Here is a 61,062-nt window from a genome sequence, read left to right on the forward strand (position 1 = left end):
ATCATTCTGGGCATGAAGGTAATTAAAGATTGGGGTGTATTTCATCATTAAATCCATAAATCATTTCTTTTTTTTTTCTTTTAACGAAAGTCATAAAGATTCCAGATTTTACTACAATAATATGTTGCCTTATTAAACTTGCTACATATAAGCAGATTTAGTAGTAGTTGGTGTCATGTTAATGATTCCGTTTACTTCTTCATTGCTATTGTCCCTCCTCTAGGTGGCAACTCTTACCAACAAGAGTACAACAAAAGCTAATGACTAAAGACAATATTGTATCAAAAGGAGCACAAAATATTATAGTGCTTTTTCATGACTTTTGTTTTAGGAGGAAAAAAAGAGAAAGTTGCTTAATTTCTTTGGAGTGAAGTTTGATGATTACACAATAAAGCACTTAGTTTGTGCAGATTTCTTTCTGCTTCAGCAGTAAAATCTTATCTACACTTGAAGTAAGGTGGTAAAATACAGTATCTGAAATTATTTTGAAATATTGACCATAACTGTAAAATTTAAAATATGCAACATGAATGTTCCAAAATCAATACCGGTATTAAGGCAATATTTTACAAACTTAATTGATGATTAAAAATACTTCAGAAAGCTATTCATGCAAAATGGGTTTAAACCCAGAAGAGTGTTTGAAACTCTTATTAAAAGTGTAGAAGTATTTTTAAATATTTAATTAGGACTAATAAATATACAGTATTGCCTCAACGAGGACTTAATTCCTGCCATCCTCACTTCTTAGCATAGTTACATTTTAAAAACCATGGATCTCTACTACAGGTTTTCTCTTGTTTTAGATTGATACCTAAATCCATTTTATCCTATATTCTGTTACTTTTTACTATGTACCGTATATATAATAGAAATACAGTCTACCATTGTATTTTAGGACCTAGTGACATAATTAGAAATGTTTGGATTTCTAGTACTATACTTGGGAAATTTGTGACATATATTTTATATCACAAAAATAAGTTTTTTTTCTGTTCAATAAAATAAAATAAAAATTTACATATTTAACAAATATGTAAATTTTCCCCTGTTTATAAAACAATAGGTAGTTGATCTCAGTGATTGCCTTTCACATCTATGTTATAGTTGTAAAAATGCTTGCATAGGGAAATCATAGCCCATCCTGGAATGTTTGATTCCTGATTCAGTCGATGAACTTATGATCGCATAAATTACTTTATGTGATTGGGCTACAAAACTGCCCTGAGAAAAGTTAGATTTACCATTTCCTTAAATTTGCTAAAAAATTCATATTAGCACAAAACCCACTCTCTGTCTTTTAATCAATAAGTAATCTTAGAAATATAGAGGCTTAATCTTAAAGCTCCAGGTTGAATCACTTGAAAAAATGGGTGTTAATACTACAGGATCAATGTGTTGATATCACATTCTATCTACGTATAAATCATAGTGTGGCTCAACCCAATGGCCCTCTCCACATGCTTGCTAAGATAGTTATGGAGTTTCTACCCCATTTTTACCAAATCTGGCATATGAAAGGCAGCTACTATGTTCTGAACACTTTACTGTTTTGCTGCCTGAGAAAAATTGAGTAGCAAATCAGTAGGAAGCAACTTCCCCAGACTCTGACAAATGGAACATCATAGAATACCTATTCAATATACACTGCAAGACACAGTATTCATATTTTCTAGTTTGACGTCTGCCACAGAGATAGTTATTTGATCTATTCTGTTACCTTCTGAAACAAAAGAAAGGGATAAGATGCTTATTTCTCAGAGGACAATGGGCTTTGGAAATGGTAAATAATTTTGAACCTGTCAACTTATTGGCAATGCAGCAATACAGTATCTATTTTGTTACAATTAGAATTATTAGTGTGTCACAGTAAGCTTACAAAATTTCACATCACTGATTAACACAATACTTCTTTGCCACATAATCTGAGTTTTCTCAGAATGGCTATGACTGGAAGAAGGGATGTGTATTTTTTTTTCTTCCTTTTGAAATTAGGGAGTTGGCTTTTCTTTCCCACAGTGCTAAGGCTGTCAGTCGTGCGCAATGAATCAGCATTCGTAGACTCGGTCAATAAATAATGAAACATGGGTTTGACAAGGGAGATACATTTTTCATCTCCAGAAATAATTTTCTGCCTTGGTTTCACCAGGTCTGTTCTGATTGTCTTTCTTGGGCTGGCTCTTCAGTTACCTCTGCAGAGATCCTGATTCCCCACCCCTGCAAAGTTTTTAATCCTTGACTGGTTACAAACATCACAAACTTCTATCTGAGTACACTCTTGATTTATCTAACAGACTTCCTTCCAAGAATAGCTGCATTGGGTAGAAGCGGAAGAGCATTCAGTGATCAAGAGCCATCAAGAATCATGAAAAGGATAGTATAGATTTCTGGTGTTGAATTAAAGCATTTTGACACAAAAGCCACAATTTCATCTTGAGAAAAATGTTATTTAGGTATGGGTTAAATGGTGCATTGTTTGATTCCCATGAAATAACTTATTCTTAACCTAGAATAACTTATTTCATGCAAATCTAGACAGCATACTAAAAAGCAGAGGCATCACCCTGCCAAGAAATGTGCATATAGTGAAGGCTATGGTTTTCCCAGTTGCAATGTATGGCTGTGAAAGTTGGACCATAAGAAAGGCTGAGCGTCAAAGAATTGAGGCCTTTGAACTCTGGTGCTGGGGGGAAGACTCCTGTGAGTCTCTTGGATTGCAAGGCAATCAAACTGGTCAGTCCTAGAGGAGATCAACCCTGGCTACTCTTTAGAAGGCCAGATCCTGAAAATGAAACTCAAATACTTTGGCCACCTAATGAGAAAGAAGGACCAACTAAAGAAGAACCTAATGTTGGGAAAGATTGAGGGCAAAAGAAGAATGGGACAACAGAGAATGAGGTGGCCAGATGGAGTCACTGAAGCAGTAGGCATGAGCTTAAATGGACTTCAGAGGATGGTAGAGGACAGGAAGGCCTGGAGGAACATTGTCCATGGGGTCACGATGGGTCAGACATGACTTCGCAACTAACAGCAAACTTATTCTTGGCTCTTTGAATTCTTTGAGGAAATACTAAGCAATTAAGGTATATAGAGTATAGTTGATTTATTGCAGTGGATTTTGTATGGGATGTTATTTTTTATTGTTTTCCATTGTAAACTGCCTGGAGCCATACAGTGAGGCATATCACCAGCAGTGGTTTTCAAAGTGACAAACAAAGGCACAGTCTGGTGACCCTCCTCCAATGAATTCTGTTCAGATTTTACAACCTCTTGTGAGAGTGAAGGCTGTCACACAATCCAGTAGAGCCTCTCTGTGAGTTTTAGCAAGGTTAGAGGTAAATAGCTCAAAGCCAATCTAGTCCATTACCATAACAAGGGACACTTCTCCCCAGGAAGAGGGAGGCTTAAAACCATAACAGCAGGTTACAAGAAACCCAAAGATTAAACCCAAATTTACTATAAAGTGGGCTTTTATTTTATACTGGGAAGTCCTTGGAATTCTTAATAGTTACTCTTGCAATAGCCTTAGTTATCAGAGACCTGCATCCTTGACTCTTTGTCTACACAATTTCCCATTCTGCTATCAGCAATCAGAAAATCCAACAAATTGGTCAGTTCACTGGTTTAATCCGTCACATTCTTTACTCAAAGATGCCATTTAAAATTTGAAAAGGATGACACAGGCGTTCTGCTCAATAGGTCAATAAATCTTGACCTTTTATCAGTCACATAAATGTAAATGTTGACCTGTGGAGCAATTTCTCTGTTCTTTAAGACTTACAACTTTTGCTCCTCTGGTTTTTTCGTGTTTGTAAACCGTATAGTCCAAAATAACATATTTGCCCCTCTCTGCCTTATTCTGAACCATATGCCGATAGGACAGTGTTGGTGGACCTTTTCGGCACAGAGTGCCAAAACGGGAGCGCGCAAGGAGGGAGCGCCAGAAACCAGAAGAGCAGTTCCCTGGATCGCATGCGCGGGAGCAACGGAAAGTGGAAGAGCAGTTCCCTGGAGCACATGTGTGCACCAGAAAGCTAAGCTTCTGATTTTCGGCACGCCCGCTGGTCACCTGGTCTTCCAGTTTCTGGGATGCATGCGCACATGAAGACCAGCTGGCCGATGTGTGTGTGCACGCCAGAATCTGGAAGAGCAATCAGCGACAGCTGGCATGCCTGGAGAGATGGCTCTGCATGCCACTTCCGGCATGTGTGCCATAGGTTTGCCATCACGGCTATGGGAGTCAACGTTCATCTACTTGAATTCCTATACTTTGTATATCATGAATTTTGAGTTTGACTGTTTTACAGAATGCAAAAATATGGGAAGTATTCTGTGGTAGAGGCAGATGAGAATGAAATCCCACTTTGCAGACCAGAGTTATACTTACAAAAAGGTACTCCTCATTTAACAACCACAGTTGCTACTGGCAACTCCATTAAACTCCATTAAAAAGTGATGCAGTAACATGTAAGCACACCCAACCTACATCAATTCTGCTGCTAGCATTTAAGCGATTACATGTGATTAAGGGCAACATCACATGACCACAACTTGTGACCTTCTGCCATCTTTACTATTGACTTTGCTTGTTGGAGGCCAGGTGTGAAACTTGCAAATGGTAATCACATGGCCATGGAAATGCTGCAACCATTGTAAGTGCTCAGACTGGTTGTAAAACTTTTTTTTTAGTACTACTGTAAGTTCAAACAGTTGCTAAACAGGGCAGTAGTTATCTGAGGACTACCACTGGGATTGGGTAGACAACTTCCACACAGAGCCAATGGCAGCATTTTATTCTTGGACTGTTTCCAGGGCCCACTAGTTACTCTTGTCTCGGATACATAGACATCACAAGAAGGGGATAAGGGATGTGCAGCCATGATGGAAACCCCACCCCTTATATATTTTGAGTCACATCGCAATTAAAGTAACAAAATAATTGAGCTTGCATCATGACATCACAATATGTTTTATATTTTTGACATTACCATGGTTTGGAATGGATTTGGTTCTTGGATGTACATTAATTTCAACCAACACAGATAAAATACTGCATAGCCAGAGGGTGTTGAAATATAATACACCTGGAGGTGTGGGAAAAAGTGAATTAGGCCCCTTGTCCATCTTCATACCATGCATAGCAATAAAATCACTGATTCTTCAAAAGCTCAGCTTTGCATCTGGTAGCAGAAGAAGCTTCATAGACTTGCACAGATAGTGTGCTTTATTCCAGACAAGAAGGAAGTCATATATATGCAGAAGATCTGCTTATTACGTGTGTGGAAAGAGACAGAGAACCACACCCCAGGAATTAAATTCTAGGCATTTGCCTCCCATCCTTTCAAATCAACAGACTTTTTAGTGTGTTTTTTTCCTGTCCTTGAGACCCAGAAATATCTATTCCATATTAACCTTACACTTCTGTCTCTGCCCTGAGAATTGTTGCTTCCTGCCTCATACTTCAGCCCTTCTCCCATGATCTTCTAAGTGAAGAATGGGCACTTCCCCAAATCTCTTACACGCATATAAATTAGTGATCATTTTAAATCATAAATAATTGGTATGAATACCTGTGAATACTTCATACTTGCTGGACACATGGATGATGTCTTTTCCCTGAAACTCTGATCTGCTACATCTGCAATATAACAGGAAGACCCAGCTTGGGCCAAGACTTGTTTCCACTGACTTGCATGGCCTTTATGCAAATAAATCTGCGATGGAAAGAAAGTACTAATCAGAGGCACTGTGCCAAGTTATATTTGCATGCAATAACCTTATCAAAATTTAAGTAAGTATTGTTCCTGTGCAAAAATTAGTGGGGTAAGATTAGTCTTTCCATATGGATGGTGCATAATATAGCTGTCAGCCTGCACAAACAGCCAAACAAACTTGCATGAAGTTTGAAAGTAAAGCTTCATTTCTGTGACAAAATACCTCTTTCAAATGCCTTGCACAAACCATATTTGTGACTAATAATAATTTGAGGATAAAGTAAATAGGGTGAGATGAAGCCTGTGGCTGCCAAATTAGGCCAGGGTTATAGAATTTGAGCTGTGAAAAATCTGTTGAAGAGTATCCTGTATCTCCAGCTGTATTGTGACTGAATGGAACTGTGAAAGATTCAGGATATATATTATAAAAACACACACCTGTAGGAAGTTATCACCCAGCCCTCTCCCAGAAAAATGAAATATCCTAGGAAATATTGAAGGCAGAAAATTTCTCTAGAAAAGGAAGAAACATGTTTTAAAAGAGAGAATAGCTCCCTGTAGCTTCCTGCCCATCCCCACTTTTTCAATGGGCCATTAAGAGGGCCAAGCTAGTCCCTTTACATAATAAAGAGTTCTCCCCTTCAGCTTCAGGGGGATAGGATTAGGCATGATAATATTGGCACTTTACCCAACTCACCACATGGCATCTGAGACTCAACCAAACCTGGATTCAAACGCAGCCTAGAGAGTTGCCCCTGCATGGACCCATGAGAGTCTGACAACCAATCAGAATACAAGCTCAAGATCAAAGGCCAGAGAGGGCATAAAACCAGGGACTCAGCATCTCAATGGGCCCTTCTCTTTTCTCCACCAATATTATCATGTACCTTTTCGGTTCAGGACTCCAGCCATGTGGTCCTGTCCACCAATATAAACCATCTTTCCAAGCAGCCTCCATGTTTCCAGTGTCTTTTCCCTACTTGGAGCTGAACCAGAAGGACATTTCTTTCATCACACCTAACCATGTGGGGATTAAAACCAGTTCTTTGTAAATTGTCATTACGAGAAGGACCATTGTCCCATCTGTGTCATGGAAATTCTGAAATAAAGTAGGGTAATGGAAGGAGCCCCATCTTGTGTCCTCAAGAGTCAGATTGGGGAATATCTGGAACTGGGAAAGACAATAAACAAGAGTGGGGTTTATGAATCAGGTCCTAAGTGACCCATTTCTGAAGCATTCATTATGGGATTTAAAAAAAGCATAGTTCTCCAAGGGCTCAAAAGAGAATTGCACACATGTTCCTTGCCGATGAAATGTTTTGCCTATGAAATGTCCATACATTTTCCCCAACCGGTTGGGTAATTCTGGGAATTGACATCCGCACATCTTAAAATTGCCAAGGATGAGAAGAAAGGCTGACTTAGATCACATAGTTTTGAGGGGTATTATCGTGTTGCAAAAGAGATAGTTGCACCAAACCACCTTGTTTGTTTGCTTGGGACTTCGAGCGAACAAGACTTGCCCCCTTTTATATTTGTGTGTTTTTTTTAACGCAGGGAGCCTTTCGGTTGCTCATCCCGCCGGCTTTTCCTTACTAGCTGGCGCCCAGTTCCGAGAAGGCGAAGTCCTGATGCCGCAGCCTCAAGTTACAGGGAAAGGGGGGTGGCCCTATGCAAATGAAGGAGGCCGTAGGAAAAACAAAAGCACCTGACACAGCTGGGAAGTTAAATGTAAAGCTTGAGAGGATGAATTCCCGCCCAGGATACAAACCTACCTGTCCTGGCTACTCTTTCACTGCTCCGGGACACCTGAGCGATGTAACCCAGAGAAAGAGAAGCTGCTGCTTTGCGTGGGAAACGGTGCCTGACCCACGCGAGGCTCTCAGGTCGCTTTGATCCGTCGGGTGCCACCGTCACCTGAAAGTTCCTGGGCTGGGCTCTTTCGCTCTAGGTTGGTTTGGTTGTTTTAAGAAAAGAAAACGATCTCCAACTGCAACCATTTTGTGCTTCAAATCGTACCCCCTTTTCCAAAGAGGAAGCCGAAGGGGGTCCCTTCCGGCTCCTCCAGCAATGCCGCCCCAGAGCTCTTGGATTACTCGCCCACCTTGCGAAGGAGCAGCTGCCCCAGCCGAGGCAGCGGCTCGGAGCTGGGCATTAAGTGCGTCCTCATCGGGGATGGAGCCGTGGGCAAAACCAGCCTGATTGTCAGCTACACAACCAATGGATACCCAGACCAATACCGACCGACTGCACTAGACACCTTCTCAGGTAGGCAGAGCAGAAATCCCCAGCCTGTCAAGGCAGGGTAGAGGGCGCTTGCTGAGGAGGGGGCTGGGTGGGTTGGTGGCTGTCTTTTGGGTTTAGCCCTGTGTGTTTTTGAAAAGATAACAGTTAATACATACAATGGGATGAAACACCTACTATTGGTTTCAGTGTTGTTAGGAAGTCTGCTTGTGTAGGATTGTCAAACTACTGCTTTGTTCCCAGGCATAGAGAAAACAAACAGCAATTTAGCAGGTGACTTTTCTCTCTCTCTCTCAAGAGACAGATAAAGTTGGATGAAAAATGATTTATATAGTTCCTTTTTACATGGGATCCTTGCACAAAGAAAAGAGAAGAAAAGGCAGATCTGTTTGTAACCTTGATGTGGAAGGAAAGTTTTTGATCCTTTGTTATTTATTTGAGTGTTAAACTGGAGCAGGAGGACTGAGGTGAACAAGTTTTCTTATTCTTTGTGAAAAACCAAATGCTCAATCAAGTGGGAAGCAACTGATCTCTATTCCTGTTTCATTGATGGTACAATTTTATGTCAATCTTGTTGAGATAAGTGTGACATTCCTAGGTAAATGTGTATAGATGGGCATCCTACCTTCTTGAAATTTAGAAGTGTTATGTATTTTACAGAGTTCCATCTAGCATTCCAATAATGCTGGTATTTCATAAGCTTGAGAAGTTCTCAAAAAGGAAACTATTGCAAACACTTCTTGAACTCAAAAAAAGGTTACAAGGCAAAACCTTTCACTGTAGTCTTTCACCTTGGAACAAGGGTGGTAACTCTCTCACTCAGCTAGCAGTGCAAGATATCTAGTCTGTTGGACTTGTTTGAGGTGATTTTAATTGCTAGAGGTAAAGCTGAGAGAGCATTACTTTCAAATTGTTTTTACAGTTAAAATATAGGAAAGAGCAGATAATTGTATGCCATCTGAAAGTGTGCCAGTAATTCATTATAAAGATGAAACTCCAACAGCACTTGGGGGTTGATTATCCCAAGTATCAACTACCTACACTACAGATCATGTAGCCCAAGACTAACTGGAAATGCAGGATGGATGACTGTAGATTACCCCTCCACCCCAAGAAAGATACACATTCAATTGACTGGCTAAACTTACGAATTGATAAACTGTGCTCCAGCACTACAATTCTGTGCACGCCTCCTTGAAAATATATTCCATTAAGATCAATGGGATTTCCTCCCTAGAAAGTTTGTTTAAGATGTTTGCCTAAACAAACTTTTGTAGCAGTTATAGAATAAAGGTGGTGCTAGATTTTTGTGTGCTGGAGCAGATAATCCATCTGATTCATTCTTTTATTATTTCCAGTTTTACCTAGTGTCTGCGACTGATTGATTACATGTCATCAAGGCAGTATCATCTTACTGACCACATAGCAATTCTTCTCCAAATGACCTAATGATTATTATAACCACCTGTAACCTATATCTCTATCTCTGCATCTTATTACAAATACTGTAGATTTTTAAATGGCTTTTGAGGATAAGATTTCTCAATTGATTTTACTTTGTTTTTAATTTTGAAATTATGTCAAATCTATTATGCTAGATACTGAATCCACATTTAACAATAAATAAAATGTAACATTAAAAACAATAGAATATCTGCTTGCATTAGAAGAACCATTTCCCTCGGTGTCAAAGTTCTCATTTTGCAGACAGACAGAGAGAAACTTAATTATTTGGTCATTGGCCAATAAAAAGTACAATCAATAAATGAACAACACAAAAGTATCCCCTAACAACAAGAACAAGTAGTAACTACTTGTGGGTGGAGCTTACACACAATGCAACAACATTTTAATGACTTTTACAGAAATAAAGTGATTTTGATTGTTAACAAATAATGTACTTAAAAGCTATCAGAGTGCCCTGGAAATATAAATAAAAGAAGTGTAATCAACTGGTGGTGAATGTATTGTAGAACTGGCAATATAGAAGAATATGAACTGTAGTTTCTACGGTACCCATATCAGAGGGACAATATTGGGTTTCATTTAGCCTTTTCTCTATGTCCCTTCCAGGACAGCTGTGGAGAGATCAATGTAAAAATAAGACTCTTCTAAAGTTGGGAACTGTGATAAACATGAGGCTGATTTAGACATTTAATCTTCAGGGATTGCAATTATATTATGACAGAGAGCAGTGGTTTGTGTTTGACCTTCTGCATCAAAGAACCTTTGCCTTAGTGTTGCTCTAACTTGATCTGACTCTAAGATTAAGATGGCATCTCTAGAGAAACCATAGAGGTTCAATTTCTTTTGAATTGCTATTTCCCCAGGAAGTAGTTGTCTGCCAATATTATTAGGTTGGTCAGTTTGCTTGGGTTGTCTATCCCATGAGGATGACTGGCTGTCAACAATCTCTTAATGGTCCTTGAAGCCTATTAGTCAAAACATCTCATCATCTGAAGAGTTTCTGTCAGTCTGAGCATAACCTTGTAAGGAAAGAAATAGAAAGTGCAGTTAGAACCAGCTGAGACAGTTTCTGGTCTTGATATTTTTGATGAATTGCTGTTGCACTTTCTCTAACCTGGTGTCTTCTAGATGGGTTTGCTCATCTTTCAGCGTTCTGAGCTAGCTCAGTCATTAGAGAAATGTTAAAAATATTTAATCCTCTGAAGTGTAAAACAGAGTGGTTTGTTTTACAGTACAGAATATAGCTACAAAGGTGATTACATGAAAAGTAGCATATTGGAATTTTGAAATTTATTTTTCACTTTGAAGTAACTATCACTTACAAGCAACAGGAACTTGAAATATGCACTGATCCCTCACATTTGAGAGAAACACATAGGGCTGGCCATCTCCAACCTGGTGCCTTCCTGATGGCATTGAACTTCAAGGACATCATCATACTGCCTCCCATGCTGGTTGGGAAGGCATGAGCTGGGAGAAGAGTGAAGTAGGTGTTTGTTCTCAACAGTTTGAATAGCTGCAAGATGTTGTGCCTTATGCAATGACTGATTAATGCAATTACTCCTATTTGAGTGTGAGATCCTTCTGAACTTGGTTCACTGCATCCATATGGGCTTTTAAGGATTAGAAAGAATTATATGTGTGTTATCAAATCAGTTTGAGATTGCTTTCCAACAAATAATTGCCGGATGATAAAACAATTTATCTGGCTCTTTTCAAAAAAGCTGTCTTTTTGTCTTTTGAAAATTAGTGGTAGGTTACTCCGCAAAATGAACAAATAAATTTTGATTGGCCTATCTGAAGCAATGGATAGGAATGTCTACAGCATGTGGTTTTAGATTTATTTTATCGTACAGCAAAGGAACCATTGTACTAAATGGCAGTGAACTGGAGCAACACATAACCCCAACCTGAATTTCATTTTGAACATGCGCTCACTAGATGGCATCAATCTTCCCATGAGCACATAGGATTCCCACAACCAAAATAGGTGGTCTTGCATCATTTGTTGTAAAGAATATTCATACAATGTAGTCACAGAATCATATAGCGAAAGAGTTGGAAGAGATGTTGAGATCATGCTGTCTAACATCCTGACTAGTGTAATAATTTATGTTGCACCTGAACTCCTGAAATGCCAGAACTTCTTTTACAGCACCAAGAGTCTCAAACCTGATTTTGACATTTGGTTTAGAAGTGCATGTAGTACTCGACTTATGACCACAATTGAGCCCAACATTTCTGTTATTAAGCAAGACATTTGTTAAGTGAGTTTTGCTCCATTTTGCAACCTTTCTTGCCTCAATTTCAATTGAATCACTGCAATTGATAAGTTAATAACCCGGTTGTTAAGTGAATCTGGCTTCCCCATTGACTTTGCTTGTCAGAAGGTTGAAAAGGGGGATCACCTGACTTGGGACACAGCAACTGTCATAATTGTGAAGCAATTGACAAACATATGAATTTTGATCACATGATCATGGGGATGCTGCAAACGTAACTGTGAGAAATGGTCATGTCACTTTTTTCAGTGCTGTTGTAACTTTGAACGGTCATTAAATGAACTGGTGTAAGTCAAGGACTACCTGTAGATGTTCCAGAAAGTTAAATTATACTCTGTTTGGGTTCTAGCCCCACCCATTTTTGATTGTCTTGCTTAACTCTAGTTTATTAAGTGACAATAGTGACCTGGAACAGACTAAATGATATGCCTGAATTAGCACACAGTGCATGAACACTATTGCTGCCTCCCGTAGGACAATCAGCTACATAGTCCGTCAGGCTTAAGTCAGCTTGCACCAACTTGATAACGGGAATACTCAAAGTTATAGTCCCAATATATGTGGAGAGGACCAGGTTGGTTGGGACAGGCTGAATTTGCTGCTATGTCTGCTGTTCTAATTTAGAACATGTATATTTAACTTATCGCTTGATTTGGTTGTACTACCAACCAAACTATGTGCAAACCAAAGAACAGTCTGTGGTTCAGTGAACTATGGCTTGAATTTTATATTGCAGTATATCCTTTAAATTTATATTACAGGGGTCATTTATTCCACTGCTACATATTTAATATACAGTGTATTTAGCTTATTATATATTGTACATGCTTTTAAAATCTGATCCTACAGAAAGAATACATTATAAGAAGCACATTTTTTAGATCAGAGTTTCTCCTTTTTAAACAGTGCTACAAAATATCAGATCTATCTTTTGAAAATTCTTTTTTAAAATGTAACCTAGTAGAATGGGAGCTTCAGCCTCCAAATTCAACTCCCAACAACTCCAGTGAGGCCAATAATGAGAGTGCTAGAAGGTGTATTCCAACAATATCTGGAACCTCAAGGCTAGATGTTCCTCCTGCCTGCTTTGATTAAGGCCAGGTATTGAATGCCAAAATGCCACCCTGTCTGCCCCTTTTCTTCTGTTTCCAGGACAATAGATCTCTAACCTTTGGGAACATGTGTGGACTAATCCAGATGAGGAACCAGTGTAGGTGGCAATCTTCCTTATTTGCAACTTGCTTTGCATGATGCGATTTCCCCAAAACAATTTCTAAAGATGCTTCTTTGTTTTCAACACTTTCCCAAGGACTCCAAGTATCAGGATACAATGTGGTTTAATCCTTCTCTCTTTTCATCTTCCTACAGCAGCAATACTGAAAGGTAGAGTTCTCTAGGGCTGCCCAGTGAGCTTTCATACGTTTGATTCTTGAACGCTACTCTAGCCCAATTGGTGGGCTTCAGTCAGGGATGAAATCAACCTATCTTTGCTACCGGTTTGCAAATGTGAGTGTGCCCAAGACCTTCTGCGCATGTGCAGAGCATCAAAAACAGGACGTGATGATGTCTGGGCTGGTGGATGGAGCCTCCCTACACTAGCTACCGCTACTGGTTTACCCGAACCAGATAGAACCAGCTGAATTGCACCACTGGCTTCAGTAGACTGGAATGCTTCAAACAGAATCCATACAGCTGTTCTCCAAAGTTTTCCCTTTTCATTTTAGTTCAACAAAATTAGGGGATGTTAATTGTTTCCCTGTTTATAAACAGGTGGCAATCTAAGTCTCACATCCAAATCCCAGCAGCTATAATTGGAAGACTAAACTGCTTTAGAATAATCCCAGGCAGGGTTTCCCACCCAATCAAATTGCACTAAACATAGACTTAGAATTATTGTCACTTTGAATGTACACTAATCAATATACATTAAAGTGAAATTTCATTGCATGCAGCTCTCAAAGGGTCTCCACCTTCAACATTCACTACATATACACGACTAAATAAATAAATACAAAATTATGCATATACCCACATATATTATATGACATGGAGAAACAACAGTCTAGTTTGGATGTATACATATATGTACATGGAGAGAAAAACAAATCTGGCGAATTTACCAGATGGATGGCATAGGGAACCAAACTGTTACAGTCCTGCTAGAAATTCTTTGAAATCTCCTCCCAGAGGGGAGCAACAGAAACAGACCGTGAAGTGGGTGTGTGGGGTCTCTTAACAATGCTTTGAGCTCTAAGCAGATAGCGCTTATAAGCAGTATCCTGAATAACAGGAAATGAGCTTCCTATAATCTTCTCAGCTGTCCTTACCACTCTCTGAGTGGACTTTCTCTCTGAGGCACTGCAGCCTGCATTGCAAACATCTTGTGGGTGGGTGAGGTTGAGCTTCTGTGGGGAAATAGCACATTTCCTAGCCTCAAAATTTAGTATTGGCATAATTTACCATATACCATGTACATTATCTAATGTGTAGTTAACATATGACTACATCCCTGGGGTAAAATAGGGTTAACTTGTGCCAGTAAGCTTTTTTCTTCAAACACACAAGGGATGGAATTTTGCTTCACTGTGGCTAGTCCATGTATCAGATTAAACTATGGTTCATTTAATCAGCTGTGTTCACATAATAAACTGACACTCAAGTAACCATGTTAGAACTCTTTATGCTAGGTGAACCAAGCTTATACGAGAGTTAAAGGCAATCGGTGCGCATTTCCAGGCCTGAACTGCAAGTGCCCAATGCTGATTGGTAAAACAAAGGCAAATATAAATGAATGAATTAAATAAGTAAAAACCACGTAGCCTTGTGGAACTGGTTTAAATGAGTACAGAGGAAACTGTTCAGGGTTTTTCAAAAGCATGAGATAATCCATCGTGAATCATGTGCAAAAATAAAGAACATAATCCTTCAACCTGCTCCTCTCCAGATAGTTGAAGTACAACTCTTATCATTTGCAATCAGTGTACTAGCTGGAAATGTCAAATTATTGTCCTATTCAGGCAGAGGTCATTAGGTTGGGCTGATAGGGAAGGCTAGTGTTTCAGATAATATTTAAAAGTAATATTTTCCCATGCATTTATGCTGAGATCAGAACTACTGATATGTCACATTGCAAGACAGCGATGCTCTTGGGGTCAGTAAATATTGACGGTCACCCACCAAACTTTCCTGCCTAACCTGTTTCTTTATTACACTGAAACTTTCCTGCGTCACTTAGAGGGAAGGCCAAAACACGATTAAAACAAGACCTACAAATTTGTGTGAGAAGGGTGGAGATAAACTTCCTCATATCACTTTACCATGCTTATTTGGTGCATCCTTGGAAAAAGGCACACTTGTGCATCATAGTAGGTAAAAATTCTGCTGGAGTAGGTCAATGTCACGGCCCAATTTTATTGCTATCATGTGATGGGGTTGCAGATGCATCCAAGAGGTTAATAGCTCTTCCAGTGAAGCTTATTTGTAAAATTTATTTGCCACTTATCATGCTGTGGGGCTACTCTAGGCATCTTACAATAATAAAAAGGAAGAAGATGAAAGTCGTGTAAACGGAACAGAAGCAAAATAATAGAGCCATAAAATAAACATGAAAAGTGGCCCAATGAGAATACATCACTATGATAATCAAGTTTGAGAATAGCTGGTATTTGGGGTGCTGTCTGTGATTCAGGATATGATCATCCAATCTAGTAGCTATTGATAGTTCGATCCTTTATGAATTCTTCTTGTTATCTTTTAAAACACTTGAAACTGGTAGAATCACTATGTCTGATGGAGAATTATGTAGTTTAACTGTGCCTAGTGTGCTAGCAAATTTTTTTTATTAATCTTGAATCTCTTTCTGCTCAAAGTCTGATTTAAGTGGATTGTACACTGTTTTAATACTGTGTAAAAGACGTTATGTAAGGGATGCGGTGGCTCAGGGGCTAAGATGCTGAGCTTGTCGATCAGAAAGATCGGCAGTTCGGCGGTTCAAATCCCTAGTGCCAGATAATGGAGAGAGCTCCCATTATTTGTCCCAGCTTCTGCCAACCTAGCAGTTTGAAAGCAAAATGCAAGTAGAAAAATAGGGACCACCTTTGGTAGGAAGGTAACAGTGTTCCATGCACCTTCAGTGTTTAGTCATGCCGACCACATGACCACGGAGACATCTTCGGACAGCACTGGCTCTTCGGCTTTGAAACAGAGATGAGCACCGCCCCCTAGACTATCACATATGTGCAAAGGGAACCTTTACCTTTACCTTATGAGAAAAATAACTTCCCTCACTCTACTTTTTCCATGCCATGATGTTTAGATATCTCTGCTATGTCACCCCATTCTCAGTTTTACTCTAAACAAGAAACCTAAGGCATTGCAGTTCTTCCTTGGAAGAATGCTGCCTACTACAGTCTCAACATTTTAGTTCTTCTTCTTGATTTTAATTTTTGTCTGCTATATTAATCATTTTGTCTATTCATTTGATCCGGACCTGAATTTTCTTTTCAAATGAACACTCAAATTGGATAACAGTAATTAAAAGATAGTATACAAAAAGGTAAATGTTAAATATAATATGTATTAATATTTTAAAAAGTAAAAAAAAAATGCTAAACAAGATGCATCTTTATAGATTTTCTAATTACATAGAAAGTAGAAGCAAAGAATATATTCCAGGGGTGTCAAACTTGTGTCATCACGGTGATGTCACATGACGTATCACGATTTTCCCCCCTTCACTAAACCGGATGTGGCCATGGCCAGCATATGATGTATCCATCCTGCAGGCCGCGAGTTTGACATCCCCGGTGTATTCCATGGCCTGTAGGAAAAGATGCTCACTTTGACCCAAATAAATGAGCCTTTCAAGAGCTACAAAATTTTCAGAAGGCTCAACAGACCTTAATGGCTGGATACCTTCATCGTAGATAAAGTTATATGCCTTCTCGACTAGAGGTTGAAAGTGTAATACCAATAGCTTAAATAGTACCTGGTAAATAATAGGCATTTTAAAATATAAATATGATGTGATTCTTGTTTCTTATACTAGCTATTTGCTGCAACTTGTAGGGTGTTTCCAAAAGTAATGCAACAAAGAGTACATTGTGGTAGACAAGAGTCTTTTTTTGAGGTGCAATGATCAGAATTATGGAGAATAAAGTCATACCAAATGGCATTTTTACAGTGTTATATACATTAGTAGTATAATGGCATATACTTCACACAAAATATGGTATCAGATTTTTTTTTGCACCCTAATGCTTTGTGCCTAGTAACCATTTTATATTTACAATATGGGTTTGGCAAGTATTGAAATGAGAAATGAGACAAGCGGGAAATGCCCACTATCTGGAAGATCAAGTAAAAATCTCAGCAACTCTTTGACCAGGAACAGGTTAGTCTTCTTTCTTTACAGCTAAGCTTTGGCAACAGTCATAGTTGTGTCCTGGCCTTAACAAAAGTAGGGCTTCTTTCACTTCTGCTACTTGATGGTTGAGTAGGCATTGTGTTACCTCAGTCTATCATTCAGTGGAGATTAGACTATATGTACTCATAACTCAGTGCAGTAATAATTAAATGTTCATATTTTGCAAGATACTGTAATAAAAGCATGGGGAATCCAAGGCTGGCTATCCTGAAGTCTAAAAAAACCACTAAGGACTTTATCTTGTCTTCCACATCTGAGATCAGAAAAATGTTCTATGCTGGCCAAAGACATGTCACAGGTAGCCTTTGACTTACAACCATAACTGAGCCCAAAATTTCAGCCGTTAAGAAAGATAGTTGCTAGGTGAGTCATGCCCGGTTTTACAACCTTTTTACCATGTTGTTAAGTACAGTTAAGAGAATTGTGCCATCATTAAGTGAGTCTGGCTTCTCCCATCAACTTTGCTTGTCAGAAGGTCCCTAGGAAGGTTGCAAATGACAATCCCAGGACCTCAAGATGCCACAACCATCGTAAATATACACCACTTGCCAAGTACCCAAAGTTTGATCACGTGACTGTGGGGATGCCTCAAAAGTCATAAGTGTAAAAACTGGTCATAAGCAGGGGTGGGCTGCTGGGAGAACCTCTAGCTAAGATTCTGTGCAGTTCGGAGAACCCCCAAATCTAACTCCTGAACACACACACACATACCGCCGTGGTGCAGGAGGCTGACTAGGCAAATGCTTGTAAGTCCAGGAGTGTCAGTGTGTAAAATAAATTCAAGCAAGTTCTCTTTCTATGTCTATTATGTTTAACCATTTTATTCCATCCTAACTTGCTTTTTATATGTCCTAAAGAGGTTGCTTTATTTTCAGAGCCATGTTTGGCTCCACTCCATTTAAAAAAACAACATATTGCAAGGTGGCGCAGTGGTTAAATGCAGCACTGCAGGCTACTGCTAGATCAGCAGGTCAGCGGTTCAAATCTCACCGGCTCAGGGTTGACTCAGCCTTCCATCCTTCCGAGGTGGGTAAAATGAGGACCCAGATTGTTGGGGGCAATATGCTGACTCTCTGTAAACCGCTTAGAGAGGCCTGAAAGGCCTATGAAGCGGTGTATAAGTCTACTGCTATTGCTATTGCTATTGCATTCACCACTGTAGTTAAAGTAAAGCAAGATGGCTTTTATTTGACTTGTTAGATACAACAGAAAAAGAGGGAAGGGGGCCAACATATCAAGGACTTTCATCAGTGTTTTCATGTATTGCGAAGTTTTTACCATTTTGAGGACATTATCAGGTTAATGCAGGTAGTCCTTGATTTACAACAGTTTATTTAGGGACCATTCAAAATTAGAACTGCACTGAAAAAAGTTATTTATTACTGTTTTTCACAGCAGCCCCATGATCATGTGATCAAAATTCAGATGCTTGGCAATTGGTTCATACATCTGTTGTGTCCCAAGGTCATGTGATCACCTTTTGTGACCTTCTGACAAGCTAAATCAATGGGGAAGCCAGATTCATTTAACAGCCAGGTTACTAACTTATCCACTGCAGCGATTCACTTCATAACAACTTTTGCAAGAAAGATTGTAAAACGGGGAAAAACTCACTTAACAAAGGTTTCACTTAAAAACAGAAATTTTGTGCTTAATTGTGGTCCCAAGTTGAGGACTACCTGTACACTTTTTTGCTCCAGTTTGAAAATATGGGAATGTGAATTTCCATGTATATGTACATGGCATATGTAGTTAGGTAGAGTTTGCTTGCTTTGCTTTATTTTTCTACCTTTTAATTTACAGCTTGAAGGACCTTGTTCCCCAGGAGGCTGTCTGGACATTAAAATAATTGCGGAGAAATCTGATGGCTGCCTTTTAATTGTTGACTGCCTAACACCTGTCTGCCCTGCTCTCTCTCTCTATATTCTCACTTAGAGTACTTTTATTACAGAGAGTCAGTTAAGCACACTTTATATAGGAGGGATTACAGCTTCCCAACAGTTTTTTTCGGTTTTGGGCTTGGAACATTGATATGGATAACAATTCAACCCATATAAGAATATGTGTATTGGGGAATGTTGCTGTCTGAGATGAAAACTAATATTATTTCACCCAGAAACGTACACATTTTTCCTTTTTCAAAGCATAACCTTTGGATATTCCTTAATTTTATGACATTTTCAAGATTTCTTTCTTTTTACTGCAATGCCAAAATGGCTCTGATTCCCATTGTACATAATTACAAACAGTACAATATTTGTATCATCACTTCTACAACTTCTATTGTGCTATGGAGGTACCTTATTGTGTTATATAGCAATAGCAATAGCAGTTAGACTTATATACCGCTTCATAGGGCTTTCAGCCCTCTCTAAGCGGTTTACAGAGTCAGCATATTGCCCCCAACAATAATCCGGGTCCTCATTTTACCCTCCTCGGAAGGATGGAAGGCTGAATCAACCCTGAGCCGGTGAGATTTGAATAGCTGAACTGCAGAACTGCAGTCAGCTGAAGTAGCCTGCAGTGCTGCATTTAACCACTGCGCCACCTCGGCACAGTGGTTAAATGGTGGTTATAACAATATTTTCAAACTTGACAACTTTAAGGTGTGTGAACTTCCAACTCCCCAAAATCCCCAGCCATTCATGCTGGCTAGAGAATTCTGGGAGTTGAAATTCACACACCTTAAAGTTGCAGAGTTTGGAAAACGCTGAACTGGGATTTGTGCTGAACTCATTTCCTGACGCTTGAAAAACTAAACTACGTGCTTTGAAAAGGATATTGAGATCTCCAGCTGATTGTTTCAAGGATAGCTTGATATTGTCTTCTTGACAGCAATGCGGAAGTGGTTTGCTCTTGCCTTCTTGGTTTTTATTTTTACTTCCCACTTTAGTCTTTATCCCAGACATTTCCTGGTGGTGTTTGTGTATGAATGTGTGTGCATATATATGCACACTCATATACACATTATCCCATTCTTGAGAGTCTTATTATATTATTTATTTAATTCAATTTTGGCACCACCCATTTCCCTCACAGAGCAACTGTGGGTGGTGTGCAAATAAAATACTAAAACATAGCATGTTAAATAAAATTTAAAAAGAGGCAAGGGCAATTGAAATCCAACATTAAAAATTAATTAAAAGGGAGAGGGAAGGCTTTCGGGGTGCTAACCAGCCCCACTACTGTGTACTCCTCTAGGCATCCCAAGCAAGGCTACAGAGCCATGTTTTCACCCCTTTGTTTACATTTCAATAAATTCACACAAGGGCCATCTCTCACTCTGGGACTGGTTTTCTTGTTTGTGTTTTGTTTCTTCCACCAACTCTCTCTCCATCCAATCTCTGGGCAAGACCTGAGCAGACAGATGAGAGAATCTGCCTGTAACAATTCATGGTAGAAAATTAAAAAGCAGGAGTTTGGGGAATAGTTCATGGGGCATTCACAATAGAGGGGAGTAAAGAGGCTGGCTGATATGACCATACGCAATACTGGGCTTAGCACAGTGAGGGCGAACCTTTTGGGCACCGAGTGCCCAGACTGGAACGTGTGTGCATGAGTGTGTATGTATGGGCACATGCCGGAGCATCAGTAACCTGAAGATCAGCTGGCTGGCACATGCATGCCTGCTTTTTGGGCAGTTTTGGCCGTTTCCAGGCTATTTTCCAGGCCATTTTTGGCTCAAAAATGGCTGGAAAATGACCTGGAAAACAGCCTGGAAAATGCTCCAAAATAGCTCAGAAAACGGCCTGGAAAATGGCTTGTTTTTTGGCAATTTTTCGGGCCATTTTTAAGCAGTTTTCTGGCACTCTGGCACCTGCAAAGACCAGCTGGTGCGCATGTATGGTGCGCATGTATGCACTGGACACCAGAAGAGCAGCTGGTGACGCTGCATGTGCCAATAGAGAGGGCTCTGTATGCCACCACTGGCCCATGTGCCATAGGTTCACCATCATGGGCTTAGCACAATGTGCAAACCACTATTCAGAAGACGGGTCTGATCCCTGCACCTTCCTGTTCCTGATCAGCTCTACCAAGCCTCCAAATATCTAGACAAGAAATTGTGCCTCAAGCACAAGCTATAATTTGGTTTTTCTCTCCATTTGCCCCTCTCCCCAAAAAAATAAAAAAGCTGCAGAAGTGCTCCATCACTGGAGGTTTTTTAAGAGATTAGGCAGTATTTGTCTGAAATGGTATAGTGTCTCCTGCTTGGGATTGGACTAGATCACCAAGGTCTCTTCCAACTCTGTTATTCTATAAGTTCTATAAGACCAGCCAAGGCAGGGAACCAACTCCAGGAAAGTCCTCCAAGTGCTGTGGAGACTGGTGACTATATTCCAAAGTGGCAAAAGTACAGCTAACAGGGTGTACTAAACATTTTGAGGTGACTCAGAGGCTTTGCCTGATTGTACCGAAAGACCTTGAGGCAACAAGAGTTATTTCATCCAGAACAGGGCTGCAAACACTACAGTCTTCATTTCCCTAATGACAAGAAGATGCCTGAGAAAAGATTAGCAGAGTCCTTTTTCTCCAAAATAAAGAAAGAACTTCTCTGTACTCAAGGATACTCTGGCAATATCTCTGGTTGGTGTTAAGTACCTTCTGTTGTCTCCTGTAAGACAGGATGTCTCCCTTTCCTCCATTACACTCTCCTGCTAATTGTGCATTTTGCCTTGATTTATTTTTATCACCTCTCTCCTCTGCTTCCTGCATTTTCAGTTGGCTCTCCACAGTTTTCACAAATAGTTATAGGAGAGTGAATTGTTCTCAGTTCTTTTCTACAAATTTATTCAAATAAGTTTGTTTGTTGGAGGCAGGGAGCTGTGAAGAGTTCTTGAAGATTTATTTTTAATTTCCATCCTGTACCCCCGTGCCTGTCATTTTTTTCCCTCTAAATACTTGAAAATTTTGATGAGATATCCTTTGGAGCTGCAGAGATCAGAGGACCTGACATATTTAGTTTAGAGGTGAGAAGTCATTATCATTTCTGCTACTTGAATACTTTTTGATACTTTTATTATCCTCAAGTAGCAAAAAGCACCACAAAGGAGTGGACAGAATTTAATCTTAGCTATTCCATACAACAGAGTTGGATTGAACAGTAGGAGAAATGTGGTAATAAAAGGTGGTGGGTTCTCCCTCATTATTTCTTCAGTTCTCAGTCAGTGCCCATTAAAGGTAAAGGATCCCCTCACACATATGTGCTAGTTGTTCCCGACTCTAGGGGGCAGTGCTCATCTCAATTTCAAAGCCAAAGAGCCAGCATTCTTGGTACTGTGGCAGGCATGACTCAACGCCAAAGGCGCACGGAATGCTGTTACCTTTCCACCAAAGGTGGTTCTTATATTTCTACTTGCATTTTTACATGCTTTTGAACTGCTAGGTTGGCAGAAGCTGGGACAAGTAAGGGGAGCTCACTAGGGACTCGAACCATTGAACTGCCGGCCTTTCTGATCAACAAGCTCAGCATCTTAGCCACTGAGCCATTAGATAATGTGTCAACCATTCACACTCTGAATTTTGTGAATTGAATTGGATCAACTGTATTTTAAAGCCAGGATCTGACCAATCTCATTATTAAGTCAGGATCCCAATAGTTAAATTTTTCCTTGTATCAGGTTAACAAGAATATTAGAAAAATGAGGTAAAATTTATTTTTAAATGGTTTATTATGCTTGGCATTTAGCAGATTACATTTTTAAATATGTATTTTGTAGACTAACAAATGGCTAATGCCTTGCAAGATTATTTAGGTACCGTATATTGTTTGGTTACTTGTGTGAGTTAATAGGTTCAGCTGTGTTTATGAAAGAAATGGCATAAACGAAAGTTATCTTATTTATGAAGAAAATATTATTTCTCAGTTTGAACTACAATTCTTGAGCTGATTTGTGAGGATATACATAGACACAACAGACAAATAGCCAGGCCTTTCTGGGCCGAACCACTATAGAGTATAAAGCTTCACCTTCTATGAAGAAAAATTTAGACAAATAAGTTGTCTTTCAAATAAATACTGTGTGCCACCATTGATATTCACACTGAACAACTTTTGATAGCCTTTCAAGGAATTTGTGCATTTACTATGAACACACTATGAAACTTAGTGCTCCAGTCCTTTCCTTATGCCTTTAAAATCATTTAGAAGCCAAGAAAAAAAAAGGAGAGAAGAGAGTGAAGCAGGGAAGACGGGAGAGGGAGGAAAGAAAGAAAGATAGAAAGAAAGAAAGAAAGAAAGAAAGAAGGAAGGAAGGAAAGAAGGAAAGAAGGAAAGAAGGAAAGAAGGAAAGAAGGAAAGAAGGAAAGAAGGAAAGAAGGAAAGAAGGAAAGAAGGAAAGAATAATTGCCAGTTATATATCTCTCTGTTTTGCTTTCCCTCCCTTCAGGTTTTATCAGTTCAGATCCAATTGCTTTGGCCCACAAATGAAAGGATAGATATATGCCGCTTTGAAGAGTTGCTAGAAGCAATAAGAGAAAAAAAGGAAGTCCATGCCAGTTTCAGCCCTTAAGGGACTGCAGGTTTAATGACAGGTTGTTCTTATGGAAGATGTTAGAAGCTGCCAGACCCCCACTGCTTCAGCAATCTTGAGAACAAGCGTAGGTTGCAATGGAGAAGCTAGAGGGAGTTGGGAATTTGTATTCTTTAATTCCCACATGGGAATAACACCCGGCTTTCAAATATCGTCACAGAGCTTAGGATCATTAGTGGACTAACCCTGGCCTGGCCTGTTATAGCTAAGATGAACAAAACATGAAGATAGGTAAAAGAACAACTTCTGTGCCTACTGGGTGGAGCCGCTTTTAAAAACTTTGTCAGAGTTCATTGCAATTATGCAATGATGTTTGTGGCAAATACTAATAAGGTTTCGCTGTTAACAGTAAACAACTCTGGATATGCAGCATAGACATCAGCTCCCAGAACACTTCTGAGGTGGCAAAAAGCAGAAAGGACAGCTAAACATGTAGACTTCTTGCTTTTCAATTGTTTGTTTTTTTCCAAAAGTTACTTTCCTATACTGTAAATAGTAGAGACACAAGGACATCATGTTTAACAGTGTATGCATTTGTTTATGTTAGCTAAACATACAGATACTGAAGAGCCATTTGCCAATTGGGATGACTGCAGCTCAGACCTGGTTCTGTGTTTTGATACTTAAAGCCCTCCTAATCAACCTGAGGCACTATATCAATAATAATAATAATAATAATAATAATAATAATAATAATAATAATACAACTGAGATGGTCAAAAATCGAGTTAAAAAGGTAAAGAATTGGACATCACCTGGAAAGGACCAATTACATGGTTTCTGGCTCAAATATCTGACCAGTTTACATGCAATATTGGCCAGGCAACTGAATGAAATTTTACAAAAGGGCCAAATTGATGAATGGTTGACAACTGGAAAAACATACTTGATTCAGAAAGATGCAGCTAAAGGAACAACACCTGAAAACTACAGACCAATAACATGCTTGCCAACAACCTTCAAATTACTCACAGGCATTATTGCAGATAACATGATGGATTATTTGGAAACAAACAACATCTTGCCAGTAGAGCAAAAAGGCAACAAAAGAAGGAGCAGGGGCACCAAAGATCAGCTTCTAATTGATAAAATGATATTAGAAAATTGTAAGAACAGAAAAACGAACTTGAATATGGTCTGGATTGATTACAAAAAGGCATTTGACTCACTGCCACATAGTTGGGTCATAAAATGCTTAGAAACAACTGGTATTAGCAAAAATATTACATCCTTTACTGAAAAGGCGATGAAACAATGGAGAACTGAGTTGGCAGTAGGGAATGAGATCTACGGAATAGTTAATATCAAGCGAGGAATTTTCCAGGGTGATTCACTTTCACCTCTTCTCTTCATCATCGCAATGATCCCACTATCAGTAATCTTAAAAAAAATGAAATTAGGCTACCAAACAGCCAAAGAAGCTGAAAAAATTTCACATTTACTATATATGGATGATTTGAAACTCTATGGAAAGTCAGAAATAGAAATCCAATCATTGACAAACACAGTCCGAGTATTCAGCACCGATATTTCAATGCAGTTTGGCATGGAAAAATGCGCCACTGTATCCATAAAAAGGGGCAAAATCACTGCATGTGAGGGAATTGAAATGCCCAATGGCCAATTAATTAAATGCAAAGAAAATGAAGCCTACAAATACTTAGGCATTCTGCAGTTGGATAACATCAAGCATGGAGAAGTAAAAACTATTGTCAGGCGAGAGTACACCAACAGAGTTAGGAAAATTTTGAAATCTAAATTGAATGGTGGAAATACAATCAAGGCCATAAATACCTGGGCAATACCAGTTATAAGATACACAGCTGGTATAGTTAACTGGACACAAGCTGATTTGGACCTTTTGGACCGAAAAACCAGGAAACTAATGACAATGCACTACAGTTTACATCCACGTGGTGATACTGATAGACTGTACCTGCCCCGAAAATCAGGTGGCAGAGGATTATTACAAGTGAAGCAAACAGTTGAAGAAGAAAAACATGCACTGGCTGATTATTTAAAAGAAAGTCAAGAACATCTATTAATCGAAGTAAAGAACAAAAATCTACTGAAGGCCCAACAGACGAAACAAGAATACAGAAAAGATGTGATAAAATCAAGAATGGATAGTTGGCAGAACAAAGCACTGCATGGCCAATTTCTGGAAAAAATAAAAGATAAAGTGGACAGTGAACAAACTTGGTTATGGTTAACAACAGGTTCATTAAAGAAAGAAACAGAGTCACTAATCCTGGCTGCGCAAGAACAATCTATCCGCACAAATGCCATTAAGGCCAAAATCGAAAAATCCTCTGATGATGCCAAATGCAGACTTTGCAAAGAAGCTGATGAAAGTGTTGATCACATACTCAGCTGCTGTAAAAAAAATCACGCAGACTGATTATAATTGCGGCACAATTCAGTAGCACAAATGATCCATTGGAATTTGTGCAAAAATTATAATATTAAAACAGCAACAAACTGGTGGGAACATCAGCCTGAAAAAGTCACCGAAAATCAGATGGTCAAGATCTTGTGGGATTTCCGTATACAAACCGACAAAATACTGGCGCATAATACACCAGACATCACACTGGTTGAGAAAAATAAGGTCACAATCATAGACATCGCAATACCAGGTGATAGCAGGGTCGCCGAGAAGGAACATGAAAAAATCACAAGATACCAGGACTTAAAAATCGAAATTCAACGACTATGGCACAAACCAGCAGTGGTAATTCCAGTGGTAATTGGCACACTGGGTGCTATTCCAAAAGCACTGGAATTACATTTAAAACAGTTAAAAATTGACAAAATCACCATCAGTCAAATGCAAAAAGCCGCACTGCTTGGATCTGCACGCATATTAAGAAAATACGTTACGACGTCCTAGGCCCCTGGGTGGGGCCCGACTAGTAACCAATGCCAAATCCGGTGAAACAACTGGCCGCTGTGATACAATTGTATAATAATAATAATAATAATAATAATAATAATAATAATAATAATAATAATAGTAGTAGTAGTAGTAGTAGCTAGGAAGCAGCTGCATTAATCCTGGTCTTCTGTGTTTAAATATTTGGCTAGCTTAATATGCTCTATTGTTTGACTGCCACCTTTCTATCTGACTGGGTGTTAACAACACTGCCCCATATGTAGAAGAGTAGCCAAATTTGAAATTGCATGACTTTTCTGGTGCCTTCTCAGCGGCCATGGTGGCTGGAGTTGATAGAAACTATCGTCTTAAAACATCAGATTATGAAAGGGTGATCCAGAGTTTCATAATGCCTCTAGAGCCTACTTAGATCACAGGCACAATGGCATCCACTCTCAGTTATTGGTTCAGCACATCAACACAGATGGGAGTGTGGAACTGCAGGACCTGGAAAAACTGGCTCATGTTTGCTTTCAAATGGAATATATACTTTTCCTGCAATCGTTTGTTAAGATGTAGGTAAGGTAAGACAGAGGCAATACTTCAATGCAGGTTAAAATCATTAGAATAGAGTTGGGTGTGTTTTGGCAATGAATCTTCTACAGTATTTGCTCAGTATTTTCAAATATTCCCACTCCAGCATTTGGGATAATATCTGTGCAGCTTCCCACCTTCAAAGTCCTCTCTGGGGAATAGACCAAGACTGATGCTAGTGAATTGAATGGCGTACATCAGTTACTTAGTGATTTTCTCTTTCTCTTCACAGTTCAAGTCTTGGTTGATGGTGCCCCCGTTCGTATCCAGTTGTGGGACACTGCAGGACAGGTGGGTCCTATAAAAGTAAAGAATATTTGCATCTCCAGTTCAAATGCCATACTAAGGATGATATGAGGAAAAAATGACAATAATTCAGTAAAAAAATACTCTGACATTCAGTAGCAATCTACAGCATAGTCCTGTCATACTTTACATTAACATAATATATCAGTATTGGAGAGGTGATACATTGTGTTTCCTTCTGGTGAGTTCTTATTTGAAATAACCTTTGAATTGGAAATTCCTGGAGTTGCACAATATGCTAAATGTGTTATGGATGCCATCTTGCATTCCTGGAAGAAAACTGGGTTATAAATCTAACCAACAAACTGATATAACTTTCTTGTTTGTGTGACTTATGGCTTGATAACTGAAATTTATTTATATATTTGCAGCAAAAATTCCTTTTATGAAATATGTCTGGAGGCCCATGACTTTTTAAGGGAAGCATGAGCTCTGAAATATTAATTGGCACAGAGTTTTGGATTTGATTGTTTACATGATTGAGAAGCCATTTTAATGGGCATTAAAAGTCTCTCACATCTTCAATGGTCTAATTAGTGAATTAACCTATTTTTTTAAAACATCATTTATTAACTAAGCCACAGTGGCTATATTTACACATAACACTAGCCATTCTGGGAGACCTTAATATTTTGGGAGCAATGGCCACATCTGGGATTTTGAGAAAGTTGTGAATATACTCAGAGAATGGCTACCAGAGGGGATACTTCTGATTACAAACATCCACTTTATAGGTGGCAAAACAGTAAAGTTATTCTGCCATATTTCTCCAGGATATTTTCTAATATCTTAGTTTTATCTTGCTTTTTTCTGGGCACATTCCAAATAGAACAGTTTTATTTTCTAAGAATGCCTCTTGAGTTTATGAACGGCCCAGCCTAGAAACATTTTGGGAATTTAAAAAACGGTGAATTATTGGAAAAGAAAGTATATATAAAACTGAAGACCATTGGCTTCCTGTGTATTTATTTATTTCAATGATCAAAGTCTCAAAACATAAAATTTGGAGAACAGAAGAAACATCCACAAGAACATTGATGTCCTCACCCAGTCAGGGACACTGGCCATAAACTGTAATGATAGGGTTTACCCAACATGCTGAGGCAAAATTTGTTTTGTTTAGTTTTAGCTTAGTGTGTTGTGCGAACTGAACCATTAATTTTATACTTAGCCGCTATTAATTGACTTAATTTTCCTCTTAAAAGCACTTGGGAAAATTCCAATGATTTCTAACCTTTGGATGATTTTGCTGGTTGAGTTGGAAAAGTTTGACTTTGGAGCTTTGTGGAAAAAAAAACAGAGATTTCAATGCCTACTAAGTGTAATTAGTACAGTAAATATCTGACACAAATTGATCTCCATGTTTCTTTTCTCTTTATAGGAAGACTTCGATTGCCTCCGCTCTCTCTGTTACTCTGACACAGATGTCTTCCTGGTCTGCTTCAGTGTTGTAAATCCCACCTCCTTCCAAAACATTACAGAAAAATGGATTCCAGAAATAAGAACTCACAATCCCCAAACACCAGTGGTGCTAGTAGGGACACAAGCTGACCTGAGAGATGATGTCAAAGTATTAATCAGCCTGAATCGCTACCATGTAAAACCTGTGCCAAGAACACAAGCAGAAGGCCTGGCTGAAAAAATCCGGGCTCAGACTTATGTAGAGTGCTCTGCTTTGACTCAAAAGAACCTGAAGGAGGTTTTTGACACAGCCATTGTTAGTGCAGTTGAATACAAAGCCCAGCAGGAAAAGAAAATGACAGCTAAAGGAATCAAAACTCTTTCTAAATGCCGATGGAAGAAATTCTTCTGCTTTGTTTGAAACTGACTCCAGTAAGAAACATTTGTAAGCCAAAGTAGCCTGGAGCTCAAGCTCTTGTTGGATTATGGCGAAACTTACCTGGGAGCCAAGAAGGAGAAGTGTAGCATCAAATGGTCCATGCTACCTTCAGACATCTGGGACGGGATGGTCTGATGCTGATGTACTGAGTCCAGCAGCCAAGTTAATTTATATATACGTATATTTCAGGCAAAATGACCAGTTTTTACAGCTTTTGAAGGCTTGACAGCATATTAATTGAACAAATTAATTAAATCTGGGAGTAGCAACATCAACTTGCCTACAAGACACGAGAGCAGGGAAAGTTGAATGACACTTGATTTAATGTTTCAGTTATAAATTTGAGAGTTATATCTCATTTTCAAGTCATAATAATGAATAGAGGATTAATGCATAGATTTAATGCAAAACCAAAAATTTCACTTCAACCCTCTTAAAAGTGGAAGAAAGTAAAATAAGTCCTCAAGATATAATTGAGGATTAATTCATGTTTGGGGTGAAGAGTGGTTATGTCGCATCCTTAAAATAATATTTCCCAATGAAATTATGTGGGAAAATGCTCAAAAAATGACAGTGTAATATAGTGGTATTCTAAGAATATTTGGATTCATATGTGAAAAGCATACTACAAACTGAAATATTGCAGAAAATATGTGGTTATATATGTGCGTATATTTGAGTGTGAAATAATTTCTGAACATTTTCAACAGGAATGCAGTCTGGGCACCCACTGAAAAGACTGATGCGTGATTTGCTTTGATGTAAACTTTCTGTGTGAACAAACTTTCTCATTCATTTTTAAAGTCACCCTTAGAAAGTATGATTTTAGCATAATCAAAACCTGTTCAAACTAAATTCAAGATTAAAAGTCCAGCAGCTCTGAGTATGCATTCTTTTTCCTCCCTAAATTATGCCTTGTTCAAATATTCTTAGATTTTTCCATGCTAGGCAAACCGATACTGTATTGTCTATTTTAATAAGATGCCACCCAGTACCATGCCAATAATTTAGGTGGAAGGAAATTTGCAGTTCTTGTTATATCTTTATATCAGGAATTGGGCCCTAAATCAAATCCCTTTGTATTTCACTGCTAATACTGAAGGCTTAATGTTCCCTCCCTGAAACCTGTAGCAGAATAATCAGGTTTACCAAGTTAGCAATTAATATTTATGTTGTGTAACTATTACAGCTAGATGAAGTTTACATCTGAGATGGAAAGATAACCACACACAAAAAGACTGAATTAAAAGAACAATCTCAAAGGGAACATATGACACCGTATTTTCCAAAATTATAAAGCAGCTTCCCTAACCTGATGTTCTCTGCTGTAGGTTTATTGGGATACAAGGCCCATAAAACTACAACCCAACTATAATGAATGTGTATAATGGGAAAATAGTCCAGGACATCTGAAGAGCATTAAGTGACAAAAACTGTTCCCTGGATATTGATAATGTTGACTCCAAAGTGCTAGAGAGTTGACCAATTCATGTTTCCTTTTTGGCACATGTGCAGTGCAGTCATTGAAGAGGAGAGCAGTATCTACTTCAATGATCCAAAAAGGAAAGAGAAGATTGCCACCTTTGATGGCATTCAGGTGTGGAAATGTTTGCCATTTTAAATGATTCAAGGCAAATTCTGCTTGAAAGGTTTGAGGAAAATAAAGATAAAATTTGAGAGGAAAGCGGAAAATGAAAAAGAGAAGAAGCATGTGACAGAAGAGGGAGAAGTAAGTGATAGCAAGGAGAGAGAGAGATTGAGAGAGGGGGGAGAGGAAGAAGGTGGAAGGTGGGCAAAGAGAGAAAAGGAAAGCTATGTAGGTAACATTGACAAGGTTAGTACATCATGGATATTAAAGTTGAAACAGGCTTGTTGATCGTACATGTTTTGTACAAATTATTTCCATAACTTGGAATGACATCTGAAGTTGTTTACACATTGGATTCTTTCCTAGGCATCCTATTAATGCACATAGACAGCTGAATCATATTTTAGATCCTCTCCAGATATGAAGACAAATATCAGTCATATTGAGAATCACATCCAACTCAGATACGAATGATCAAATGTGATCATCATCTCTATATCTTTTTTTTTGCCACAGGTATGTACACTGGGAAGCTGAGCCATAACTACTCCCTTTGTGGTCTACACAGAAATGTATCAATGTCCTAAAAATGTATCATTGCGGAAACAGACTTTGAGCATTGCTCATTCCATATTGCATACTCCAGTTCTACTCTATAAAAAGAAAATGTTTACAAGTGGGTCTTTATGCATTTCCAATGGGCATCACAAAAGAGTCCTGGAATAGCCTTAGCTGAGGATCAGACCTCAAAAGTAGTGCCAATTTCGTAGGAATTCATAGGTACCGTCTTATCCCCCTCCCTTTATTCAAAATTCATTAGGGATATTTGGTTGTTGTTGATTCATATTGATGGTACCCAACAACGTTCTTTTAGAGGAAAGAAAGAATGCTTAATCCATTCTATTATTGCCTTAGAGATTGCACATCATTCTTTTTTCTGTATCAAATATATTCTATTTGAACATAACTATTGTTTGCATTGTATTATTTTCTCTAGTCTGCTATATAATGCAAATAAATAAATAAAAACCCAAAGAAGACAACTTCAAGCCACAGACTATTGTACTCAGCCATTCATTTAGATATCAGGTGGTATACATTGCATATTTAAAAATCACTTATGATCACCACAAAATTCATTTTAAAAAAAGTCATTACAAATGACACATGATGAATTCTCATTAAAGTTCTAAATATAAGGTAAATTAAATATTACATCATTTCTGTTTATGCATACACACAAAATGTTGATGGTATTAGTATACAGAGGTTGCTCAGTAATCAGTATGTTCAAAAATCAACACAAAATTGTGGGTTCAGCAAAGAGAGCAATTAGGACCTCTAAAACAGATTGCCCACTTGACAAGTTCTCAGGATAAGCACTTCCTGAAACCTATGATGTTCCTAGCTTATAAACCTACCACGGAATAGGCACCTACCTAGTTGTGATGAAATAAAAAAAAAATTGAAAGCAGAAACTCCGAAAATAAGATCAGACTCAAGCACAGAATTAGATGTGTTATTGTCAATAGATGGTATGTATAGAAATTATTTGTCTGATTGGAATGTAGATGTTTTATGATTCTGACCTTGAACCATTGCTACAATCACCTGCAAGTATTGCAGCTATCTGAAAACAAAAACAAATGGACAGTCCCTAGCTTCTGGCAAGCATCTACATGTTTCAGCATCCAGCAATCCTCTAGTAATCATGGAAAAACACCGCCTGTCTTCCAACGTGTGATGAAATCTGGATATTGTAAGCAGCTCACCATTGCATGAAGTGAAAGTCTGCGTGCAGGTTTTTAAAGTAACAATATAGCATCTGAATAATTACGTGATTTGGGTTACAAAGATATGACAACAAACAAGAACAAAAAATACAGCTCACAAGCTTTTAAAGGGGCAAAAAAAGATCAGGTTACTCACAGATACTATTTATACTTTTTCTCCCAAAAAGACAATGAGAAAATATCTGATAATCAAAACAGTTGATTGAAATAAATTTTGGGAAGTGCTACATAAAATTTGCTGCTCTGTGCCATCTTAATGTCTCTCAAATGTATTGGCATTAAAGCATCTAAATTATCCATACACTGACAATTCCGGAAACTTCAGTCCCATTTATCTAAAAGATACTAACTAATCTAGAGCTCATTTCAGATATGTAAGCAATAGAACATTAATCGACATGGTAGAACTTTATCCATCTAATGTCCTTTGGTTGCATTATATCCTAAAACATTTACTGTCAAAGTAAATGCAAGGTTTGTTTGCAAAACTAATATTTTTCTAGACCTTGATTTTGGATAGCTTCTATCCACGTTTGCACAACCACACAAATGTAACATATATATTTTAGAGAAGAAGACAACGTGTTGGTCTCTGGATTTTGTTGAATAACTCTCAGAAGCCACCATCTGCCTGGCCAAAAGTGCAGCAGCACAAAAATGATCACAGTTTTAATACTTCATCTTTACAATGAGCATGGATCCATATTACTGTAATGAGAGACAGCTTTTTAAGGTTTTTCTCATCACTGCCATTGAAGAAGTGACCAGGTATGCCAGGAGATCACAGAATGGGCAAAGCCAAATATTTACTTTTTGGGGTTGTAGGGCTTTTAAAAGACAAATGCTGTGTTAAAGTAGATTTGCCTTTTAAAATGGGAAGGGAGGAAATAGGAAGGAGGCTACATTGTTTTAAGTATAAAATGAAAGGTGCTTCTGAAAAATCTGCAGACTCCCACAAAAATATGTTTGGCTCTGTTTATTCTACTAATGCCACTGCCTCCCCTCCAAACTATTGGCTCTGGTGTATCCAGCTCTGCTCTATAGGATGCTTCAGGGGCCCTAAACCTTGCAAATAATCATAATGAGGATGTTGTGCTTGGTATTTCTTGTTAGCACCACCAGTGATACATAATTTGTGAAGGTACCTGTTTCATTAGAGCCAAAAAAATCCAAATCCCCAATTGTAATATTCAACATTTCAAGAGTTACCCTGATTAAATAATATTACCTGGACTGGCAATTTGGAGGCATTTAGTCAGTTATAAAGAACACTTATTTACAAAATATCAATCTTGCTGGGAAGTTTAATTATACAATCCTCTAGCTGATGAAGATTTGTCAGACCATCATGCTATTTCTTTTAAGAGTAAGCAATATCATGCAAAGCATAGAAAATTAAAGAAATCAACAGCAGAAAATAAGAGAAAGGATATTAAATCCAATTTTAACTTAAACTTAACCTAATTTACTATATCTCTGCCTGCCTTTCTATCTTCACATGCAGTTCTTGTTTCCATATGTCAAAATACAGATATCACACATTGCTTTTTGGTTTTAAAATTCTCTGACTTACCTCCTGGAAAATAAATTCCAGCCAGTCACAATTGTCTTGGTCTTCTTCCTTCTCTCAGCCCATTTACTTTTTCTTAATATATATTTGCTTTGCAAATCAGTTCTCTTTTGTTCTTTTTATAAGCTATATAGAATTTTTGAGTTCAGTTTGCATTCATTCTTCACTCATTCTCAATTCATTCTTTTCTTAGCTGTCCCTATTGCAATCAACTTATGATTTTTTTCTCCATATACCTCAACTTTTAGTTCTATGTAACAAACTGGGCAAAAGTCTGTTGTCATACACAATTACTTCTTCCTTCAATGAACATTCATTTCTGATAGATCACATAATGTCAATTACTTTTGTACCAGCATATCTTAACATTTCTCTATCCCTTTCCTCCTATTTAATAAACATTATATTAATATTTATCTGCTTGTTTAATTTTTTTGACAAAAAAAAATGCTGCTGGGGGTTCATACGGGTTTGGGTAATCCTCTAGCTAGGATTCTGCCTGGTTTAGCGAACCCTCAAATGCCACCCCTGGCTGGTTCCGCCCACCCCACCCCTCCTAGGAGTCTCCATGTGGCCCATTCATCATGCAAGGTAAGTGAGATTTGTTTTATTTATTTATTTGTTTGTGCAAACCCCTTGCGGAGGTTCGGGGAGGGCAATAAATGGACCTACTGGAGGTTCTTGAAGTCCAGAAACAGGCCTCTTTCTGGCCTCCAGAGAGCCTCCGGAGCCTGGGGCAAGCAGTTCTTGCCCTCCCAGAGGCTCAAAAAATACCACCACCACCCCATGGTGCAGGAGACCGACTAGGTCATGGCCACGGCCACCCAGCAACAGGGCAACGAACCCATTGCTGGAACTTTTGAAGCCCACCCCTGGTTATATTCACTGCAAATCTTATCCCAATAAAAGAGCAAAATCTCTTACAATCTTTATTGCAGACCTAAGTTCTTATAATTTTACATCACATTTCAAATGCTTGACGCATATTCATCGCTCTTAAATAAGGGGTGAAACACATGTGAGTCTAATTTCACTGCTTGGTTTCAAAAGCCTTATATAAGGGATAATTTCAGACTTCTTTACTGGTGTTGGAATTCAAACAGATCCTGGAAAAACCTCTAAGTTTGACTAATAATTTTTGTTAATTTTATGTTTTTTTGGATGGGTTAACTGGAAATTCTTTCTCTTTTAATGTTTTTTTGCACTCCGCTCAAACTTCAATTATTTCTCATATCACCTTAAGCCAAACATTATATTTGAACCATGGAACAAATGTCATACTATGAGAAATAAGTTTACGTATTTCTAGGTCACTCTCTATACATTTCCACAGATTTATAGTTAACTAGAGATTGCTGTGGTGACATTATCAGTAAGGAAGACAAGTTTTAGGTTGCTACAGTAATGGCTGTACACTGAATCACACTACCACAGCCTTGTAGGCTGCGAACTTTGCTATGATATTCTCTGCCCTCATACATCCAGTTTGAGACTTGATAAATATGGGCAGGTGGAGCTTCTTTCAGGAATGTCCCTCATCCGCTTTCTTTTCTCATTTAATTCTCGTGATAATTTAAACCAGGGATCACCAACTTTTTAGACCTCAGGGACCACTAAGTTCATAATTTTAAATCCTGCGGACCACTAATATGATTTTTTTAAAAAGATAAATAGTATTTAGTGCAATATTAAAAAATGCAAATACTTTTTTTGCTGACCACCAAAATTTTCTCACGGATCACCAGTGGTCCCTGGACCACCAGTTGGTGATCACTGATTTAAACCATATCTTCACTAATGCTTCTAAATATAGCATTAGCAATGATGGCAAAACACTCACAATCTCTGCGCCTACCAGACACAAAGGTTCTTCTCTTTCTCAGCCCAATGCTTTAAGATAGTATTTTTTCAACTTGGCAATTTTAAGATATTGTATGTGGACTTCAAGTCCCAGAATTCTGCAGCCTTCCAGTTAAAGATACCAAATTCGGAAGATGCTGCTTTAAAGGCTTAGTTTCTCTACCTCCTTTTCCTTTTCCATTTCTCATCTCAGAGTGGAATGTTAACAACCATCCACGTCAGTGGGAATCTTTTTTCCAAAGTAGAAGCAAGCTTTGAAAATTCTTCTCCCATCTTCCAAAGATAATCTCACTCCCTACTGTCTTTGTTCAAGTCTGATTTACAATGCATGAAAAATTGTAAATGATGACGTTGACCTGTGTCCTTCAGCTGAAATACTTCACTCAGCAAATTACTGTGACTTTGAGATAAAATATAACAGATTTTTAATACCAATGGTTCATTGCCTTCCCTGATTAACAGTGAAGGACATTATTATTCTATTATAAATACACCATTCAGAGAAAAGGCAGCATTGCTATGAGGTATTAGCAATATTACTATTACTCTGGTCAGCATACTAGAGTGTTTGTGTCAAAATCACTAGAATTTTTTTACCTTAGCTAATGTATTTTCGTCCCTGATTTCTCTCTCTTTTTTTTCTTTTTGATTCTGGTTTGCTTAATTTTCATCTTGAAAGCTTTTAATAGAATTAAAAGCTTCTAATTTATTGATTTTCTTCTTCTTTCCCAAGCATAGTGTCCTATGGATGGTGGGAGTGGTGTGTCATTTGTACTCACTACCATATTCCCTGTAATCATCAGCTTCTAAAACATTGCTTTTAAATATATTGCATATTCTTAAGTAGAGGGAAATAGCCAAAGACCAGGCTGACAGGGAGAAGGGGAACTGAAGTCCATCCATGCAAAGCCTTAGTTGATCAGAAACACTAGCTGATGCTCAGCAGTTTGCCAGTTCACAATCTATAGGAAGGGCAGAATAATTCATCAAGTATTGCAAGCTTGTTCTATATAGTGTGTAGCACAGCTCTGGTTCTGAGAAGGGAAGTTCTTTTTAAAAGGCCATGTTCTTTGAATTTAAACCTGCTTACTCATGAAACTTGCAAGTTCCTTCTTCACTAGACAGAGCTTCCCAAACACGGAGCTTCCCAAACACCGATAAATGCTTTATTGTTCTTTTGTCATTGTGAAGCGCAATTGTGCAAGCAGGCAAAGAAAGGGAGGGCAGGGGGGGAGTGGGGAGTAATTCAGCTCTCAGCCCTGAGAGAAGAGCATGGACTACATCATGTGATATCAATTCCCAGGCTGACATCATGCCTTTTCCATTTGTGGGAAGCTGTGATCCTCCAGCTCTAAACTGGTCTAGCCAGTCTGGGAAGAGAAAGATCAGCTGTGAGGCCCTGTTTCCCTTCCTTCCACCAACCCCCCCCTCTTCAGCCTCCTCCTGAGACTGCGTTGTGCACCTGAAGCATCACATGTGGTTTTGCCTTCGACGGAGGTGCATCGGGTGTGTGAAATTTGGCTCCTAAACAAGTTTCGCCACATGTCGACAAGCTAGGCTTCTGGTTCCCATGAGATAATCCTGGGCGGGGCAGGCAATCACTCAAAATCGAAACATAATGAAAATGAACAGCTTCCCAGGGGTTACTCTAAAGCTCCCTCATCTGATTTTCTCAAGGAGAGAGCCAGACTGAATGAAACTGCTGGCTGGAAGCATCCCAGCAAACACAAGATTATTATATCAACAAGACCTCTCCATTTGACAGAAGTTGACCCAAATTACAGTTGTATATCACTTCAACAGTCATGATAAGATCATGGTTTCCACCAGACCTGAAGAACATCATGGGGGCTTGGGGGGGGGGGGCGGAGCAACCTGAGACCCCACATTTTAAGCGCAACTCCACAAAAGCATTAAACATTTCCATCAGTGGTGTGATTCACTTACCTTCCCTACCAGTTCGCAAATGTGAGTGCACGTGCCACATCTGCGCATGCACACCGCCTTCTGCACATGCACATATATTTAGTCAATATATTTTAATCAAATGTAGGGAAGATACATCAAAATTAAGGAGTGTACCTCCGAACTCATTTCTCAGAGTGTTTGTGGCCCTTGGCCTGGAAACAGTTCCACCACTGTGACTTAAGGGATGCAATGCAAGATGTGAAGGCTTTTTAGACTTTTTCTTTCAGCAACTCATTGTTGAAACAAACCCCAATATTTCATTGGGGAAAAAAACTACTATAATGGGGCTAGGCCTGCCCAAATCCATTAACCTATGTTAGAAAGGCCATTCTTCATTTTAGAAGAACACAGGGATCATGCCCTCGAATCCTCTGTCAATAGCCTTGGCTGTTTCTTCATTTTAGGCTCATTCAAAAGTTTTATACTTTAAGCCTTAAGGGCTTTTGGAATTCTAGCCTTATCTTTTGCATCTCACAGAGGAGACTGCCTTACCCCTGTCTTGCTGCTATAAAGTCCTATCAGACTGAATGGTACAAAGGGCAGGATCTTTCCTTGGTGGCCTTCCGTCCCTTAAAGAAGTGCATATGACTTCTTTGTGTATGGCTTTTAAGCAGTTTTTCATCCTTGACTTTTCCAATGTACGTTTTGAAATTTTAATTGGTTAAATGGTTGTTTTCTATGTTACATTTTATTGATTTTTGTTATCAACCCTTGGCAAAAGTTGGAACAAACTTGACACACTTTTATGAAAAAGAGTTTTGTATTATACTGAAAAGTCCAAATTAACAAACAATCCTGGAATAATTATGATAATTACCATTGCCACACATTCCATTAGCATCCACAGCAAATATTCAATCATATCCGAATGATACCCTTAGATCAGTGTTTCTCAACCTTGGTCACTTGAAGATGTCTGGACTTCAACTCCCAGAATTCCCCAGCCAGCATTTGCTGCCTCCCCACTTGGCTGGTTCATTATATTGTGATTTTTTTTCTTGTAATTTACCACTTAACCATAGAAAATGTGTGAGAGAAATAAGAGATGGGGCAATATCTGAGGGCATATCCCCATAACTGTGGGACAAGCTCAGACTGAAAGGCCCTCCCTTTGTACTTTCATACCCACCGAAAGCCCATCTGAGGGAAGAATTGCATATGAGTCTGGGTCCCACACTTCAGGAGGGACATGTTGCAATCGATGGCTGTAGAAATACAAGCCTAAGATGGTCACGAAGGGCTGTTGGAACCGGTGCTTTCCTCTTTCCTTCCAGTGAGTCAATTCAGTGCCTCGGGCAGTTCACTGACGCGTCCGTCGCACACCTTCTTAGATCATCCCTTTCATGGGAATAAACTCATGAGAGAGGAGGAGAAAAAGAGTCGGTGAGACTCTCCCAGGGCTTCAGTCACTGCCAGCACTCACAATGCAGATTTTCTTCAGATAATCCCAAAGCCTTTAATAACCACAAGGGATCTATACATAAAAACCTTCCTGAACTGTGCCAGGAAATGTAGTCAACTAAGGGACAAAAATTTCAACCTTATGCAAGTTTATTAACTGCTTTCAGAGCGAGAGAAAGAGAGGGAGAGGGAGTTGTAATGATATTTACCAAAGTATTTGAAAAACTAATTGAAATTTAATTATATTTTGATTAGAAGTTTCTTGCTCTGCAATAGAGGACTCCATTATATTCCATACAGATGAATTAATCATTAGGCTAGGAAGATCAGGCTTTCTGAACTTAACCTTAGGGTACATTCACATATTCACAGTGCAGGTTTTGGGTTTTTTTACAGTTCTCACAGATACATGACATCATGGCAAATCTAGACAGCATACTAAAAAGCAGAGACATCACCCTGCCAACATACATACACCCTGCATACAATCAAGGCTATGTTTTTCCCAGTTGCAATGTATGGCTGTGAAAGTTGGATCATAAGAAAGGCTGAGTGCCAAAGAATTGAGGCCTTTGAACTCTGGGGCTGGAGAAGACTCCTGTGAGTCCCTAGGACTGCAAGGCGATCAAACTGGTCAGTCCTAGAGGAGATCAATCCTGACTGCTCTTTAGAAGGCCAGATCCTGAAGATGAAACTCAAATACTTTGGCTACCTAATGAGAAGGAAGGACTCACTGGAGGAGAGCCTAATGCTGGGAAAAATTGAGGGCAAAAGAAGAAGGGGACAACAGAGAATGAGGTGGCTGGATGGAGTCACTGAAGCAGTAGGCATGAGCTTAAATGGACTCCAGAGGATGGTAGAGGACAGGAAGGCCTGGAGGAATGGGGGTCAGGATGGGTTGGACACGACTTCGCAACTAACAACAACAACAATAACAACAACAACAACAACAACATACTGCTTCTGTCCCAAAGAGCTATATTGCAAGTGGAACTATTTGCCAAATCTAGTCAGATTGGCACACCAAACATCATAGTGTAATTTATTAGCAGTCTACAAGAAAAGTTATTTGATTTTCAATATGCCCCTTTTATCCGACCCCAAATTTGCACCTCTCCGAAGGTGTAAATGTAGCCCATTATGTACCTCCCATACCTTCATTTCTTGCATCCCTTTTTGGTGTGTTTTTAAATAGTAAATTCCTCTCATGACAAAAGCTACCCCAACAATATCAACACAAATGGGCAAGTGCTGGATTTTATGAAATATTTAGTGGCCTTTCCCAATACTCTAATGGGTTTAGAGTATTTTGGTAGACCTGTTTGTGGTCTGCAAAATTGACAGTCAGGTGAGTAATCTCTGGGGAGAAAGAAAAACTCTCCAGTTTGGGTAGATTTAAAAATGTGGGGAAATGTATTTAGATTCTTTTAATGCTTAATGTTTATTCAGAAAAGAAGCAACAGGCTAGGAAGACAAGCCTGACTGCCAAACCCTGGTTAAAGCTGAGCCCCAGGAATGTCTTATGACTGCAAGAAATGTGGTGAGTATAATAATGTGCTTGTATATCAAAATGAAGGGGTTATAAACATTGACCTTAAGTCAAGAAAATCTCCTAAATCAGAGTAATCTGATAATTGAAGGCATTACTAGACAACTACCATTTTCAACCCCACTTTATAGACAGACCAAGAAGTCAGCTCTGTGAGAGTACTAAAACAACTTTTATTAACTATACAGTAATAACAGAATTTTGCCCATCTGGTTGTGATGTCCCCTCTACTTATAACTGAGTGAATAAGAGAGATCTCTGTCTGAACTATTTCCAAAATTTATCTGAATATTTTGGATTTAAGATGTTTTACACTGGTCATCTTGGCAACATCCATCAGAGTCATCTTCCTTACTCTCTGCAACCCCTGAATTTTTCAAAAACAGATTGAAACCAGTTCACAGTCACCTTCACTTCTGCTGACCTTGAAACACCGAGGATAAGGAACCTCTGTGGAGGAAGAGAAAGAAGCCAGGAGGTTGGGTGAGGCAGGAGTTCCATCATTAGGAGGAGGAACAACCCACATATTCTGCAGAGCAGCAACTCTTCAAGAGAAAACAGCAGCTTTGCTGTGGTTCCAGATTCACTGCAGCCAGATCAGCAATAAATGGTCTCAGCTTCTGGACATAGTCAACCTCAGGAGGTTGGACAAGCCCAGACCTGATTCTGAAGTGGGACAAAGATCTGATGTGGCAGTGCTCTAACCGTATAAGGTTAAGAGGAATGATTCTCTAGATGAAAACCATCCCATTAGTTGGCATAAGTCAATTGACATAGATGGTGGTTTGGGTATTTCCAAGAATAGGAATTGTAATAAATTGCATGATAAAATAGGGCGAGTTCCCATCGCCATTTGATTTTAACTATGACAAAATCATAACCTGACAATTCCCCTTGACCTTAAGGTTTTGCCCTCACCTTGTCCTCAAGCGATGATGGAGACAGCTTTAAGTAGTACTGATGCAAAACAGTATTATCCCTTTTCCCCTTTATTCCCATCCCATCCCATGGATAGTCTTCAAACATATAAAACTCTTCTTTGTCTGCCACGTTGTGGTAGCCACAGACAATGTCATCCCCCAAGACCTTCAAGATCAAATGTTTCATCACAAAGAAGCAGAAGCAGAACCATCCCATTCCATAGTGGAGTCGTATGAAAATTGGCAATAAGATCAGGTACAATTCAAAAAGGAGGCATTGGAGAAAGACCAAGCTGGGTCTGTGAAGAGAAGCACCTGCAACCCTCACCATATCTATCTGGCAGCAAGTTTTTGTGCCCCAAAATGGTTCCCTTCTAAACAGGGCCCTATTTTCAAGACTGAATCTCCTCATATATTACATACTTTCCCCCTCCATCTTTAATTTTTTTTTATTTTCACAAAGAGTTTCCAAATGTAAAAACTCTGTAGTGCTTCAGTCCCAATTATTGTAATGGCAAAGATGTGTGATCAATACTGGGTACAATCACATGAATTTTGTGAAAAATGAGAAAACAAAGGTATGTATCATTATTGACCTATATCTTTATCTTAAAATGTGACAGCCTTGTTTTTCTTATTCGGTATCCAGAAAATAATGATTGTTGACCTTTTATTGTTTATTTGCTAATTTCCTTATATTTCATTTACTTTCCTCTACCTTGTTCTTCTTAGACTAAGAGAACTGGTTGAGCAGAACCAGTCAATTTCAGTTGTCCTACATTACAGGGCATAGCTAATTGTACAATGGTGGCTTGGACTGCCTACTTCCTCCGCAATGCTAATTAAATGTAATGTGATTTAATTTTCCAATTTTGAGGCTACCAAACTCCACGATGATTCTGGGAGCCCACAATGAAATAAGATTGAAAAATAACATGTATCAAGCAAAATGAGAGATGGCTAATTGGAAGACCATCCCATAATATCCACCCCCAACTCAAGGCCTGGGGAATGTCTCTGGTATTGTGGGGAGGGAACAAACAAACAAAGCACTTGGTATGGTCAGGACTGAGTTTCAGTCTGTTCTTCCCCATCCAGGCCCACATGGTCTCCAGGCACTGAGTCAGGACCTCAATAGCATTGATCAGCCACAAGCCAGGATGTATAACACTAGTCTTCACTTAATGCCTACTTGTTGAGCAACTTTCAGTGATAGCACTGAATAAGGAGACTTATCATCAGTGCTGGGAGTTGCAACTATTGCAGGGTCCCAGCAGTCACAATTCTGGAACTTGTCACCTGGCTAAACAATTACGGTACACATAATTATGATACACAGATAACCCTATATATGGAACTCACCCAGCAGTTTCAGATAATTGTTAAATAAAAGGGAAGCGAGAGTCAAGCCCTCCAGCACCCCATAAATCCTGTCAACAAGAATTGGCTATTGGGAAAGGAGGAGAGCCAGCGTAAATAGTATCTCCAATTTCCAGTCCTTGAAGCTGGCTAAAAAGAATACCATAGTTAATGATATTGAATGTTTCTGAGAGATCAAGGAGTCTCAGGATGGATGGATCACCCACATTCTGCCTCTGCCACAGACCACAGGCAACCAATGCTGCCTCCATACTGAACCCCAGGCTGAAGTCTGATCAGAATGGATCTAGATAATTTCTGCTGAGCTCCACTGTTCTTGATTTTATATTATGTTATTTTGAGAAATGTTCATATAGGCTATGGAAGGAGAGGTAGGCAAACCAGCTTAGAAAAGGCAAGGCAGAGCTCCAAAGTCAGACAATTGTCTTTGCTTTTCAGAGCCATGACGGGTTATGAAGTCAGTAGGACAACAAAACTAGAGCATAAACCAATATCCTTATCTGGAATGATTGACACACTCACAAATCAGAACAGTGACTCAGAAGAGATACTACAGAGGAAAGGATGGATACCAGCAATGGGCATAATGACCCCAATGATGATCCATGTGTCATGAGATCATTGTGCAAACTGCAGTGGATACACATATCAGTCGGAAAACAAAATTTATGCTAACTTTTCTTTCTGCAAACTCAAGAATGAATAGCAGTGTAACTTAGTTACGGGAAAAGACCCTGGGAGTGACTAAGGGAAAGGTGTTTTTTTTAAAAAAAATTATTTGGACAGATCAAGGGAGATGAGGACTTTGAACAAAGGTATTGCAAAATCTTCTGTTTTACCTTTCAGCTTGAAGGTTTAATAGGCTTTAACCACTCACGGCTGTCTTTGTTTAGCCTTAACACTGCGGCTGTCCCTGAGTGAATCATCTGTTCTTGGAAACTTTCCAAAACTTGTGTCGCCATTGGTTTCTAATTGAGCAGAACTAAAATTATTTTCCCCCTAAGAAAAAATGAACAAGGGGGGAAATTTATCTCACAAAAGCACAATGGCTTCAATTCACTGAAAACAAATTGAATGGGTAGGATCAGGGGTGGGCTTCAAAAATTTCAACAAAGATTTCTCTGCCCGGTTGTTGGGTGTGCAGAGTGGGCGTGCGTGGCCATGGTGTGCATGTCCTAGTTGGTCTCCTGCACCATGGGGGGGGGGGGATTTTCACCTTCCCCAGGCTCCAGAGACTTTCCTCCAGCCTCTGGGAGGACGAAAACTGCCTCCCCTGGGCTCTGGATGTCCTCCCATTTCTGGCCTTCTGGAACTTCCCAGAGGCCCATTTCCCCCTCCCCAAGCCTCTGTGTGGGCCCTGCACTTACCTTGCATCCAAAATGGGTCACATGGAGACTCCTGGGAGGGGTGGTGTGGGCGGGGCCATCCAGGGGTGGGATTTGGAGGTTCTCTGAACTGGCCATAACCTTAGCTATGGGTTTTCCCGAACTCAGGCAAACCTGTAGCAGCCCATCCCTAAGTAGGATCCTTCTTTCTTTCTTTCTTTCTTTCTTTCTTTCTTTCTTTCTTTCTTTCTTTCTTTCTTTCTTTCTTTCCTTCCTTCCTTCCTTCCTTCCTTCCCTCCCTCCCTTCCTCCTTCTAAAAGATATACTGGTGACAAGGCATGGGAAGGATTGTACCATGGTGCAATTGTCCAGTTCCAAACCAGGAAATCTATGAATATTGAAGAATCTCAATATTCACTAAACAAACCACTAGGGTCATTAATGTGGTTATTAACTGAATCACGTGGTCAATAAGCAAATCAGACTTCCCTGATTAACTTTGTTTGCCAAAAGTCAGCTGGGACAGTCACAAATCAGGATCACAGGACCCACAAGATGCTGCAATCATTGTAAACGTGAGCTGGTGGCTTGAATTGTGATCATATGACCAGGGGGGTTGTGCAAGGAAGGATCACAAGTTATTTTTTCAGAGTCCATTGCAATTCCAAACCATTGTTAAACCAAACAGTTGTAAGTCAAGAACTACCTGTAGTAGAGTCTCTGATCATGGAAGCTTTCACAATCTCCCAAACACCGAAAACTGCCAGTTTTCTGCCAGTGTTGCCTGTGCCTGGTTCCAGCTAGCAATGAGTACAGGAAGAGGGAAGAGTGATCACTGAGTAGCTATCCCTTGGAGAGACAGAAATACTTGGAAAATTTGTTACACAGCACTTTGTGGATAAAATCATTTGTGTCCCTTCTCATTTGGTCTCAGCTGATTAAAAGCTGGGCTGCAACTCTTGAGAGAAAAAAAGATAACGTCCATTAAAAGGTGACATGTAGTGTTAGCTGTTGTTCGTATGCAGCATTGTATTCCACTGACCCCTAAACAATCTGTGCACCTTAAAAAGATAAAACACGAACCCTTACAGACAAAGGCACAACAGGATTCCAACGGCTGGAATAAAATACACATTATGAGCTCAGTCCTAGACCGTAACAAGCAGGGAAGAAGCCTCACTCTTGTTAGCAGTACCATACAGGCTCTGCTTTGGAAGAAGCAGAACTGGCTGTGGATATTAAAGGTGTCCCTGAGACCTGCAAAATATTCCTTTGTTAGAAGACCTGAAACAGGCAGTGATTGAAATCTCCATGCAGCCTGGATTTCATAAAACATTTTGCCAACCACTTTCTCTCCCACCACCTACTTTTTCTTAATATGGTTAAAATCCGTCCAAGAAGAATCACTATAACATGCTATTTGCTGCAGAGCGAAGACAGCACAGAGAAGAGGGAGAAGACAGGTTGTCCTACTTATGAACTTTGGGAGGACACTGGAGTAGATGCATGTTTGGCACAGGGGTAGGTTCTGGCAGAGACTGCTGTCGGTTCACTCAGGGATGCGCCACTCTTTCACTCTTTCCTGCGTGCACATGTGCAGTTCAACTAAAACCGCTCTGCGCATGCGCAAAAGCAAAAAACCCAAGAGAACCGGTTTGGGGGTGGTGGTAGGCCTGGGTCGCTGTGGTTCCAGCGTGCATGTGATGGACGCCCAGCCCCATTGCACCATACTGGTTGCAACGGGATCCGGAACCCACCACTGCTAGTCTTGTAGGAGTGAACACAATAACAATGGTACGTTAAAATGTATATTTCAGTTTTGGCACACCCAGTGTATATCTCTGTTGTGAGCCTCTCATAACAAAATCCAGAGCAAAAAACATTATGTTTGCTTTATTGAACTCCCATGATATTTCCCTTTAGCGGAAAAATTATATACTGAGCGCACTTACAATTAAATCAGTAGTACCAATTTAGGCTATTTCTCTTCTTTTTCCAATACATTTAGTTTAGCTAAAAGAATTTGTGATCAACATTTTGCTGAATTCTTTCCCTCACCCCCTTCTATATTTTAATAGATTTGCCTTCCCCAACCCATTTTCCTCCTGTTAAATTAAACCCAAATTATCTGGAAGAACTACATATATTTTAATTTCTGTAACAGCTATAGGGTGTAGCCCATGGCTTCAGTGTTGATCTTCTGCTGATCTTGCTGTTCGGGACAAACTTCAAAGGACAAGTGAATGTTAACTCATGTATATAAATATTATTAGAATTTATTTTTATATACAAACCCAAATCAAGCTGTCCTATAATTACAATGCATTCTATTCCTGCTCACTTCTGGGGAATGAGGACATGAGATTGGTACGTATAGAGACTTTGGGGACTTGCATGTTTAAACACCCACCTAGATTTAGCCCCCAAATGTGAAGTGTGACTTAATGGTTAAATTGTTGGACAGGAAATGAAGAAACCCAGCTTTACGTCTGCTCTCAGGGGTGGAAGATCCATAGGTGGCTTTAGGTTAGTCTCCGTCTCTTAGACCAATTTACCTCACAGGGTTAGTCCTACGAGGAAAAATTGAGGGGGAGAATGCTGCTTTGAGCACATGGAAGAACAGTGGCATTTAAATCAAGTGACCAGCAAAAGTGCAGAGTGAAGTAGGAATATATCTTCTGCAATTATCTTATACTCTTTATCTGAGAGTGTCATACCTTCTGAAAGGCTATGCTTTTTGAGACTTGAGACTAGCTGGCTCCCTTTCCCAAGGAAGTCTCCTTTGTCCAAGCAGAATGGTGTCCTCTTGTATCTTCGGAATGTATCTTATCTTGGCACATAAGACAACCTGCTGTTGGTTTAATGAAGTTATATGGCTGCCTATCTTGCAAGATCAACTCTGGGTGGCTAACATAAAATGTTAAAAACTCATAACACAAAGTAAACAGTAGAACAGAAAACATGACTACCAAGAACAACATGTTGTTCTACCTAAGCCCAGTGGCTTGCTATTTCATGCCACTTTTCCTTCTTTCTACCAATACCATTCAGACCAAACAGACTGGATTATTTATTGCCTCTGAATCTAAAATCCAATGGGCTGCCTTTTGACTAGTTGACATTAGAAATTTTGTATGTTCTACTTAAAATGACCTTGAATCTCTTCCCTTCTTTTAGCATGTCTTTCCGACAGATATGAAAGACACAAAGGTAGCTTTCAAACACGGGTTCTCCACTTGTCTTAACTAGTTATGGAGAACCAGCTTATAATGTCATTGCATTTTTTTTTGCGTTTTGGTGTCACTTAAGTGCCATGATTTAATCCTCTATTCATTCATGTTCCTTAGAAAATATATATTTGGGAGTGACCGGTTTGCATTTTAATCCCCCTTCCTGTATTGGATGCTTCTTTATTAAAAGATATTGCTCTGTTACTTAATCACTGTACTGTATTGCTGTGTTGTAATTTCTTTTAGGACAATTTCATCACTACTAGTTTCCTTCAGCTTCTTGCTCTCCACCCAAAGAAATTGACACGCTTAGGGAAATCCTGGTCAATTTCATGTGGTGGTTTTCAACTTTCAGAAAGCCTATATTTTATGCTTCAATGTTGACATAAATAACACTTTTTTTAAAAAAAAATAATGAAGTTCTATCAGGTGGATAACAGAATCCAATGGAAATTGGATCAGACAGACAGGAGATTTAATAGAATGTCAGCATGCCAGATAATCACAGCTACATCATTATGAAATTGCGTCACAGTCTAGTAATGAATCAACATCACCCTAACTTGAGGTGAGTGGCATTCCAGCAAGTAAAATACAGACTGTGAATAATATTTGAAAAAGAGGGATTTGAGCCTTTTTGTAGCAAATATTGCGGACTAGAAAAGCCACAGTTCATATTATTTGCTTATTCTCCTGGCATACACTTAGTTGATAGGAAAAACCAGGTAACACAGTTTATCACAGAAAGGTGCAAACTGTTAATTTAGTTTTCTTGACCTCTGATGTAATGAATTGAGCTACACCCAGATATGGTAAATCAAAAGTTTGTACCTCTCCTGTAAATCATTCAGGTGTACTTCTTTCACGAGGGTTCTTCACGTGTTATTTTTTTCTCAGACAGCTCTAGCACTTCCCCCAATTAAAAGTTATCCTCTGTTGTTTTTTTTCATGCAACTGCAGCTAAACAATGATACCTCCATGCTGTCTTTCCAAATAAATAGCAGAATACCAATTGTGGGATATAATTTGTTTTTAAGAAACATTTTATCAGACAGAATTGAATTGTTGCATAAATAAAAATTTAAATAAATTAACGTCAAGCATTTGCAAGTTTTTTTAAAAAAAATATTCACCGTGACTAAGAATATCAATTGCTTAATAACAAGGGAGGCACACCTCTTAAAATAATGCAAATACGAATCTGGGTTTGGTTTGGTTTTGCCTGCCCAAATATAAAGCATTTATATTGTTGCAAATTAATTTCAAGTTCATTTGCAAACTCATTAGACGTCATTAACTACCTGAGATGTCTTCGGACCTCTCCATTTACAGTATGATGCAGTTTCATGGGTCGATAAATAGAATGAGAAGAACTAATTTTTCATTCTTCTGCCTTAACTTCTTAAAACAAAAGATTTGATAGACAGAGGACTGGAGTGATATAAACATTACATCGTGTTTTGAAATCAAAAAAGTTGATTTCAAATTCTGACCCTTGCCTGAATATTCAAACTTTGATCAGAATTGTGTAAAGTTATTTCTATAGCTCAGTTACAGCTCCTGCAAATGTGTTTTGTGGTTCTTTTGGTTTAGTAGCTCCTGTTGCAAGCAAAGAAAGCCATTTTTCCCAACAGCCACCTTCTGTTCTGCTACTGTTAGAGTTTCCTGTTGTGGACACAAAAATTGATGGAAACAAAGGTGCATTCAATTTTTATTTGGTGATCGTTTTTCTTTCTTTCTTTCTTTCTCATCTTCCCATGACCTTATTCTTTTATTCTCATATGCTACGACATAAATGTGTCAATACTTCTTTTCTTAATTGCCTCCATTTCAAGGCAAGGTTTCTTGGCTGGGGCAGCTAACTGCATAATGTTCTCACCAGGCTGTTGTCTTAGCAAACTCAGCAAATCTGTCTTCTTCTAAGCATGGGTCACTCCGGTTCACATGGCAGTATCTAGAGAGACTGAACGGTGGCCACACCTGGAGCAAAAGGCAAGCCTGAACTTGCTAGTGATATAACACTTTCTGGGACTTATTTTATGACTTCCTTCGGGTCATTCTCACTCCCTTTCATGTCTCCTTTCTATGCATGCTTGCCAATACGGAAATCACTGGGATATATTATATCAAGTTAAAACCACTGATGATATCAGCAGCAACCAAAATCCAACATATACTATCCTGTCTTATTGTCTTTCATGACTACACCACAGTACTTGGTCAAGTACTGTCATGACCATCTCTTCCTGCTTGGTCAAGTACAGTGTAAACTCCATAACTGCTAGGTTCTGCATAGACAATGCCCTTTGATTCTGACTTTTGATTCTGAGCTGAGATTATATCCCTTAAAAATCAATATAATTATTTCTAATAACTCCTCTAGTACAATATTTGCACTAGCTTACTAGGTGTCTTTTAGCTGGATCATAATATTACTGCCTTTCAGTTAGTCTTACACATCTTCAGGCACATCTTGAACGCAGTCCATTTCCTCTGCACATTTAAGAACCTACTATATTCAAAATCTTTGACATGGCTTGCATATTTTTTTGGTAACTCAAATGACTAGATTACAGAGGCAACACTTTTCCTTTTTGGAACCAGATTTTTTGAAGTCTGTGACTCAGGCAGTAAATGTTCTGCACCAGTGGTGGGTTGCAGGAGGTACACCCCGTACTGGAGCCTGCCTGGAGCACCAGATACTGTTCCGGTACGGTGCTCCAGAGGGCCCGCCTGAGCTCCTTACCAGTCTTTTAAGTCTTCAGCGCTTCTGTGCACAGCATGTACAATACCTGTGTGATGCTCCGCTGAGCAGCTAGAGCATTGCAGAGGCTCGCGGAAGTGGTAAGACACATGTGTGCGCTGTGAGCATCCATGTGGACGCCACCGGGCCCGTTCCAACCATACCGGTTGGAACGGGATCTGGAATCCACCACTATTCTGCACGCATAACACAACAGATTTATCTCCATTTATGCGACTCCTTCAGAATTCTGCTACTCTTAGTTAAGAGAGCAAGGAAGAAATCAGGGCGGAATGGAGAATTTCATCCTGACTTAAACTATGAGGACTGAAAGCTTAGATGCAAAACAGTATGAAAAATATTGTTTTATCTTGCATTCAACATAAACAATCTCATTAAAAACTAGGTAAAGGAGAATGCATGTGTCCCAAGATGACAGAGAAAGCATAATGACTTCCTTGGAACTCCATAATCAAATCTGTTTTGTCTAATTTACCTTAAATGCAAGTGTGAGAACCTGCTTGGTTGATGTTGACTCATGCCAGCGGTTATAATACAGTGTTTAACAAAAATCCTTCTTCAGATCAGCCTTGGCCGTGAACTTGTAAACTCAGTTTTCCCCATCCTGGTGTCTCCAGAGGTATTTGACTACAAATCCCAGCTATAGTGGTTAGACGTTGTGGCCAAACAGATCTGGAGGATGTTGGATTTCAGAAAGCTGCATTAGACAACATACTTTTTCTCACCCTTAGCTCTCTATCTGCAGTCTGAAAAATAATAATATTGATGTTACAAATGTAAAGATTGTGGCAACCTTGAAAAAGCTGGCCATGCCTGAATTTGATCCCGGTAACTTCAAATTTGTAAAATACCAACTCCTAAATGTGTATTTATTGCACTCCTGTAGTGTGTATGAGAGAGCTAGCTTAAATCTATAAAGAACAGGGATTTCCAACTTTGACAACTTTAAGTCTTGTGGACTTCAACTCCCAGAGTTTTGGAAGAGCTGGCTGAGGAATTCTGAGAGTTGAAGTCCACAAATCTTAAAGTTGCCAAAGTTAGAGACCCCTGTTCTAGAATGTACAACATTACTTCCCATTTATGTTGGAGATGTGAACAAAGTATCACTTTATCATGCCTAGTGGACTTGTAAAAACACCAGAGATCAACTTTCAACTGAAACCAGAACTTTTCTTGCTGGTAAAGATAGACACTCAATTAGAAAACAGCACGGAAAGTGATTTTTGTATATGAATACTGTAAGACTATTATAAGTGCAGAAATGGAAAGACACTGAAATACCAACAGTGAAAGAGTGGTGACAGTACTAGCAAAGATGGCAAAATTATACTTGTTTGACTAGAGATAGATCAACAATTTATCAGTGACAGGAAATCCCTTTTGGACTTCTTGCTGAAAACAAGAAAAATGAACCAAAGATTATTTACTCTGTGATTAGAAAAGGTAGTCTATGGAAAGAAGAAAATTATGATGCAAACTTAGAGAGTCTAAAATATAAATTCATTTATAACCACTGTCAAAAAAAATTGAAAGTAACTTGCTTATAATCTCTCCCTTTTCTTTTTTTATATTTTCTTTCTATGCTTTCTTTCCTTGCTTCCTTCTTTTTTTTTCTAATAATGGCTTTGTTTTTATCTAATTAAAAATCTCTTCAATAAAACTATTCATTTTAGAAAAAAAAAACACTAGCTGTGTCAACTTCTGATAAGATTCATTCTGAAAACTTTGCTGCCTTTCTAGGGCTTACATTCAGAATGTGATGGGAAAATACAATACAATACAATAGTAGAGTTGGAAGGAACCTTGGAGGTCTTCTAGTCCAACCCCCTGCCTAGGCAGGAAACCCTATACCGTAACTCCCAAGAGTTCTAAGCCCACTGACATTTTTCTTTTCTCGTCCTCATCTCTACTTCCAATTGGAGCCGGAGACACTTCCAGTTTTATTTTTCCAGTTTTCTTTAAGCATGCAGTCCAGGAGGAGCTAGAAGAATACTAGAAGCAAACAACTGGCTATACAAACTCAATGGCTTTTATATTTCAACCTTGGGATATACAGCATAGCTATGGCGAAGGGACTCCTACTGGTAATACCGTGTTTCCCCGAAAATAGGACATGCCCTGCTAATAAGCCCAATCGGGCTTTTCAGAGCATGCGTCATAATAAGCCCTCCCTCAAAAATAAGCCTGCCCCCAACTATTTAAGTGCATGTGCAACCGGTTTCCGCCATTACCACTGTACCACCTACCAGTACAGCTTGCGGGGCAAAAAGAGGGCTCATCACAAAAACAGCAGCAGGCGAAGCAAAGTGCTTCCAACCCCTGCCCTTCCCTCCCACGCAAAAAGAGCCCACTGCAAAAAGAGCGGCAGGCCAGCAATGCGATCACCCCCTCCCGCCTGTTCCTTCTCATGCAAAAAAATACCGCCCACCCCACCCCAATGGTAAAGGCAGCCTGCCTGGTTCCCTTTCCCGTTGTCCCTTTAGCGAGGGGTGGCAGGTGCGGGGGAGAAGCAAGGAGCGCCTCTTACTTTTCCAGGTCCGTTGCATTCCTTGCCCTTTTGTCCAGTGAATCCCCTTGTAAAAAATACCTCATGAGTTCAACTCTCAAGGTTTTTTTTACAAGGGGCATCACTGGATGAAAGGGCGAGGAATGCAACGGACCTGGAAAGGTAAGAGGTGAGCCTCATGGCCCAAAACCACCCACCTCGCCCCAATGGAAAAGGCAGCCTGCATGGTTCCCTTCCCCGCCATCCCTTTAGCGAGGGGTGGCAGATTGGGTGAGGAGAAGCGAGATGCACATTGTAGCCCTACCAGAGACTGACAGCTCCGCGAGGTGCACCTCTTACCTTTCCAGGTCCATCGCGTTCCCCGCCATTGTGTCCAGGGAAGCCCCTGGTTAAAAAACCTTTCTCATGAATTCAAGAAGTTTGATTGAACTTGTGAGAAGGTTTTTTTTTAGCAGCCGCTTCCCTGAACACAATGGCGAGGAACACGATGGAACTGGAAAGGTAAAAGGCATGCCTCACTTCTCACCTGCCCCAGAAAATAATAAACCCTCCCCCTATAATAAGCCCAAGGCCATATTTCGTGGGGCAGAAGAAAATAAGACCCTGTCTTATTTTGGGGGAAATACAGTAAGAAATGCGCTGTTCCTCAGAAAAGCTGAGAAGAATCAATTATAAAGAATCAATTATAAACCAATCCATTACCCTCCACTTAGAGACAAACAACCTAATCTCTAACATGCAGTTTGGTTTCAGAAAAAAAATGGTCCTGTAATCTGCAACTCCTACACTGCGGAAACATTTGGACTACATAACTCTACCAGGGTAAAGCAATAGATGTAATTTACATAGACTTCTGCAAAGTCTTTGACTTAGTGGTACACAACAAACTTGTCAGGCGTGCAGGTGGTTCCTTTTAGGATCTTTGGCCTGCCACACTAATATTCTTTTTACTATGCTGTTTCATTAGTAGGGAATTGGGAGGGGGAATAAAATGTGTTGTTGTCAAAATAAATTCCTTTCTCGAAAGCGAAGGTCATCTTTTGTTCTCCACACCTCTGAGCCTGATCGGAACTGGATGGCATGGCAGTGGAAGTTTGGACCATGTGATGGACTTGTAGGTGTGGGGGCAAGATCATGAACTTTCAACTGGGTGAGGAAACCCAGGAAGCTTTCAGATTCGGGTTTCCACAGATGTGCCAACATGTCTCTCTTAATAAATTGGAACTTTGAGGAAACCTCTACCTTGGACTCTGATTTGATTTTGGATGATATTCGGAACGCTGACAAAACTACTGCTAAAACTAAGCTCTTACGGTATTTCCAGATCCCTGCATAAGTGGACAGCTGTATTCCTGTCAAACAGGCAACAAGTAGCCAAAATAGGGAATGCCCTATCAAACCCTGCATCAGTTAACATCAGTGTCTCTCAAAGTAGAGTTTTAGGACCCACACTCTTTCTGCTTTACATAAATGACCTTTGTGATTATATTATAAGCAGCTGCGTCCTCTTCGCTGATGATGTAAAACTATGTAATACCACCTACAAAGTGACCTTGACTATGTGTCAGAATGGTCGAACAATTGGCAACTCCAAATCTCAACCAACAAATGCTCTGTCTTACACATTGGCAACAAAAATCAGAACACCAAGTACAAGCTACGCGGATATGACCTTGTAGATGACTCTCACTCTGTCAAGGACCTCGGAGTACTTATCTCAAAAAATCTAAGCCCCAGAGTTCACTGTAACAGCATTCTTAAAATGGCATTAAGAGTTGCTAACCTAATTTTGTGAAGCTTCTTCTTGGGTAACATTGTACTGCAAATTAGGGCATACAAAACCATTGGCAAGCCAATTCTTGAATACAGCTTGTCTGCCTGGAATCCACACTGTATATTGGACATGCAATTGAGCAAGTCCAGAGATATTTCACGAGAAGAGTACTCCACTCCTCTGCTCACAATAGAATACCTTATGCCACCAGGCTTGAAATTTTGGGTTTGGACAACCTAGAACTATGCTACATTCTGACCTAAGCATAGTAGACAAAATTGTCTGCTACAAAGTCCTATCTGTCAATGACTACTTCAGCTTCAACCGCAATAATACACAGGCAAACAATAGGTACAAACTCAAGGTAAACCTCTCCAAACTCGATTGCAGAAAATACGTTCAGCAACAGAGTGGTCAATGCCTGGAATGCACTATCTGACTCTGTTGTTACATCCTCAAACCCCCAAAACTTTAACCTTAAAGCATCTACCATGGACCTCACCCACTTTCCTAAGAGGTCTGTAAGGGAACATACATAAGCACACTAGTGTGCCTACTGTCTCTGTCCTACTGTCCCCATTTATTCGTACTCATTTCCTGTGTTCATGTCCATGTGTATACCTATACCTGTTATCTCACACATGTTTGACAAACTAAAGAAAGAAAGAATGAATGAAAGAATGAAAGAAAGAAAGAAAGAAAAAAGAAAGAGAAATAAATAAATAAATAAATAAATAAATAAATAAATAAATAAATAAATAATGGAGACATCTAGTAATGTGAATACAAGACGGAAGAAGCAACATCATATGACCCAAGGTTTCCATTATCCTGTGCAAATGCACAGAGCATGGGGAACTAATAGGAAAAATTAGAAATTTCATTGGAGGAAAACAAATTATTTTTATGCATTTTTTATTTATCAAATTTCTGTGCCACGCATGTCCCTTACAAGATGACTGTGGCGGCTTATAAATTACGAATGCAATTTAGTAGGCATTATATGAATCTGGTAGGATGAAATTAATGAGTTGTATGAAGAACTGAAAAGTATTGCATATTCAAAATCTGAACAATATTTGTTTTATTAAATTTGTTGTGACTGTCCACTTCAGCAGACTCTGGATGGCTCATAAAAATCCAAATACACATTAAAAAATACAAAAAAGCATCATGCAGAATGTTTCCGCATGAACTAAAACAGCTGTAACAATAAAAACATAATAGAGATCCCACAAATAGATTAACCCTAGACCTGAAAGCAAAGCCAAGTCTTAAGGGCTTCCTGGAAAGGATCAGGACCATATGTTAAGTCATAGTTCATAGATTTACAGCTCAAGTCTGTACTCACAGGAATCTAGTTAACTGAAGTTCAATGCAAAATTGGCACCAGAGAAGGATCAAGAGGATGCAAGAGGGGTTGGGCTTGAACTGTTTGTGACAATGTAATGATTCCAAGCCGATGATATACTTAACTGTCTGTGTCCCCCCCCTCCCCAAACTCCCACCAGCTATGCCTGTTCTCCTACAGGAACAGATTGCCTTGATGGATTCTTCTTTGTTGCCAATACTTCATCAGAGGATGGAAGATGATTTGACAGGCTATAGTATTATATTCCTGTATAGGTAGTCCTTATTTAGCAACTGCCTCATTTAGCAACCATTCAGTTTTGACAGTGATGAAAAAGTAACTTTAACCCAATCCTCATATTTATGATCTTCAAAGATCTGTAAAGCAAGGAAAACTAAAACAAGATAATAAGCACAGTCGTGGCTTAGTTAATGACCATGTAATTGAACAACTGAGTTGCTGGTCCCAATTTTGGTTGCTAAATGAGGACTTCCTGTATCGACATAGGGTTGGTATACATGATTTCTGAGATACAAGCCAACCTTACATTATATGATTTTTTCCTATTATTGGCTTTTTCACTAAACAGTGATTTATTTTAGTCAAAATCTACAACTGGATAGGTTTGCACAGCATACTAACCCACAAACTACAGTTAATAAAATGCAATGGCTGGGTTTATGAAAATAAGATTTTCCCAAGGTAGAGTTGTCCAGCTATTTTGGACTCCAATGTCCATAATAATCATTTAGTATGGCATGTAGGTCACTTGAGAAAGAAGGCTGATCTGAGAGCAGTAAATGATTGGCATCAATGGAGAGAATGTGTCTTTCAATCCTTAGGCTACAAATAATTTGTGTCACCACCAAACATCCAGTTTCCCCACAAGCTTTGAAACTTCACTAGTACTTCTGAACATAAAATACATTTATGGAATAATTCACAAGTACTACTTTCATCCTTTTAAAAGCAAACTTTAACACATGATAACAATAAGGGGATGGACTGACAATTAAGTGAATTAGAGAAATTGCTGATACATAGTATTGATATAGGGTTGGACCAATTCATAGATGTCATGGGGATTAATGACTATTGGCTTTGATGGTATTAGAACCAATTCTGAAGGATAGCAGATTAAAGGGCTCCTTTGTGCAGTTGTGAGAACAGATTACTAGACTAGATGAGTAGGACTCTGATTCAGCAGCGCACAACATATGTTCTTATTCATCTATTTTTAAGAGAAACAAGATCTGAGCAGGCAGCACAACAGAATAACAGAACAATTTTTACTAGGAAAACTGGATTAATCTCATTTTGCAAACGATCAAGGTATATAGTAGGATGACATGCAAATTGTGAACTGCCTTGGCTACTATGAGTTTTACGTATAAGACATTCAGAAAGCAGATACTTGAGATGGGTGACTTATATAAATCTATTAAATATATGTTAAAAGTGGTAGTTATTGTGGGGTCAATGAAAGTGGGATTCAATTCACAATTGTTTGCGCCACAATGATTTGGTTTAGTCTTTGAGGTGCTACAATTCTCTTTAATAGCTTTTAAATTAAGGAACCACAGCCCACTAGTGACACTCTGTGGCCTGTTTGAACATTTGAACCTCTACTTCTTTGTACAGACTGAAAATAACATTGCCTCATCCCAAGTGACACTTGGAGAAATTGACCTATTTAGGACAACTCAACTCTTGACAACCTGAGACAGGTCACTGGATCGAACTCCACTTTTTAAGCCTTGGTTTCTTTACTGTTTCCAAGCAGAATTCACACAGCCCTGAAACAAAACAACATAAAATATTGCAGTATATCTTTTCTTCCTCAAGGGAGTGCTCTTGTTCAGGATTTCACAATTTTTCTCAAACAAAAAGATTCAATTTTTCTCTGCTACCAATGTTCCCTCTCAATGTTCACACCCCTGCTTTTTCCAAATATTATTCAACTGTTTCAGGGGTGGGTTGCTACTGGCATTACTGCCAGCTCCGTGTGTGTGCACATTTGCACCTAAAAAGGTCTGCGCATGCGCACGTTAAGAAAGGGGGGGGGGATTATAAATTTTTGCAAATAAGATTGTTCGGCACATGCGCATAACTGAAAATCAAGATCGCTCAACCGATAGAACCGGTTCAGGGGCGTGGCAGGCCAAGTTACTACCTACTTGGCCGAACTGGTCTGAAATGGTAGGAACCCACCTCTGAACTGTTTCACCCCCTGCTGACCTATTTGGTCCTCAATGGAATATTTGGAGTATTTGTGTTTATTGTCCCATTAAATTTGTTTTCTTGCATGCTCTCCTTTCAACTTCCTTGGACCTGAGGGCAGGGGGCAGCACTGGAATCTCTCAGACATAGTAATATTTTCCTTTTATTTCTCAGTTATTTTGTGTCAGTTCCATTCTTTCATAACTCTACAAGTTTGTTATTAGGCAGAATCTCTTATCTCTAATAACAAGCCTTCGTAGAAGGGAAACACTTCCTCAAACTCAGCTCCTCCAGATGATAGCAATAGCAATAGCAATAGCAGTAGACTTATATACCGCTTCATAGGCCTTTCAGGCCTCTCTAAGCGGTTTACAGAGAGTCAGCATATTGCCCCCAACAATCTGGGTCCTCATTTTACCCACCTCAGAAGGATGGAAGGCTGAGTCAACCCTGAGCCGGTGAGATTTGAACCGCTGACCTGCTGATCTAGCAGTAGCCTGCAGTGCTGCATTTAACCACTGCGCCACCTTGGCTCTAAAGTTCTGATGATGATGTGGATACACCCATGCAGTTTCTTCCTAACATTAAGGAAATTGTTTGCTATTGCTTTTCCATTCTACATTCTACAAAATGTAGCAATATCATACTAACTATATTTTATCTTCTTATCTGCCACAATCCCACTCTTTTTTCTCTCATCACTTGTTGAATAGGAAAGGTATAGGACAGTGATGGCCATGCCAAAATTGTGTGCATGTGCTATTACGTGCATGCCCACCCACCTGTGCATGTGCACATAAACCCCTCCCTATATGCACATGACATGCTGGGGAGGGAAACTCCCAGAACCTGGGGAGGGAGAAAAACGGCCCAATGGCAAGTTTGGGAATGAACATCCGGTTTGCCCGTTGGGCCATTTTTTGCCCTCCCCAGGCTTCAGGAAAGCCTCCGGAGGCTTGGGCAATAAAAGAAGCTTTTGCTTGGCTACCCCATTGAATCTTATCATTTCCATTTTGCTAACAACAGATTGGGAACTAACTTGCAAGCTCCCTTCTACTGTACACAAATAAGCCACCAGGTCAGTGGTGAAATTCAAACATTTTCCCTACCGTTTCTATAGGTGTGGTTTGGTGGGTGTGGCTTGGTGGTCATGTGACCGAGTGGGTGTGGCTGCACAACTGACTCACACACAATGCAAAAGCAGCTGGACTTTACCCAAAATGGCCCCTGCAAGAAGCAGGAACCTCACAGACAATCAGGCACAGCTGATTGTCGCACAGCTGATTGGTAGTAAAAGAAAATGCTTTTTAAAAAGTTTTTAAAAAGTTCTGATGATTGCCCAGCACAGCTGATTGTCACACAACTGATCATCAGAACTTTTTTTTATTTTTTTACTACCAGTTCGGGCGAACAGTAGCATTTCACCCCTGCACCAGGTTATCATATTTAGAGATATACGTACCGTAATCTTCTGCTCTAGCACACTGCTGGCAGGTAAAGATCATAATCTACTGATACTATCCCTCAAAATTGTAACCTAATATTTGTTCATTTCTATTTTTTGGTCAAGTGACATTGACAAGCTATTGAGAGCCAAGTGTCCCTGCATTAACTTTTTATGAACAAAGATGGATAATGCCTATACTTCTCAATGAGCACACTGATTTAAAGGTTCAAAGACTAGGCTATAGAAAAACATACACGAGGATGGCAGGGAAGATAGAAATATGCACAACAACTCTATTATTCTTTCACTGCACTCATACATCGCAGTAAACTGCAATGTAACTTGCTTGATGTCAGCTTAATATATGAAGCCATCCAGTGTGCTTTACAAATAACATCTATGATAATTATGGGTGAACCCAGACTTAAACTGATACAGCAAATTATTGCCACTAATATACTGTAACTAATATACCATGTGCACAACTTGAAGTATATTTTATTAGCTATGGTTTACTAAAGTTTGTTAAAGTGGTTAAAGCATTAAACTAGAAACCGGAGGACCATGAGTTCTAGTCCTGCCTTAGGTATAATGCCTGCTGGGCCAATAACTTTCTCTCAGCCATAGGTAAGAGGCAATGGCAAACCACTTCTTAAATCTTGCCAAACTGCAGGGACTTGACCAAGCTGTTCCCAGGAGTCAAAACTGACTTAAACCACCACTCCCTTCCAAAAGTCAAAATCAAGCCAAATATATTATGGCTTTACATGTTGTAATAATCAGGAGAGTCTGAATTCTTCAGGACATTTCCACTAGTGGTTCAATACAATATGTGAAGTCTTTTATTTTACTATTAATATAATGTCACCGTAGCTGTATATTTTAAACTGCAATCCTATTCAAATTCAGCTTTATACTAGTTGAGTAAACTACGGTTCCAGTCTTGGGGGAGGGTCATTTCTCAAAAATATCCGACTGGCCATTGCAACAATAGAAGAATAGACCAAATACACCTTTTCTTTTAATCAACCAAGTTGTTATTATCACAATAATCTATATTAACTGGTGCTTACTTCTCAGTAGTTCCAAATAAGATTGCACTGAACTTACATGTTTATAATACATCAAGGCCCCGAAGC

The 61,062-nt window shown here is 39.3% G+C and overlaps 1 protein-coding gene and 1 pseudogene across 1 annotated transcript; both read left to right on the forward strand.

Moving 5' to 3' along the window:
* Window positions 1-4,351: 4,351 nt before the first annotated feature.
* On the forward strand, window positions 4,352-29,259 carry RHOV (ras homolog family member V). The gene is made up of 4 exons (XM_032213530.1): window positions 4,352-4,393; window positions 7,748-7,982; window positions 27,364-27,422; window positions 28,819-29,259. Exons 1-4 carry the CDS (start codon window positions 4,352-4,354, stop codon window positions 29,257-29,259), a joined length of 777 nt encoding a protein of 258 aa, XP_032069421.1.
* Window positions 29,260-42,075: 12,816 nt separating this feature from the next.
* On the forward strand, window positions 42,076-42,231 carry LOC116503781 (annotated as a pseudogene).
* Window positions 42,232-61,062: the final 18,831 nt, after the last annotated feature.

Source organism: Thamnophis elegans, chromosome 1, assembly GCF_009769535.1.
Source record: "Thamnophis elegans isolate rThaEle1 chromosome 1, rThaEle1.pri, whole genome shotgun sequence".
NCBI classification, from domain to species: Eukaryota; Metazoa; Chordata; class Lepidosauria; order Squamata; family Colubridae; genus Thamnophis; species Thamnophis elegans.

What these genes read in the sequence shown, in the direction of transcription:
- RHOV (XM_032213530.1), top strand. Translation starts at nt 4,352, where the DNA reads ATGAAATCCCACTTTGCAGACCAGAGTTATACTTACAAAAAG. An exon ending in AGAGTTATACTTACAAAAAG is followed by an intron (nt 4,394 to 7,747) that starts GTACTCCTCATT and finishes CCTTTTCCAAAG; the next exon opens with AGGAAGCCGAAGGGGGTCCC. An exon ending in TGCACTAGACACCTTCTCAG is followed by an intron (nt 7,983 to 27,363) that starts GTAGGCAGAGCA and finishes TTCTCTTCACAG; the next exon opens with TTCAAGTCTTGGTTGATGGT.